This window comes from Aplidium turbinatum, chromosome 9 (assembly GCF_918807975.1).
Source record: "Aplidium turbinatum chromosome 9, kaAplTurb1.1, whole genome shotgun sequence".
NCBI classification, from domain to species: Eukaryota; Metazoa; Chordata; class Ascidiacea; order Aplousobranchia; family Polyclinidae; genus Aplidium; species Aplidium turbinatum.
Genome location: NC_137480.1, coordinates 12,098,218 through 12,158,264, shown reverse-complemented (window position 1 = coordinate 12,158,264; position 60,047 = coordinate 12,098,218). Strand labels below are relative to the sequence as shown.

Genomic DNA, 60,047 nt, shown 5'->3' with positions numbered 1-60,047 from the left:
GTAGACTTTTTGTTTGCGCTAACGCTTGCGGCCACATTTTTTTGGATAGTTTGCGCTTGAGGATGCGCCGTAAAGTTTTCGCGATTTTTTAGCGCATAGCGTCAACGCATACTTTTTAATGTCTTAGTTGTTTGCAAATTTTTTTTGTCAAACTGCGAAATGTTAACGTTTTGCAATTGCCCATTGTTCTAGTGTTGTGTCACAGTGTCATCTATTGTTCAGTCAGCTGGAGTTTGTTTGTATATCGCACTACTGCCTTTGACGCAAGAGTCCCACGTGGAGACTGAAGTCTTGCAGAAAAAAAGAAAGAATTAGTTAAAACAACTTAGGCCTACTGAGAAATTACTTAGTAAATTACGGGTCAGAACAGGAATGTAATTTAAGCAAGCAAGTAGGTAGGTTGGTAATGCCGCTCCATGTAAAATGTAAACAATGACTTGGCTTCGTAGTGTGAAGTTTTTTTTAGTCAAGCAGTGTTGAAGGCGTTTGTAAGCAATTGTGAGCACTTTAATTTATATTAGTTAAGTCTTGCATTTTGGGACAAATCAGAAACTTCTCAGGCAATGAGCAGTGCAGCCTATGTATCTAAACAAACTCAAATATTTGGTCTCAGACCGTGATTGCTTGCATGATGTTGTACTCTGTATGTTATATGTTGTACATTACTTTGCCGGTTATTCTTGTTGTAGGCTATGTAGCGTAGTAATGTGTAGGCCTACATACAGTAGGCTGTAGAATTTTGACGCGAATTCTACGTTAAAGAATATCTTTCTCACTGGCGCCAAACAGTGGATTGGATTATTATATGCGTCGCTCAGTTAATACGGTTATGCGCCTACAACAGACAGAAAAACAAGCCAAGTAGATTGAATCTGAACGCGGTCTTGAGTTCTGTTAGTTTATTGTGGCAGATAGGTTGCAAGATTACAAGTCAGAAGATCACAAGGTCACAAGATCACAAGTTGCAAGTCGAAGGTTCAGTCACATAGGTTGCAGGTCGCAAGGTCGGCCACAAGGTTGCAGGTCGCAAGGTCGTTTAACAAACTTAGTGGGCAGATATAGGCTACTTCAATTCTAGATAGAGCTGGTGATTATAGTTCAGAATGTGGAAAGTGGGTACATGCAAGATGTGCTAATGTCAAGAGAGCCGCAACAAGATTGGCGAAGTGTTTTGTTTGTGGGAAATGCAGTAAAGGAAGGAATGAAGTGGAAGGCCATGATGATGAGTTCTTCCATGGCATCGAAACAGTGACAGACTTCTGTTATCTGGGTGATCGGATAAATGGAAATGGTGGATGTGAAGCAGCGGTGACAACAAGGGCAAGATTGGGCTGGGCAAAGTTCAGGGAATGTGGGGAAATGTTGCATGGCAGAAAATTTTCACTAAGGATGAAAGGAAAAGTATATCGGAGCTGTGTGCGGCCTGCAATGCTATATGGTAGCGAGACATGGGTGGGTCAGATGCATCAATTTTGTACCCTGTAGTCTCCAGAACGCATTTTTGCAGTTTTGGTATTTTTTAAGGTTTCAGTCTACTTTTTTAGGCTTTAAGTTACAGTTTAGATATGTGCCCCCCCTATGTAATGCTAATTTTCAATGGAAATTGTTAACTTCTTAGCAAAAATTTTGGATTTATCACAAAATTGCCCACTTTTTTTGGATTCTTCACGTTTTTACTTCTGTAATTCCCTTGTGATTTTTCACAGGCAAATACTGCAGTGCTAAACTGACTTTTATTTAACACTGTGCAGCTTTAGCTACATTTTAATGTTGAAATGACACTGGCTTTACAATTTTGGCCTTGTATTTTTCTCAATTTTACGAATCTGCAATTTTGGCTCCACTATGTTGTAGTCTCCAGAACGACCCATGGTACTACTCTACCAATGCCTACTCTGTGCTCCTGTTTGGGTGTAAAATGATGCAAATTTATATATAAACAAACCTACAAAACAAGAAAACAGATTTACTAAAAAGTGTGATAATAGTTCACTCTTCTATGGAAGCTATTTAGCCTGGCTCCAAAATTGTGTAGTCTCCAGAACAAACTTTAACAAAAAATGTATGCTTTTATTGCTTCCCTGTTTAAAATGGCAAACATTCTTCCAGTATGTGATGGACTAGTATGCTCACTTAGCAGGATTTCATAGAGAGGACTCGGAATAAATAAAAGATTAGGAATTTCTTTCTTATTGAATTTGTCTGTAGTCTCCAGAACACTGTAGTCTCCAGAACTTTTTTTTTTCTTTTTTTTTGTAAAACCAGTAAGCACTCCTTTGTACAGTTATTTTTACATGTAATGTTACTATAAAAGTTGCTCATAAGAAATGATACCTGTTGAAGCATTCTGTAACCTATTTTTGATCTTAGAGAACATAGATACAGTTAAAGTTGTTAAATTTTAATTTAACTGTGATTGTGAGGTGCTTTTTACGCATATTTGATTGGCAATGGCTCCATATGAAAAAAGTATTGCTATTACTATTGCTAGCATATGATTTATTACTACCTTGAGGTCAAACAATACATGACTTTGGCTGAAGTATCAGAATATTTAGGTACATTATCGCACAACTGCAGTAAACCTGCTAGAAACTGATAAAATAGGTATACTCACACTGATATTTAATTTTCAGTATAAAAACATGATATTTTTTGGGGGCAGTCTTTTGATTTAGTTGGTAGAGAAGTATCTCAAGACTTTTAAATCAAAATTTTATGGCACCAAGCATTCTGAATTTTTTCTCCGTTCTGGAGACTACAGGTACAAAATTGATGCATCTGACCCGGGTATTGAGAGAGAGTGAACTGGCAAGAGCCAATGGCCAATGGTGAGAGCAATGTGTGGGGTGAAAACGAGAAGGGAAAAAAGGACTGAAGAATTGTTGGATATGCTAGAGATGAGAAAGACCATAGACCAACTGGCAAGGGCAAATGGAGTAAGATGGTATGGACATGTGATAAGGAGGGAAGAAGGAAGTTTTCTTAGAAAGGCACTAGATCTAAAGGTGGATGGGAAGAGGAAACGCGGTCGTCCAAGAAGAACGTGGAAACAACAAGTGAAGGATGAGTTTAAAAAAGTCGGACTGAAGGAGGAAGATGCAAGGGACAGGGTGAAATGGAGAAAAGGGATTAAGACAATTGCTGCGCGGAAACAATCGGCCACCCCCACTAGTGGGGAACAAACCGACGATGGATTATGATGATGATGAACATAATTATCGTAATTTACTGATAATTTCAGATAATTTTTTTTTGTTTTCTTTGTGAACACCATCACTAAAGCAATGGCAGAACGCTGAGTTGTTGAGATAAGAATTACAATGTAGGCACTGTATTAGTGGGAATAAAAATATTTGATTGAGGTAGGCTATGTCGCATAGGTAGGCTACAGTAAATGAGAAAGGTTATACTGTATTTAGCATAATTTTACCACGCAACTCGATCCGCCTATTGTCATGCAAAAACTACTACAAGATGCAAAAAATGTGATGTCGGTCTGCATGTTAAATGCTTCAAGCAATATCATATTCCGCAATGACTTGTTTCAGTGATGTTGTGTTACTTTGCTAATTTTCATGTTCATCTTTTTTGAACTTTCATTTCAATAAAATGCTCGATGACAATAATGACATGACAAGACATGAACAAGACATTTCCCATTTATCACTTTGAACGATAAGTAAAATGTAATAACGTTTAAGCATTACGCACAAGAAACTTGTGAAATTTGATAACGGATTTGCCTAGCGTCTTATATATAGGACGGCTTTTTTCTCAAAAAGTACAAACACAATTTGAAAAAAATAATTGTGATATGTTTTTTTAGGTCATAATTATGCAATATTTAAATTTTCCGAAATTTTTTTTAAGTACCGGTACTTTCACTTTCGGCACAAATGGGTTAACTTTTTAAGTTAAATGGCACTTATGCATTCGGTTATTATTTTTGGATTAAAGTTATATCGCCAAGCTAGAAAAAAATTGATCTTACAGTCTATAACCGATCTTGTGTTGTTATTGTGTGTGAATTTTGTCTTTTAATCTGAGTTTGTGACGTAACAGCACGTCTCAAGAAAGTTCTTGCAATTTTAGTTAATCTACTCATCTAAAGATTTAATGCGCTTAAAATAGTAAGTTTCATGTTTTGACGAGAGAGATTTTATGTTTTTACGACAATCACTAAAAACTAACACTTCCAACGAAAAAAGAAAACACAAGAATAAAATAGTTGATCGTGAGGTGGCGCGAAAGACCATGTTTCCGATGTAAAAGCGGCCTCGTATTGCGACACTTTCACAAACTACTTGCCAATTTCTTTCGCTTCGCTTCAAAAGAAGTTGTTCCACCTGTGCGCTTACATTTTAATTGTAAAATTCACTCGCGATTGCCCATTGCAGCAAAACAACAAAAGACTTGTTGCATGCATTTCATTGCATTGCAATTTGCAACTCTAAAAATTATTGTGTTGCCAGGGCCGTCGCTGCAGGGGGGCGTGCCCCCTCCCCTGATAACGACCTGTGCACACACACTTTAGGCACTGAAGAAGAACTGGTTTTAATTTTAGTTTCATTAACTAGATGGCTAGTAAAAATATTACTTTTCATGATCTTTCCACTTGTGTGCTGATCCAAAATAAAATTTATCGGCGATAATCAAATATTGCCTTTGGCGATAACGATAAACGATACCTGAAAAAATAATTGAGCGATAACGATAAGCGATAAAAATTTATCGCCGATAATTATCGCCGATGAATTGTCGCCGATAATGCCCATCACTGAGTACACTAACATAATTTCGACACAATTAGGATAGCCTACTGCGAGCAACGCAAAGTCTGTTGGATAAAGAACTAGTCAGAATCGGAATCATCGGAGGATGAGGTTGTCGCGTCGTCACTGGAATACTTGAAGACGCAAAACTGCCTGTTCATGAACGCGCAATGCCATATGATCGGAAGCATTACTTTTCTTTATTGCCGAAGAACCATTTATCTAATTTTGTACCACTTTTTATATTCGCAACAACACCGGTCAAAAATAAGCATTCGATGAAAGAATAACTTTTTCGTAACAATTAAGCCAGTATTTACAAGGTTGTAAATTTTTTACAGTTCACAAGAGCATTGTCAGCGCATAAACTAGCATGCGTGATGCTCTTGAGGTGGCTGCTGACTAGATGACCGTTTGGTCTTTTCGCAGTCTCCTCGTCATATGACACACAACCGATTATTGTATACTTTGTATTCTTTTCATGTTTGTGTTTGTGACAAATAAATAAATGAACTAACTCTGGGCTACCGCCGTGTGACACGCGATGAAGAAGAAGCGCATAAAATTTCGTTTGATTAAAGCATACAGCAATTGCCGCCGCAATCCAAGGTTTGTTGATTTGGCGACGGCAATGTTTTTGCCGTCGTAGATGGAAGCTAATTTCGAGGGCTGTAAACTACACACAACACAGACAGACAAGATGTCAAGAGTAAAACTTATAGCCTGAACTCACTAGGCTAACTGTTACAGTAACTAATGCGGTAGTTGCGCTAGGCCTATAGCCTGGTAACTGAGCTTATCAGCTAGGCTATTAACCAAAAACACTCGTACAGCTTCCTCACAAGCCAGCCCCAAAAACCCTGTCAACTGCAAGCCATTTGCATAGCTTTGAGCTTTCCAGCTTAGGGTTTCCGAAAAAAAACTGATTAGTGTTTCCAATTTAAATTTGAAGTTTTATAACTGATTTTCTTGAAAAGTTGAAAGTTTACGTTTACAAAAGTTTAATTTCTTGAAAGTTTACGCGGCAAGCGGCGCGGCTTTTTCATTTCAATTTTCCACGCAGCGCGGCGCGGCACGCGGCAAAAAAGTCATAAGCGGCCGCGCACGCGGCGCGGCGCGGCTTGCATCACTATTAGGCGAGTGAAGCAAGCACAAGTGCACAACTGTTTTTTTGGTGTGCTGGTACTTCTCTTGAATTGCTAGTAAATTTTTTATTACATATTCCTCATAGTTGCATTATATCTTTGAAGGTCTGATTCTGATTTCTGAATGCTCAATGAAATAAGCCAAAAAAAAAAAAAATCAAAAATAAAGCGTTTCATATTGAAATAATTTAAAATTATCCAAACACACAATTTAGATCTTTAACAAAATATCATCCAATTTGATAAACTGAACTACCCAGCAACAGAAACTGAAAGCAAACCAAAATCACACAGTCTAAAATTATAAAAAATGGTAAAATATTTAATAAGAACTGGCATATGGTACACTTTTAGTCTTCATGCATTTGCAGAGGGGGGCAGTGGCACACCACTGGCGCCTGCAGTAACAACGCTACCTTTTTTCCAATGTACGGGAGGGGAGAGGCGATGCATTTGCTTTACAGCGTACTTCTTCCACTATTTCCAAAAATTCCAATTTAAAGTGGAAAAATAAAAGCCCATTTTTCTATCGGCAGCAGTGGCCGAGTGGTTAGCGCGTTGGGCTCGCAGTCGAGAGCCTGCATGTTCGACTCCAGCCACCCGCACTTGCTGTTGTTTCCCTGGGCAAGAAACTTTACGATAATTGCCTCTACCCAGTGATCGATTTCGAGTAATGGGTAGGCCTAGTACCAAATTTAAATCATAAGTAGAGTAGACAACCGGAAACAGACATTGCAGTCGGCTACAGCGTGGGTCAGGTGTACGTCGGAAGGCGTACACCGATGCATAGCACTCAAGCAGGGGCGCTGGAAGCGGGGAGGCAATCGCCCCCCTGCCCTCAAAATTTCTCTGGATGGGGGGCAATGGTGCCCTTTTAGGGTCATGTGAGCTACTGCACGTTTTTCAATATAACAATTTCTGCTATCGCTTTTAGCTAAATTACAATCTTTCATTTTTGTCTCAAAATAATATTCAAACGCAAAATTCAGTAGGTTAAGCTACATGATGCCCTTTCGTGCTATTGTTCTTTGTATAACAATACCGTACCGGTATTGTAGTTCTTGTATCATTACTCGAGAATGAGCTATTGTGTAGGTCACAAACATAATTTATTGAAATTCTACCACTCCTTTGCTTCTTCAAAGACAGTTTTGTCACAACTGTGTTTGATGTTACCACCAGCTGTGAAAATCAAACGCCAATGATTCGAGGCACCACTAACGACTGTTTTGCATTGCATAGGACCAAAGGTAGGGCTGGATGGTCGAAATATTGTCAGGGAAATATTGTTGATGGCTTATGAGAAAAGAAATGTTTGTCGTGGTCTTGGTTTTAGTTAGAAAAAAGATCTGAGTGATACAGAACTGTAGGAAAATTAAGGAATGGTAGCCTATAAACGTCTTAGCATAGCAAAGAGTGTGAGAACCTGGAAGTTAAAATTGTTTAGAAGGAAAGAGTAAGTAAGCCGTTATGATATAGCGTCAAATTAGGAATGGTGAATGCTGAACGCAGTTTTAACGCCACGAGGCGAGTAAAAATGTGGCTTCGTACCACAATGACAGACAACAGTTTAAACAACCGAATGTTTGCGACTATTCACAAACAGGTGATGTACGGTAGCCTACAGCCAAAGGTTCTCAACCTTTTGAGATTCAAGGACCACTTGAAGAAATTGTGTCTCAGTCACGGACTAGGCCTACTACTCACTTCCCCTTCCTCCTCCCCTTGTAACGAACAAATATCATTTATTGTCTGCTAAGTCATAAACAGTAGGCTAGTTGGTTTTAGAAAGATTGCTACATTTAGTGCGAACCTTGAGCTTGCACATTTGAGCATAGCATATCCAAACGAGGTGTAATACTTGAAAGACTCAATCGGAGTTCATCTTCGACTTCAAGTCGAGAACAATAGCCTACTTGTGTTTATTGTAACCAATGCAGAAAATCTACATTCACAAAGATAAGATGTCACAAAAGTAAGATTATTTTCAAAGCTTTCTGAGACAGTTGTGGATACTCATGTGAAGCTTGTATCCAAAATGTTATCAAGCTCACTTTCAGATGGATGCAACATAATATTCAAAGTAGTAGGCTAGTCAAAAATAAAATTCATCAACACTTTTTTATTAATTTCAGCATTTTTTTGGTTTTTCAGTGAATTCGTGCAATTGATGAAACATGTCAAAGTTGCCCTGCAATCATCTCGTCCTCCAAAGGTAAAGTTTTTTTGTAAAAGCAGACACTTTATCACTGAGGATAATTAAATTTGTCTGCTTTCCTTGCAGCGATGAATTAAGTTTATTCAATTGTTCAAAAATGTCAGCCAAATATGCTAGAACAGCACCCAAAAGCTATTGTTGAAATGAGCAACAAGCTTGGATTTTTTTCTCCAAGAAACTCTCTCAAAGCATCACGTAACTCAAACAATCTGTTAAACACTTTTTCCCCTTGATAACCAGCGAACTTGAATATGCATCAGTAGCTGTTCGTGATCAAGATCCTTATTCGAACATAACGAAGCAAAGAGACGACAATTTAGTGGATGAGCCTTGATAAAATTAAAAACTTTTATGCAAAGGGTTAAAAAACAACGATTTCAGACTTTGCTCGCGGATCACCAAGCAAATGCCCGCTATGAACGTGAGATTTATCTTTCGTTTCTTCTTGTTCAAGCTATTTCAATATATTTTATTCATTTATTTTCATCTGTCTCACATTTCGATTTATATGGCTAATATAAGTGGAAAACGATTAACGAACTGCCCAGCATCATCGCTACATCTTATCTTAAAACTTAAAAAAAGTGCCCTTTTTTCATAATCCTGCCCCAGTCAAAAATTGTTCCGGCGTCTCTGCGCTCAAGTCCGCTTTCCCGCAATGCAGGATAAAGATATAACAAACAAACAAATAAATCGTTTTTAGAGATTTTTGATGGAAACACTTGACTGAAGAATAAAATTTCACCTGGAACTTGGTTTTCCATCATTTTCAGGTTGTGGTTGTCCAATGTCCGCTGCTGAGCAAAAGCTTTCCCCCTTTCTTTGCCAATCCAGTCCATGTGTATTTTTATATAGGCCTACCAGTTTGTTGTTCCACATTCTTTGTCAATCTCGTCTTTACATCTAATCAGGGCTCTGAGAGGGGGGAAAGTGGGGCAATTCCCCCCCCCCCTAGCATAACATTGTAAGTTAAAGGGAAAATGAGGAGTTTTTCGTTTTTCACTTTTGATGGAGCCCATTTTTGCCACTAAAATAAAAATTTAGCCTACCAACTTTAGAATGAACACATTTTTGAGTGAAATGGGTAGTTTCAGGTGTTTTTCTATCACTGTAGATGCTATTTCATTTGTTTCTCATCAAGAACAAATCGTTGTCGTATCCGGCCAGATAAGAAATTCTACACAAAACTGTCCCCATCTTAGTTTTCCACATAACGACTAAAATGGCAGTGCAATCGAAAGTGGTGCTGAAACGCGATATCAATCATTCCGGTATGTATACCGTATTCATTTTCAAGGTCATTTTGACTTTACAAGGAAGAGAGACTATGGTTCTTGAATACCCAGGAGTGCACAGCACGCTACTTTTGTAATTAAAGGATAAAATTTAAAGGATTAAAAAAGATTAGATTAAAAGAGATTAAATTTTGGTCGGAAAACCTTTGATTGCAAGAGAATTGTAAGATGGGCTAACTTAGGCTACATCAAGGTTATTAGATTGCAAGTGGGTCTCAAGTCTCAACAATCATTTCAGCAAAAAATTAAGTGGTTTGGGGCAGTGACGAAGCGGATTAAAAAACACTACGGTACCACAAATGAACAAGGGCGACATTTCATCCTGATTTTAGAAATTTTCCCCTGCCGATGTGTAAAAAATCACGAAAAGCAGAAAACAAAGTTTGTGCTTCATTGAAACCTTCCTGTGGCAATGAAAGAAACAATAGCCTATTTCCTTTAATTTAAACCAAAACTTGTCACTCAAAACTTTTAAAGAAATGCATTTCGAATTGATAAATTGGGCCGTGTAGCCTATGGGCTAATGTGTGCATTTAGATAAAAAAAACATTTGGCTATTATGCCTAAAAATACACAGAAAGCATCAAAGAAGGTTAAGTTTGTCAAAGTTTTCTGGAGGCGATTCCTCCGGACCCTTAGTCTACTAAACTTCTTTTTTTTCGAACCTCAACTTTAACATTGTATGTTTACTCATTTACTATAGGCTACGAATTTTGCTTTGTTGAAAACTCTAGTCCTCCCAACATTTTTTTCCAGATAACCTACGCTAGTCTGGTGGCTGGCAACAACGCTCGACTCGAGGTCACGCAGACCTGGTTCGACTCTCGGGGTGTGCGCTTGAGCAACTCATTTCAGGACAGCTCTCCATTCAGTGGCACCTACTGGATGGAATACGTATTTTTGGCCACAACATTTCAACAATCCGAAACTTCACTCTTCCAATCTTGGTAACCGGCCTTGTGTAAACAGCTTCTATAAGTAGGCAGTGATGTACGCGCATACAAAAAATATTGACGCCGTCAGCGTAAACGCAAACGTTCGAAAAACCATACACCGTATGCGTCAACATAACTTGTAAAAAAAGTTGGCGGCGTCAGCGCATACACTAGCGCAGGGGTCACCAAACTTTTTTCTCTGAGGGCCGGATTGCTGCGAGATTAACAGCTGTGGGCCGGATGCAAATTGCGAAAAGATATAGGCCTACAACTACAGTATTTAGAATCTCCATTGACTTGAATTGAGCACAATAAATAACAAAGTTGTGATGAAAATCGAAAGGTTGCTGGAAAAGTTATCTCTGCTGGGATCTAACAGGGCATCGTGCTCTTGAAAAAAACATTACATCTTTCCAAATTTGGCCTAGGCTGTCCCCATTTGTGGTGGCTTTATGATAAAAACAGAACACCAACATGTAGGCTCAAAGCTGCCTGGTGGAAAAATGTACAAATTTAACATACAACAACGAATTGTAAGAACTAACAGTTTTGCTAACTTTTTTCCTTAACAGTTGGAGTGCAGCTGTTATTTCCGCAGCACCGGGCGAGCCGGATGAAATCAGTTTGCAGGCCGTAGTTTGGTGACCTCTGCACTAGCGTAAACTCATTTTGTTTGCTAGGTGCCAAACATTCACACGGTATAAACCACTCGAAACAAACAAGTTTTATTTTGAATTTCCACGAAGAAACACAAGCATCTGAAATTGTTCATCTGACATTTTGCTGCGTTTTGGTTTCAATATGTCTTTGTCCATTGAAAACATTCTTTCAACTGCAGCGCTGGAAGGTATTGGCGTGTTGTAGCGAAAAAAGGACATTAAAAAGTATGCATTGACGCTATGCGCTAAAAAACCGCGAAAACTTTACGGCGTAGCCTCAAGCGACAACTATCCAAAAAAATGTGGCAGTAAACGTTAGCGTAAACAAAAAGTCTACCAGGAATAACAACAGACTCCCAGGAATAACCTATCATTCCTTGATAGCCTATCAAGGATAAGATTCAAAACCAACCACAGTCAAAACGAGTCGTCAAATCTCGATAATCCAGTGCTTAGGCTATATGCCACCTTTAAATTACCGCATAGTTTTCGTACAATGATCACGTCAGTCTCTTGGTAGGCTAAATTGTTATCGATGGACCGGTTCCTGGTTGGTCGTAGCTGTAGCTCGACACAATGTCAAGTCTAAATGAGGGGAAATGACTCGACGAGGTCACAATCTTTCGCTACGTCCTGCTGTCTGTTATATTTGCAATTGCCCAATATCACATCGTATTGCATGAACAGTATGTTGCCACAACACATTCAAAATATGTTAGGCCTACAGTACTACAAAACAAAATCACTACGCTTCGAAATAGTTTATTACAATAAAAAGTGGCACAACGATGGCACTGTATAGCAATAGGTTTCAAAGATTAAAAAATCTTTTTTTTGCACAGTAAACGATACGCAAATAAATATGAAATCTACAATTTCTGGTGTACACGATGCTTGGTCATGATTCCATACTTGGATGATTAATTTAATCTACATACTTGCTATAATTAAGTCGTCCTAAAGTTTTGCTTGTAGGCTACTACTTTCCAAAAAACAGCGATTGCTGTTATCCGTTCATCAATACGCTCATAAAAAAGTAACATTGCTATGATATGACTCTAATATGTTACAAAACTTCGACTAAACAAAACATCTCGAATGTGTATTTGTAAAGTTCAATGACTAATATCAAGATCCTTGAAGTATACGTTAACTGCATTGACATTTGAAGAGTTTAACTGCAAACTCAGGGGCTTTGATGGCACTGTTCTTGAGGGCGGATTATGCTCCCTTCGACGCACTGAAGTTGTTTACTATTTTACTGCCCTAGGGCCTAGAGCAATAGTGGATCAGTATCAAACAAAATTACAAATTTGGAGTTTTGTAAATCATTATATAATTCGTTTTATGGTTCAGCTAAAAAAGCATATTTGTCTTTTTACATTTGAATGAATTCTTCAGCAATGGCTTGAAAAGTCATGAGTGGCCGCTAAACTGAAAACCGAAGAACGAAATATGAGGAAAAGTTGAATTTTATGGGTTAATGAGTCGATGAAAGAAGGCAAAGACAAGCTGGTGACTTGGGATAGATGTTAGGCTACGGCATGACCATGCACTGCTGTACACCGTTTGACGAGCAATAAATAGCTTAGTAACCTTAGTTAATGATGTGACTTGTGCTTTTCTTACGCCTGCACTTAAAAATCGCATATGGTGCCATCTAAAATGTGTGCACTGTGCATATAGGAGAAGAACAAGGAGATAGTTTCTTGACGGCAAAGCCAGTGGAACGCTTACATGGCATGGGTGTTGTGCAATCATGTCGGCCGCAGGAACCCAGCTACAGCACCCAAGGCGTTCTTTACAAAGGTGTCAATTTGGTGGCAGTGGAAACTGCGACTTTAGAAAGTTTAGACAGACTCACAGTATTTTTCTGGAGCGTGAACTGCGCAATGGTAGCAGTGCGTTAACTCCACTCCCCAGCCAAAGCCAACCATGTGCTTGTCCGGAGCAGTTTGAAGGTGTGGAGTTGGTGTCATACAATGTCGTAGAGGGCTGCGAGTTCGAGAAACAAAATCCCGCTCCTCTTTTTTACCTCAAAGCAGTCTTTGATCTTGAGTCATAAGAGTGACTTGATTTTATAGCCATAGCATCTAAACTTTGGTGTCGTCGTCCATGACGCAAGGCCTTCTTTGCCTTCCGCAAACAAATAGAAATGACTGTTTTGTTTCAGTTTAATGCATAGGTCTCAATATTATAGTTGGTTACCGGATTAGTTGTTAGTCAGCATTAGACATACGTGACCTATTGTATAGTTTGTCTACACTTCAAATGTGGCAGCTGTTGACAATTTACTATGTTGTAGCCTAACTCTCAAAAATGGCAAATCTACATTTGTGCAATTCTACGTTCTTAATTATGCAATTTCATTTACATTTAAAAAAAAATCATATAAAAAACAAGCAAAGCAACTTTTACATTAAAAACAATCAGTAGAAAACAAATGCACTGAAAACGCAATAGTGTAAGTAATGAATGAATATTATTCAATTACCAAACTAATTTTAAGCACAACGAAGACAGAATAAATACAGCAACGATACCAAAAACTGAAGCAGTATTCGTAAGGTAAATTTGAAAAATGTTATAGATTGCTTGCAAAAGAACTTAGCGAGGTCAATCAGAATTAAAGTACCGGCTTTGCCCATACTTTTAACAAACTAATTCTTTAAGTAAGTTAACAAACAGAAGAGAGCACCAATACCAAGCGTACGTAGCACACAAAACAGTGGCTGAATGTAAGCGAGTTTTGGGTATTCCACCAAATGAAATACAGTGCTTGTGTATTTCCTTTTTGTTCAAAAAATCGACCTCCAGCTATATTAAAAGCATAGCTTCCGATCGACAGCCTCCTCATTTAAGTTTTTTTCGCGAAAGAAACAAAAGCTTTGCAAAAGGAACAAAACAGCTAAAAATTTCATCTGCACCTTGGCAACATTAACATCTCTAGAACTCTAGAATGGTTGTTAACCATATCCTCATTTTGCAAATCCCTGAGTTGCATTTTACAACAATCACCTTTTTACATTCCACAGTGGTATAAATAATTAAATAAACACGAAGCTGGCAGCAAACGATTGTATAAAGCTAAACTTAATAGATAAAAGATAACTGTGTGCAATTGCATTTTGATAGCAAGCCTTTCTTTATTATAACAATTTTCATAATTATGAAAAAGAAAAGCAGAAAAAGAGTGTTTTTGAAACACCAAAAATTAGTTTATATTGTATATTAACGTTTAAACTTCATAATACGTTATGTAAAGTGAAGCGCAGGCAACTTTCTTTGATCACATCGCCAGTCTTGCTCTATCTCTCTCATAAAATTCCAATGGCAAGTTGCAAGTGCTGTATGGCTTTGACAGGCATACCAGGCGTTTGAGTCCGAACACTTCAAGCAGCAGAATACTAATCGTCATAAAGATCGTTGAAGGCTCTTGGCGATCCGTTTCTGCGAAAAGGAAACAAAGTGAAACCAAGAACAGTTTGGAATTTTCGAACTGTCCACAGACAAGGGAAGCTGTAGTAACCTACTTTGCATGTTTTATGAGGTTTAAATTGAATTAAAAATTCCTCTCTTAGAAGCCAAACTAAGACAACCAAGCATTGTTGCACAGTTTAAGATTATTTTAATTGATATAAAAAAGCATTGAATACATAATTGTCGACTATGAAGCTAACATTACAGTAGAAACCCAGGCAAAGCTAAACTCTTTAACGCCATTTCCATTGGGCCTAGTACAGTTTTTATACAATTCTGAAGCATTTTACTTGGCCGTCTCCATTGCAGCTATTAATAGAGAAAACAACCAATTGTTTGGTTAAACAAAAATTGTAGGCTAAGTGATGTTTAAATAACATCGTCAAAGAAAGCACAACCAACCGAGCGTATGCAGAATCTGCCGTGGCAAAATCGTTGTTGTCATTCTGTGTTGCTGAAGTCCGTGTCTAAACATAGATACTTTTCAACGTAGCTCACAAAGATACCAAACCTTAAGAGCACATGAAGAATGTGCAGAGATCACCACTTCAAACTTTTATTTTTGAACGTGATGGCCGTTATTACATGTAAAATCAATACTGGTTGGTCCTGCTGTGACTTTTACGAGAATGTAAAATTGAACAATGTCTTTTGTAGAAGGTGTTATCTACAGAAAAGTATGATTGGGCGAACAAGTAAATTTGCAAAAGCTCGTACGCAGTGTTGGGTAAACTCAGTGCAATTGAGAGTTACTTACCGACCTGAAAGCGGCAGGCTATTTTATGATTTTTTTTTCTTATGCTGTACAGAAAAAGATCTGAATTCGAATTATTGTGTATCGTTAAGGTCAATCCCTTTCTATTTTTCGAACTGAAACCGATATTTAGACACAGAAAATATGCGCACGAACACTCGATGACAATACGGTCAATGAACACAGCCGGGATGGCTTTAAATGTAGGCTTATGTAATAATATCGGAAAATGTAAAGATAAAAAATCACAGCTAAGGGGTCTTGGTCTTTGGAAGCGTCCCGCTTTGAAGTCACAAAAATATGATAAGCCTAACTGTACAGTTCAAACAAACAGCTTACCATAATTTGAAGAAGTAGTTTGTAGAATTCACAACGTCTCTGCGACGAATCGCCCCTTCCTTGTGCATGTTCTGTGAAACGAATCTACGATTACACAACCTCTGAAGGACGAAAAACTAATTTTTCACTTAATACCAATATGGCCTATAAAACAATGCGATAAAATTTTAGAGTAGGCCTACTGTATAAAAAATAATGTGGGTTTTGAAAACGTAACCTCCTGGAAAGTCCTCAAGAGAAGTTTGCGTAATCATTTAACTACAAGCAAAGAAACTAAATACATGCAAAGGAACATTTCGTTGTTAGCAAGAAAACGAAAAAGAAATAGACTAATTTCTAACAGGCACAATGCCGACAATGTTCCATAAAGCCAATTTGGGATACACCATGAAGGTTACACGTACATGCCTTGCAATGCAAAATAAACTACACGAACTTGTTTTTTCAGCCAATTTAACCATATTTGTGACTGTAGGCAAAGCAGTTTTCATATGTTCGTGCCATATAAGCCTACCACAAAAGTGGGTAAACAAAGATATTTAAATTGGTTTTAAGACCACGATTGAATTAAACAGATACATTACAACAAACATTAAACAGTAGCCTAGTTGTTTTCAATCGCAACAAAAGTATTTGATGTTGTGCATGTTACAATTTTCTATAATTAGCCTAGGCTATAGCATCTTTTATATTACATCATATAGGCTACCGTGAATTTTCGATAGTACGGCCTCTTCCATCATCTGCCGAGTCCGAGGGAGCTCATCTTCAAGATGTACTGTTGATTCATTGGTGAAGAAGAACATTCTTCCTTCATTGCACGGATTAAGGAACCAGCAGATGCAATGAAACATCATGTGCAGTTGCACAAAGTGATCATCAAGATTTGTGAAAAGATCATAAATGGCCTCGGAAGAAAACGTTGTGACTACGTGAGCGGCTGCGACCAGATTACTTGCATAGGTTTCATCATCGTATGAATTATTATTATCAGACAAGATCCCATGAAAGAATGATTGGCAAGTTTCTTTCAATTCCATGAAGAAATGAGCTCTCAGAGAGAAATAATCTATTCCAGGCTGCTTGAGGACAACTTTCACCAAAAGGCAACTGATCACTTCCAATATGACATCATTTCTGTATTCAAAGTAAGGATTTATTCGAAGGATTGCTTCCCCAATGCCGAACATGGAGTTATTATTTGCAAATAGTATCATTATTCGAAGCCAGTTGTGAGAATACTAGTGAAAGCGTAGGTGCTATGTTATCGTAGTTCAAACATTTAAATTGAATTCATAAAACATGCGTTGTTTGAAACCTAACTAGGGAAGAAATTTAGCTTACTTTAGGACACATAAACTTTTAAAGAAAATCGTTAATTCAACCATGGCTACCTAAAGATACGGCCTGATTTGTCACATTTTGCAGAAATTTCCAGATTTTGCTAACTTTGGGCTAATGTTTAAATAAATTTTTCTAAAAACTACATTTTTACGCTTTCTTTACTGTTTTCCTCAGATGACAGAAGTTTTAACATCCTCAGATGTTGAAAAACAAAAAAAATTTGATTTTGAAGATTTTAGTCAGACTGTTAATTTTTCAATAACAGTTTGATTCATCGTTTTTCAACTCACTTTTTCTCATTTGCTACTGCTTTCCCAAGACAACAAAAAGCTTTCATTACTTTAGGAGGAGACAGCAAAAACTAAAAAAATCTCAGAAAATGTCAGTCAAACACTAGCAGTAGCTGTAATCAAAATCTGCAAAATGTGACAAATCAGGCCGCACCTCCAGGTGGCCTTGATTCAAGGTAACGTTTATTGAAAGTAATGTTTCGTTTCGTTAACCACATTGTGATGTCAAACTTACATGATGTCGTCATTGTCACACAGAAAATGTGCTTGCTTAAATTGCAGTAAGGTTGCACGTTGCACCACTCTTGCAAAGAAAATATGGTAATCAGGAAAGATGTATCTGAAAAAATGATAAAATGCGTGAAAAGTTTTCATTTGAACGAAGTTTCACCCAGAATTTTTGCAATTCCAGGGCTAAAGTCTGTTGGCCAATCTCAAACGTAAACTGATTGATCATTAGGCTACTTTAATCAAATGTGTTCCTTTTATAATGGAGCTCAAAGTCTTGGGAAGATTGACATAAGCTTCTTAAAATCTATTAGAAATTAATTTTAGTCTAATAGAAAAACTACACTATTTAAACTCAATACTTGCTAATCAGCCAGCGGAAACCAATGTGTTGTGTGGATTAAGTTAATGTATGACTGACCAGTCGTTTTACTTCAAGACAATGTCAATTTACCTTTTGTTTGTCTTTTTAGATTTTCCAACAAAAACCAATTCAAAAATTCCCAAAACTTCGGCTTTAACGAAATTGTAGCTTTACTCGAGATTTCCAATATAAAATAAAACCCTACTAAACAATAAAAACTCAGGCAAGTTTCCCAGAATAAAATAAAATCTGTAAAACACAACACATCAAAACCAATTAAAAATGCAAATTGAAGTAAAAAATGCAGTTCTTAAAAGGTGTAGCTAACGTTTTGAACAAATCAAGGATATGTACAAATCTGCTTCTTTGTTATTACATGGCTTAAATGAATTTATCTTGACAAACTCAATAAAAAGTAAACCACAAATGAGATTAAAAAAGTTTGAGCATCTTAACCAGACAGCACATCATGTGAAGATCACTACGATTTCACAATCATATTTCTGCTTGACTGGTTGTGAGGCATCGGCCTACAAACGTACAAAGTCAAAACAACAGAACTTATTCAATTGGATGATAGAAATAGACGTCAAAGTGCACAAAACGTACGTTTGACTCAACAGAAACTGTTTTAACGTTCAGTACTAAAATAATTTCATGAACAGCTTGGGTACAAACACGCGTTTCAAATTCAAAAGCAAACGTACGCAAAACAAGGTACCAGCAACAAGAGAGTTCACGATTTTTTTAGTCAGTAAATGTATTATTTCTATCTGGGTAAAAGAAGCATTCATTGAAGCCTGTGTTCTCCAGACAAATAGTAAATAGCAATTTTACAATTCTTTCAATGACATTGGAGTAACTATTTGAACCTATTTTAGTACGGTACCTTTTAACAAAGTACGATAACATATAGCAAAAGTTTAAAGTACAACGAAATTATGTACATCAACCACAGGATGCAATTGATTACGTAAATTCAAAAAGGGGCCAACTCCCTTTTTTTCTTCAAATTTTATTTTTTGTGATTTTCCGATCTAAGTAAAACCTAAAAAAAAGGCCAAATTTTTAAAGTCTAAACATGAAAAATTACCCTCTTAATATTTCTATTGAATTTAAGAGAGGCCCAACTTCATCAATTGGACAACTTTTCCCTAGGTTTTCCACAGAATCTTCAACAATTGAAATTTTTAGGCATGATGCGTCTTATCTTAGTGGGAATTAGGCCCTTCTTGAATTTATGTATTTAATTGTTCAAGTAGGGTTACCAGGAGATGGTTCGGTCTAACCCTGGTTGATTTTTTGTGTTTTTTTAAAAAACTTAGTCAAACATTGTTTTTACACAAATAAATATTTGCGATAGATTCAATTGTACAGTGACTCAATTCATCGGAACAAAAATGTAGCGATTGTCATACCGCCGATGGCTCAATAATCACAATGAGAAAACAAATTAAAAGGAACTCTGAGCAAAAGAATATTCTTTGGGGAGTTATTTTTTAAGATATAAGTTATGTGCATTGCTTGAATTACTTACGCTTCAACTGTACAAACAAACTGAGAAAAGCAGCATTTTTTTTTATCAAAACTAGCGCCCTACTCTGTCTGAACAATTCGAAAAACATGTACAAATAGTAGCCCATCGTGTGCAATTTGAAAGGCTTTATCACGTTTTACAAGTCACAAGCAGACTCTCGTCGGGTGCAGATGCGCGTGTGTAACTTATCAATTATACAACATTAACTTGATTCTCATTTTGTGGTGCAACAGGATGTTCAAAAGCCTCGAGCCAATTTTTCAAAAATTTTACCCAACTAATTCCTAACCCTAAAAATCCTTTTTTAACTTTGAAAACTCATGTTTTTCGCAACTTTTCGTGATGACTTGTTTAAAAATGCAGATAAAAATCCTCAAAGTATAAATTGATGTGGTGAAAACCCCCGTTAAAAATCCCATAGTAATTAAGCCTATTTGTCATGGTACAAATAGGCTACTCGAACAATCTCTGTTAATGCAACGAAAGAATTTTATGGAGAATTTTCACCGATTATCGCCATTAAAATAATCCTATAAGTTCCAATGTCATATCTTAAGGTTATTTTGCAAGCTCCTATGAAAAGTCAAATATCGAAAAGTCAAGAACAGAGGAAGCACTGTGGCTACTGTCTTGAAATTAACAATTTTTACTTGTTTGTTGGTAGTTGGAGGTTTATCAAAAAGGTAGTGAACAAAGTATTTGTATCATGAAACATGCCTACAGTTTCTTTTGTAAGATTCTTAAACTGGGATATTTTTAGCTACATTTTCAACTGATCCATCATGAACATATACTACCTTGTACTAAATAGAATGGAAAAGTTGCAAAAGTGGTGAAGAAACATGGACTTTCATAGTTAAACAAGTCATTTTTAGAGTAGGGTAGAAGGTTTTGGGTTAACATTTCCAAAAAATAATTTGCATAAAAGGGCTCAACATTTTCTTGCGTCATAAAATGAGAACCAAAGTGAATATAAAAATTTTCGTGAATAACATCCCTCCCTGGTTGATAATTTCAGCAACACAAACACCTCTTGGTTTTAAACTTGCAATGCAAAACATGGAGGAAAAGCAAGTGGCTGTGACACATATGCACTTTTCTTACATCCACAGATGAACTGGTCACACAAACGCAATACTTGCGCGGCAATAAATCACACAAACGTAACAGGTCAACACTTTCACAAAAGTAAAGTCTATAGCACACTCACTTAGGTAACGAGACAACAGAAAAAAAATACTTCAGCGTTTGATACGCAAAACGAAAACGTACAGTAAGATCTTTACACCAACAAAAAACACTTTAGACCTTATAATCAATGTACGTTGTACAGTAGTAAATAGATCCCAAAAAGTTACGAAATGGTTACAGATGTGATTATCATTGAACAATAATAGAGTAATAATCAGTTACTTTCCGAAGTATATTGACTTGAAAAACGTGAGCACATTAAGTATTTTGACTACACAAACTTACAACCTTCTCATAGTGACATATAATAGCACGCACCATTGTTTTCAAAGATGGAGGAAAAGATTATTTCAGACGTGCCATAACTATGCTCTTCTACAGTTAGTCATTTATCTTTGACCACAAGTCGGGATTTTTAGGACACATATTACAATTATACATACAGTAACAGTACACAATGCTACCAATTTAGGTGGTTTTAAAACAAATTTTATTTAGACGAAACATTATATTCTTGACAAAGACTATACAGCTACCGCAAAGTGACTTCGGACCTTTTCGCGTACAGCAAAATTTACGCCAGTTTGTAGCTGTGCGTTTTACATCAGATCATACGACTAACATTAAGCATTAAGTAGTTGAATGAGTTTGAACAGATCGTTTGAATCTACACTGTGAATTAAGCATTAAGACTAACAATGCAAAGATTGTGAAAAATGTGACAAAGATTTTAATATTGACAAAATATTAAGAATGGTTGATTGATTTTATTGAAAGGTTTCATTATATACAAAATGTTAATTTTTCTTGAAAATTTAGAAAGGTCTTAAATCATTTTGCGGTAGCCTGTATATACTAAGACCAAGGAACATTACATTGGAACAAAATATCGTTTTGTTTCAATGTAAATTAACCTACTTTTGTTGCGAACAACTCAGCAAAACATTTTAAACATTGCACTGCATTTTAGTTTCTAGACACAACTACTGAAAGAGACTGCAAACTATGCAAGAGACTGCATGCAATGCGCTTCGGGGTGAGACAAAGACTGAGTTTTGACAACATAAACTGTTATTTAATTTGGCACAGCAACAATGGAAACGAATACAGTTGTTTATCCGGAATGATGAGGTTTGGATCAAGACTGGTGATCCATGACGACGTAAAGAATTCGCTAGTAAAAAAATTCTCTACACATCACAAGAACGAATTTCTTAATGTTACAGTATTATCAAAGTATTACCCCAAGTACAGCACTGTTAGCACACAGTTCTATAAAAGCGTAACAGCATTACCGCACATTGTAACCCAATCGAAGTTTTTCACAAGAACTGAAACTGTCGACATGTTCAAAACATGGTAAAGCTATCACGGATGCAGATGATGTCAATGGACAACGATGGCAACAGTATTAAAGTACGATAGCGGCATAGACCTAGACAGCAAGAAATGTAGGTAACTGTACAAAAAAATGGCAAAGCGCCCCGCGCTTTGCCATTTTACAACATTGCACCCAGCATTTTCGACGAGAACAACAAACGCTTTTAACATGTCTAAGGTAAGTACAGAAAAGTTTAGAAATATACAAACGGTTTGTAACTTAAATCTAAATATTTTATTGTGTGACATTTTTTACAATTAACGCTGTCGAAACAAGCTTTAGTGGTAGTAGTAGCATAAAAAACATGTAGCCTATTCTTCGTTTCCTATTGCAGAGCAAAGCATGTGTTGAATATGCGAATGCTAAACGTTCCACAGATCACATTTGTTTAATAACGAGTATGATTAAATAACGCTTTTCGTTTGAGTTGGAGATCACAATTATCTTAAATTACACAAGCCAACTGTATTTTAAAATAAATTTTAAGGACACTTCTGATGGAAGAAATTGGGAAAATAAGGTCAAACATGGTGTAATAAGGCTTTTTGTCTAATAAACAGGATTTCTGATATGGTGTTATGATTTATCATCGCTTGTGACTCGACAATACCTTGGTGGCCCTTTTTAAGAATAAGGGATGAAGAATTGAGGGCATACTATTCTTGCACTTAATTCAATAAATATTAATTGAAATGAATTAAAGAATGGTGTGGTACACCAAACTACAGAATGTGCAGTGGAATATTTTGAGAATAGAATGGACGATTCTGCCGAATATGGAATGTACAAATTTTTGTTGCCTTTTATACAATATCTTGGTGACAAAAAAAACAAAGCTTCGCTATTGCGCCTCATAAAAAACACCAAGAAAACTGGGGGGACCTAATAAGCACAAAGGTGACAATATGGCTGGAACACTAAATAACAATTAAAAGAATATGCATCATCCAAGGCAGTATCCCACAATCAACGGCAAGGGGGTTCAACAAAACAACTAAATATGAACATAAACTTATAGAATGGCAGATGAAAATAGAAAATTAGCCATGTCCATAAACCTGTATAGCCTTCTTTCCAACGCGTTGTGCAAGGTCGTCATCCAATGACAATCTAGAGATACGGCCTAATTTGTTACATTCTGCAGATTTTGTCAACTTTTTGTAACTGTCTGAATGAAATGGTCTAAAAATAATATTTTAACGTTTTTATTTTCTTCTCCAGGAAATAAATTGAGTTGTTATTTCACTTGGATTTGACAAACAAGCGCAATTTAATACAAAAAATTTCAATCAAACTCTGCTTGAACGTTTTTCAACTTACTTTTTCTCATTTTTAATGCTTCCCCAAAGCAACAAAAATATACAACTGTAAATCATTACAAGTCAGCAAAAAGTTAAAAAAAATCATATAAAATTTCCGTCAGACAGTAGCAGCAGCGACAGTCAAAATCTGCAAAATGTGACAAAAACAAGCAAAACAATAAGGCCACTTCTTTTGTGTAAGGGGGCGTCCCTATCGTTTAACACGCAGGCGGTGCTACTAGGCTTTCATGCTTGTTAAGGTCAAAATTTTGCGCAACTTTATGAAGCAAGCAGTGGACTTTATTTCTTGCCTGCATACAAAATTTTTCTTGAACTACCTATCTTTACGAGGTTCATATTTCTATAGAAAACGTGATTTCAAGATTGGAAACACTAAAATAAGCTAACACATACATTTATATTCTCAAACCGCAAACAGATTATCGTACCATGTATTTGATTTGTTCTGCTATGATAACCGGGCAAGATTTGTTGATAACACTGTGATGAAAGATATTCGGGTGAAAGCTTGGAACGGATTTGAAGAATTAGGGGTGCTGATTTCAAAAATCGCATCAGTTTTGGCTTATCTGGCTAAAATTAGCCGCTACATTCTGGTTTTGAGTTAATCTGATATAAACAAATCTATCTATTTATTATTTGACCACTTAACATAAAACTTGGAAGCCTAACATTTGAATCAATTGATAGCCTACTGGTTAATTGCTATTTGCTACAAATATCTTGTCTATTTTAAAACTTTAAAAGTACAAAACCCTGTTTCAACGTTTGAATTTTTCAACAATTGTTACAAAAAGAGCAGTTTTTAAATAAAATTTTCTATCGGTTAGTCATGAGTTAGCTTTGTATAAAAGTGATGTTTTTAAAGTCCTGTTTGAAAAAACATAATTAAAAAGACGATCTCAAAGAAATATTTACGTCACTATTAGCAACTTTACCAATGTACGAAAGGTATCCATCTTTCTATGCAACAATATCGTACAAAGTTATAATTCTGTAATATTAAAATATGCAATAGCTCAAAAATTAAACCAAAAGTTTGATGACATTTTTGCAACCTGCGCCCCAAAAATGCTTCTAAATCCACGCAATCATACAAAGTCGATTTAGGTTGCTGAGATGTGTAACACAGGTAGAGATATAGTGCCAGAGACTCATATCACCAGATTTTTTTCTCATTGTTTATTAAGTTACTTGGAAAGAAAAAAAGAAAAAAATGCTGATATCAATAACTATTTTTAGCTACAAATTGAATAACTAAAAACAAATTGCTGGTTTTCATCAAAAAGTAAAAAGACAAGGTGCGTTGGTACAACAAAACTAATGACCCTACTGCTGTATAAAGTAATTTCAAATCCAGGCAGTTTTAAGATTGTAGTTATAGCTTACATATCCTAAATATGTACACTGTAAATCTTTTTTTCCTTTCCGCATTGGACATATAGGATGTACAAGAATATGAAGGACTAAGTTGTAAGCGGCCTACTATTTTAAGTCTGATTTCAACTGCACCAGACCTAGGATGGTAAAAGTAGGGAATTGCTCACTCAAAAAGAAGGTGGATAACTTGAGGGTCATAGTGTTACGACAAAACTTGGTCCAACTACAGCTTAAGGTCTACCACCATATGTCGCATACCCAGGTGCGGTGTTCGTGATCTGTCCACAAGTTTACAAAGTGTTTATTGCCAAAATAAATGTGAAAATACGTGATATTATGTTTATTTTATATTATTCAAGTCAACGGTACCCTTCACGCTACAGTGGTAAAGATACGCAGCTTTATACTATAGCAGCAAGGTTCTGTCGATGCTCTAGCACCCAAAATTTCAAGCAAAATATAGCATTTTATTTGATGAAAATGAATTTACGTAAAAGTTAAGAAAACGTTTTGCCAAATTTGAATTCCGCAGTAACCCTCCAGCTGTCCACATCGCAAGAAAAATCAGTAAAGTGAGTCGTCCCTGTATTCCACTGTCCCTAACCAGACCAATGAGACCATGCAAACCCTACTCCTCCTCCCGGCCAGGCTCTAATATTTATTGGATATCCAAAATAGGCATAAAGTAAAATATTCAGAATGAACAGAATTAGTAAAAATAGAATGGCTTGCATCATTTTTTAAGTATCGCTTTGCTCTTTATAGGAATGTTCAGCACCTTATGTGTATGGTGTAGAAATAAAAAAAGGTGCTACATTAGTTGAAAATGAGTTAATGAAAATAAAATAGCAAAATGTGTAATTGTGTAGAGTTTGAAACAGCGAAACAAATGTGAAACATCGGAGTAAATGTGAATCGGCTTTAACTTTACGCGCAGAATCCGGTCCGAAAATCTTGAGCCTACTTGCAACGTTATCAAAAGGTGTTTTCACTCTTTTTAGGAAATATCGATTATTATATGACTGCTGACTGCAATCTTATATGATTGTTGTATTACACTTGACAGATCTCGCTGCTGTAACTGAGTAAGATATATTCATGATATATATGTACGGATCGCTTTTTCGATTTTTTCTCGACAAATCGGACATTTCCTCAAAGCTTGGGCGCAGTGGTTACAACTGCAAAGATGGCCGCAGGGGACGAAAACAACATCAGCTAAGTTGCCAAGACAAATTTTACATTTCCGTTCGTCTTGCAGTTCTCTAGTGCGTTCCTCCATTGATGGTGGCATGCCTGGAAATCAAAAAGCAAACAAAATCTTGACTACACGAGTTTCTGCTCAACTACCTGTATGTAGCAATGTTTTTGACAAAGTAAACTTTAAAAAAATGCAATAAGCGTTTTGAAAGGTTCACACAAACCGAAAGACAAAAATGAGTAACTTCAATACCTAAACTAAAAACAATAATGTTAACAATTAATGTTAGTTAGCCTGTAAGTTACTCCACCGTGGCTACCATAAGTCCCAGAGACTACAATAGCAAGATTATGATTTAATCCAACGCTTAGTCGCGACGGTATAACACATGTTTTATAGCTCAGCATAATAAACGTATATAACGATAACGGATTGGTGAATAGGCTACACATCAAATTGGCATTTCTAAATCAATGTAGACTTAATTCTCAATGAAAATGATTTTTATCACTACATTATTTACTGAAGAGCAAGAAGTGAAGTTGTTGCAATATGTTACGGAAAATATTTGCTGTCGTATGAAAATATAACGTCTCATGACAGCGAACTCCAAAACAACAAGGACTAGCCTACCACATGATAATAACTTTTTTGACATTGCCGGTTTTGCTTAACACACATCTTGTAAAAAGGCACTAAACATGTTTACATATGGGCTGCATACTTAAAGTTACCAGTACAGTAGCCGATATAAATTATTAACCAAAACTGACGATTACTTGCTGATGTTGAAGCTGTACTCGGCATCTCCAAGCTGTTGCTCATAGTTTCTTCATCATCCGACGGTTCCGTGTTAGGATGGGTTAAATCTTCCAGAAGTTCGCTAGCTGAAGTGTACATGCCGCCACCATTTTTCAATTTTCTGATACAGCATAAAAGTAAGTTTTAATTTCTGAATTATAATCGTGCCATGCTGTAAAAACGCTTTATTGCACAAAAACAATTGACATCTCATTTTTGAAAAAAAAAAAACGCTTTTGGATAAGTTGAAATATCATCTGTAACGAGTTTAAACACATAAAAATCCTGAATCATACATTGCATTGATGGAGGAAAGAGCGAGTACCCAATTAAGAAAACTTCACTATAAAAGTTTAAAACTACTTTGAAATGATGTTCAATCTTTTGCAAGCGTGGCTGGTGATAATATATCTCCATTAATGAAACTACCAAGCAATGGCTATCTGAAGGGTACCCTAATGATCAATGCGACAATCAGAAAACAAATCCTGGCGTAACCTTATCCATGTTCATCACAGAGAGTTCATGCAATCACCAACCTTTTGACCACTCTTTCAACTTGCTCTCGACTAAATCCCCTTTCTAGAGCTGTCTTCACATAGTCTGAAGACATTACTTGGGCGAGTTGTTCTTGGACACGCTGCCTTTTAGCCTAAAAAATGATACGTGTTGATTTACCATTAATTGCATTGTAACAATGTTACTTTACAGCCAAAGTTCAATGTTCTCCTTATTGTTGGTGATTGGTGCGGTCAATATATGCTGCATCAACAAATGTATTGCTTTTGTGGACTTGAAAAGGAGGGAAAAATGGTCGTGTGGTGGATGGCGCACCAAACACATGAGGTGTCGTACTGTGTAAGTTCCTGATGTAGGGTGAGGAAAAAAACAACTAAATGAAAAACTTTACCCTTTACCATCGGGTCAATAATGGGTGGTGAAGAAGGTGGACCGCGCTTTTGACCAGCACCAGATCTTCCAAGTGAGGGGGCCACAACAAGCGGTCCACGAAGCGTGGGGCGTTGGAGGTGAGGAAACATGGATACCATTCGACGGACAAAATCTGGTCCTTTACGTTGAAGCAAAAACTCACACCTGTGGAAATGAACAAATTTTGAAACCAGTGCAATTTCGAAAATAATTGGTTTGTCAGTAGTGATCACAATCCTGCAAGAAATATGAATGATTGGATTCTAGTTGTTTTGAAGATTTTGTCTGTACAAAACTAGTTTTAGCTGCTATTCATCTGATAGCTCAGTGCGACGAATTTACATGTCTTCAAGTTGGAGCACTTGTAATTTTGCTATCTTTTATGACTCATTACTCAGTGTCACCTTGGAAACCATTTAGCATGCTCTGTCCATGGTTCATCTTCAGGGTCCCAGTTTTGCAAGCCTCCGTTACAGTACCAGCACTTGACTCGGTCGCGATCGCCAAGGAAAAAGAAGCCGGCTTTAGAAATTTGTTGTGGCGTGGCCTGCACTCGATTGGATGGCCACCGGCTGTCAAACGTTTCATGTCTGCTTTCTTCACTTCCCATGTGAGGGTTGACCGGGTAGAGGCACGGAAACATGTCACGAAGGCTTCTCTGTGAAACATAACGCATAATCAATAACATTCAATGAAATCATGAATGAAATGTACTTCACAATTATCAAATGTCTATTTCACAGCGGTTAGATGAAAGACATCTCAAGATGTGTGGGAATGGTTCTCAATAGTCAAGGAACGTGAGAGTGAGGCAAAGAGACAAAGAATAAAAAAGGAAGAGCAACTTTCAAAAACTCAAGAAACTTAAGAAATCAAGGCGAAAGTAGCAGAAGGCAATAGTCATTTCCAACAACTATAGACAATCTAGTAATGTAGACTACCACAGCAGCATCTGTTTTCAGACATCATACATTCAAAATGAATAACTATATTCAAACTACATCAAGACCTCACGATCGTACTTGCTCGTCTTCGCTTGGATCTGGTGGCGCTTGCATGCTATAAGGTCTTAGAGGAAGCGGTACATTCTCGTTTGGTTGAAGAACCACATTCCTGTCCTCATTCCCACGGGCCATTCTGTAAGCCACTAACTGGGTCATGAGCATGTTAGAAAAATCTTGAACTCTCTACCAGCAACGTTGCCAGGCCTATATCAAACTTGCCATTAAAGAAAAGATTCTTGATTTGTAGGTTCATTTAAGACTGGCTATTTGTTTACAAATATATGAAAATGAAAATAAATATAGTTACTCTCTAAAAACCTTTACAGGCTGTTTCACTTTTAGTTGGGATCATAAGATTCTTATTCAAGTAGAACAGATTCTATTTGAATAACAACCTTCTGATGATCCCAACTAAGGTTGAGACAGCTTGTAAAGGTTTTTAAAGACTTAATTGCTCTGGTAATAAAAGGTTTCTGCAGACTCTTAACCTCAGTTCTGGCTTCCCGGTGTTTTGGGAATTGCTAATCATAAATAATTGTAGGATCCATGCAAAAGGATTCAACCAAACGTATAATAATCAATAAAAAATCAACCAGGTTTGGCAACTACAAAAGTTTATTGGTAGAGCTTTCGCCGCCGTAAAGGCGGCTTCATCAGTACTCTTATTCAAATAGAATCTGTTCTACTTGAATAAGAATCTTATGATTGGTTGATTTTTTATTTATTATAAATTGCTCTGCTTGGCTTTTTTGCTTGGCATTGAGCACTTTTTTGTGGTAATAATAGTATTTATTGTTTGAAAATAAATGTATGTGACTATGAAACCTGCAATGGGGAAAATGTCGCTGGTGTTCTGCATCGACGTTGTCACCGTTTTTCCAATTCCTTAAAACGCCACCGCAAGAGAAGCACTGCACTCCATCCAGGTTTCCAAGGTAGAAGAAGCCTGAACGTGCTAGGTCCGAAGGATGCACAGAGATGTTTTCCGCCGGCCATGTGGTAAATGTTCTCCTGAATTAGAAAAAGAGTTTTGTTTCAGCAAAATGTATGATTGTTCAAACCAGATGATGATGAAAGAAAATTAAGTTGGTTATATTGTTGGTTTGGTTTTGAATCTTTATCCTCGGGCTGACAAAGCCTCTGACGGTAGGTTCTTCCTGGCAGTTTCGCATACTTGTAGAGGCTTTTAACACAGGATCGGTTGTCGAGATTGACAGAGTGAAATTTCGATTGTTGAAACATTGTTGCCGGAGATTTATTCCATTCATACTTGCTGCTAAAGTGGGGAAACTTTATAAAACGATGGTAAGGCCAGCAATGTTCATGTTGTATGGGATGTAGGTGGTAGCCCTGACGAAAACACAAGAAGGGAAAATGCAAGTGGCAGAAATGAAAATGTTGCGATGGTCTCTGGGGTTGACAAAGAAGGACAGAGCAATAAATGAAATCATTAGAGAACGAATGCAAGTTGGAGAGCAGTGGAAGACAATCTGAGAGAGACATGCCTTAAATGGTTGGGTCATGTCATAAGGAGAGACGAAGATTATGTCGTAAGAAGAATAAGACGATTGGAAATTGGTAAAAGAAAGCGAAGAAGGGCGAAAACAAGATATAGACATTGTGTAACAGAAGATATGGAAATAGTGGTAGTGAATGAGACAGATGCTGCTGACAGAGTGATGTGGAGGACTGCAATCTGCACCGGCGACACAACTTGAAGTGGGAATAAAGCCAGAAGAATAAAAAGGTGGCGCTGAATGGAGAGCAGTCCTGAAATGCTTTGCTCAAGCGCATACCCCGAGAGCTGAACCAGCGCGGCGTGATCTTGAGTTGGGCGATTAAACACTGAACTGTATGAGTGTCCAAGACATTTGGACGTCAGCTAATTCCATTCATCAGATTTTTCTAGACCTCTGCTATGTTTGGCATATATCGTTTTTCGTTGTGATGTTCAAAAATAAAAACAGACTAAACTGAACTGCTGTAGAGGCGTTCCAACGCAAACCAATAAAAACAGTCTAAATAAAATAAAATCAAAAATAAAAGCAATAAAAAGCTGAACAGTATAGCCTATGCTAAATAAAAAAGCATATTAGACTGATAGACGTTGCACAACCAATATATTATTTAAGAATTTCAATGGTCATATATCTATTTTCACAGCCAAGTATACTCAAAACTCAGTTAGAAACTTTTTGTGCAAACAAAAGTTGTTCCAATGAGACAAGTTTCTCTGCGGTCTAGGCATCAAGAATTAACAGCGATAGACATCAGTCATTGCCGCACCAGTTCACAAGTATTCTTTGCAGATTTCTATCTTTTCCGACAAAACGGTTATTTGTATTGCAAAGTTGGTAGGAATGTTTTCAAATGCTGGTGGAGTCACATAATGATGTTTTCTGATTATATAGAAAATGCATGTAGGGCAGGCCTAAAATGAAATCCGTTGTCATCAATTTCAGTTCAAACAGTAAGATTTTGATTAGTCGAAACGAGATATGGATCATAGCAAACATGATGTCATTTAATGACAATAACACATGTACCAGAATTTGATAACAAGGCCAATCTTCACTTACATTCTATCGGATTCCCGTTGTAAATTCATATTCCGCAACAACTGCTCGTGGCCTGACGCGGTTATCGTAGCCAGTTCCAATCTCTAGAAAATTGTTATTTAATGTATTCAGTTAAATCTCTAAATTCTCAAATCCAAGTCTTATGTTCTGTTTTACTTATTACTTTTAAACATGACAACGTGCAGCTTAAAATTTGACTGAAGGCCGATCTGTTAGATGCCAAAATTGCTAGTATAAGGTGATAGTTTGAGTAGTAATTAATAAATATAAGCTTTGTGTATATTTTGTGTGATTTTGAGTTTCTTTTGTGCTATTGTTACCATTCAAATAACGTAGTAGATTTTGGAACTTGTACTGGAAATCCAAAAAAGAGTCTGGCAACACTGGTAATTGGAAAAGATTCGTCATTTTTTTAACACAAAGTTTGGAGTTTTGCAGAGATTTGAGATTCAGTGATTTGGATTCTCAAAACCATCATTTCACAGAGATACAAAGTAAAGTTAGCTTAGAATTCAAAATCGAAATTACATCGGACTTCAGTCAGGCCTCCAGTTCGCACTTTGTCAAGGCATATACAGCTTAGTGATCGCTATGCTTTTAAACAACACTTTTGCTGCATTTTGTTAGAAGTTTGGTTGTTCGTGCTGTACTCTTCATGTTCCATATATTGTAACTATACATTACTTTTTTGAAAGACTCAACATTTTTACTGAATTTATGTTGAGACATTTTAATGTTGCAATAAAATATTACTAAGAACGACAGTGTTCCCAGACAAGTCGTTGTCGTTAACATCACCCAGTCCTACAGAGATGGAAAACCTAGTCGTTTTTTTAATATTGAAATTTAAAATTGGGGCAGAAATGGCTTAGTCGCAAATAAGGGAACATGCCGCTGTTTTCATAGAAGTTTACATAAGCCAACTTGTCGATGTAGAAATTTTAACTTAATGTTTCGAACTTCAATTAAATTTTCGGGTTTGATTTGCGTTGTTGGATGGAATCGTAAAAGTCCACGATCGACTTAAATTAAAACTTTTTTGCGCACATTGTGAAAATTCACATACCGGATAACTCGGTCGTACTTGCTGGGACGGATTTACTGGTCTTGCCGTTTGGGGATAAGCTGTACCTAAACCATAAAATTTAATAATTAGTGAGGCTACCACAAATCGTGAGCATACAATTAATTAGCTTGCATAGGCACAACACGTAGGCTATATACTTCTAGTTTTTTTAAGGATGACTTGCAATTAAAGTTAGTAGATACCACGACTGTAATACTCTAGACTTCAGAAATCACTAAATGATTCTTGATATGTTGGCCTAGTTCGGTACGACCCACCAACCAGAAATCACATGCTGAAAGCTTCACAGAAGACCAAAATGTGGCAGTAGCCAGTTAGAGAAGCTCTAATTTTTATGGGACAAAAGCAAGTCTTCAGGACGGACAGATTTTAGCAATGACAAACATAACATGCGTCACTCATCACACTCGACAAGAGTTGGGCTATCTAACACTTAATAAAAACAAGAGACAAGAAAGTGAATACCTATGACTATATCAAATTAAGAAATGCACTTTTACTCATTTTTTTTCTTATTTTAACAGGCACGAGATATGCACATACTTTATTATTTTGTCGTTCGTATGTTAGGGAAACTGTTGTTGTAAGGTCAACTCTATTTTTTGACAACTTTTTTGTATGTTGCTTAACAACATCTGCCCGCACTATAAAACTCGATGTCTTTATTTTTTTAAATGCTTTCATCCTGGGTGGCCATCTTTCCGAGGCTTGGAGCAAAAGGGACACTCGTGGTTGTTCCTTACATCTGGTCATTTGATTTTTTCGACAAACCTCTCCAACTCAATTTGATGATAGGCTAAAACGTATTCATGACGAGCAAACTATTGCAAGCTAGGGTTTTAACAATACATGAACATACTCGTGACATGCTTTTGGAATAAGTCATCAGGAAAAGAAGAGCTGTTATGCGGCAAGGAATGCGGGTCAGGATTTCTTGAAGTTGAAGCTGATGCCTGTGGAGTCAATTTAGTTTATCAATGAAACGGTGTTTACAAATCACCAACATTAAAACATGGAATTAAAAAAATTATTGTTGTATATTGTTCTAGGTAAAAATTTATATAAAAGGACCTAATTTTGGAAGTATTTGGGTTTTGAAATAATATTAGCTGCTCCTCGGTTTTGCGTTGTTCCTATGCTCCATATGATCTGTAGAAGTGGCGGCTGGTGCTGTTTTTGAGCAGTGGGGCTGCAAACGACTTCGCGGGAGGTCTGGGGGGCCTCCCGCCAAAAATTTGAAAAATCGCATTAAATTTGGTGCGTTCTGAACATGTTTTTACCCCAAATTTTTAAAAAAGGCATTCAAACTTTGTTGAAAAGTTGATGTATTCCTAAGCTGTATTTAAAAAACTAACATTATTGGTATGGAGACAAACTTTACTAGTATTGAGCTTAGTCTTGACTAGCCTAGCCGTTGCATACAAGGTTCAAGTGATTTTGAGAAGCCCTAGCACTTCCTATAACCTGTTGAATACCTTAACTCTACAGCTAACACTTCTACATTCATGGCTACTCTGCGAAACAAAAACTAACTTTAAAAACTCTGTAAAGTTATTCGGTTTGGTGGGGCTGTTTTCCATGCAGCCCCAACAGATTCAAAAATTGCTGTGAAATACCAAAAGAGGTGGGAGCTTTAAGGATAATTTTTAGCCAATCAGAGCGCTTGAAATCTAGAATCTCGGGCTGCAAAGAAGTTTGCTCAAAATCGGTGTTGCCAAACGAAACTTTTAATATGTTAATTTTCGATCCGCAATTCTTAAGTGAAAAAACTAACCGGGTCGGACAAACACAGAGGAAAACATATTTTCCCTTTTCTCTTTCTTTCAGGTGAGGCTGCAGCCCTGCAGCCCCATGGCATGAGCCGCCACTGGTCTGTAGCGGCATTGTTCGTCAAAATCTGAACTATGGAATAGCCAATGATGACTTCTCAATAATCTTTCACCATCATGAGTTGAGTGGGCATAATGGCTTATAGTTTTTCTCCTATAGCGGTCCACAGCTTAGTTTTGGTAAATGAATAGAGAACTGACCCACATCCGGCTGTGACAACAAGACTCAAGACAGAGCTCAAATTACATTTGACGAGCGTTAACAGTAAAGAGCCATATCACGCTGAAGGTAATGAGAAATCAAATACTTATTTCTACGATTAAAACCACATAGAAACAGTGTCACAATCAAGGTGCAATGCCTCGCGATGGCTTGCTTTGCGTCTTGACAGAACGTGTTGTTTTGGTTGTAGAATTCTGGTGCGATGTGTTATTATCGGTTATGACCTGAAGTAACCTCTGATTACGAAATCTGTATTATGTAACGTGTTTTCTACAACCTTCGGCCCTACGTGACATTCTAGAGACTTCTGTTGTTTACATTTAAATGCTACGTGACCGACGATGAGTTCGTGTGATGTAACCTTACGTAACCTTCTCGAAGTTACTGGACTGAACAACCAACTATAAATAGTGGTGTAATTTGCGTAATTATTATTATGATGATTATTATTGAGTTGGTTATGAGAGTTGTGTTATGAGTTGTGGATTAGTAGTTGATGCAGAAATTATTGTTGATTGAGAATTGAAGTAATCGAATACAAGTAGATGAGAATTGATGCTGATATAAATTGTGTTCGAAATTAGAGTTATTTGAGAAGCCGTTCGTTAAAGTTCTTCAAGAAGTCAGATTATCATTTCACTAATAGAATTATTCGACATTTAATTGACTGCTTTTCGGTTTGACCCATTAAACTACGTCATTGAATCTTTCCAAGTCTTTTTCCTGGTAAGAGATAAAAAGAAATCGTGACATTCTGGGGGCTCGTCCGGGAATAACCGAAAAACCGAAGAATACCGAAAGATTTATTGAAAGAATAATAAATTAACAACAAGCTGTCAAAATGGCGGATGCCGTCAAACATGAGATGATTGAAGACTTATGGAGCATGGCTGAACGAATGGGGCTGAGTGACAATGAAAAGTCTCAGTTTGTGATGGAAGAGTATCACCAGATAATGGCCCAAAAAGCTCAGCGAGAAGCTGACGAAAGAGAAGATAGAAGAGCTGCTCGTGAAATAAGGAAAGCAGAACTTGAAGCTGAGGAAAAGCGAGCACAACTTGAAGCTGAAGCAGAGGAGAAGCGGGCGCAGCGCGAAGCAGAGGAGAAGCGGGCGCAGCGCGAAGCTGAAGCTGAAGAAAAACAAGCACAACGAGAAGCTGAAGAAAAACAAGCACAACGAGAAGCTGAAGAAAAACGTGCTCAATGGCAGTACGAAGCAGAAGCTGAAGAAAGAAGAGCGCAGCGCGAAGCAGAAGCTGAAGAAAGAAGAGCGCAATATGAATTGGAAAAGTTAAAACTTGAATTAGAAAGACAAAAGCTGGACATTGGTGAGCGATCTAATGCTACTAATAATAATGCTCGAGATGTTATTGTGGCGCAAGTTAGACGTCCAGATTTGCCATCATTTGTTGAAGAAAAAGATGAGTTGGATAGTTATTTGTTAAGATTTGAAAGATATGCTACAATAGCCAAATTAGAGAAGTCGACGTGGGCTACCCAGCTAAGCATGTTATTATCGGGACAAGCTCTTGATGTATATTCAAGACTTTCGCAAGAAGAGGCCATGAACTACGACAGATTGAAGTTAGCTCTGTTAAAGCGATACAATTTTACCGAGCATGGATACCGTCAAAGATTCCGTGAGGCAAAGCCTGAACGACACGAAAGCCCAAGTCAATTTATTGAACGTTTAAGAAACCTTTTGTTAAAATGGTTTGAACTTTCGGTGGCCGAACAATCATTGGACGGATTGGCAAACCTTATAGTTAAGGAACAATTCACAGATTCGTGTTCAAAAGATCTGTCTGTTTATTTAATGGAGAGAAGTCCAAAGACTCTAGAAGAAATAGCCAGTGTGGCGGAGCAATACTTAGTTGCTCATGATGAGAAGTTGTCGACTGAAGAAACGTTGTCATGCGATAATGACGAAAAGCAAACAAATAATTTTGAAGGAGGTGCTGTTCCAAGAGAAGTACGTTGTTTTAATTGTAATGGCTTAGGTCACAAGACTGTTAACTGCCGGAAGAAGACTAACAGAAATTATCAGGAATCGAGGAAGTGGTGCAATCGTTGCAATAGGCAAGGACACGAAGCGAAGGAATGCAAGGACAAGTCGTTTTCCCGATCCAATCAGTCTGGAAAAGATAAAGACACGGACGTTTATCGATGCGGTTGTGCGTTAATGATTCCTGAACCCACGCTTGGGGAGGAGAGACCGGATGAAGATGATTGTGAAAAAATAATACCTGAAGATTACCTGCCAGTAGTGGATGGAAAAGTTGGAAACAAAAAGGTAAAAGTTTTACGTGATTCTGGTTCTACGGGTATAATGGTGAGGAGAGATTTGGTTAAAGACAGTCAATTAACAGGAAAAACTGGAATTGTGATGTCGATAAATAACACTTCAATTCAAGGACCTTTAGCGATGATAGACATCGAAACTCCATATTGTAGTGGGACTGTGAAAGCGTTATGTTTACAAAACTCTTTAGTTGATCTTATAATCGGAAATGTTATTGAGAGAGATTCTGAAGTTACTTGTTATTCTTGTGGCAAGAATGGTCACTTTGCTCGAGATTGTTCTGCAGATAATCAGCGACGATCTCACGGTCATGGATACAATGAGCGCGAAGAACCGAGGGAAAGAGGCAGGCGACGACCATTTGGAGTTTGCTATAGATGTGGTAGACGCGGACACTTCGCCAGGGAGTGCGTTGCTGACGGCGGACATACGGAAAACAGACGTTGCCGTGACAACCACTGCTACCGATGTGGGGAGATTGGACACATAGCCAGGAGCTGCTCTTTTGATGAAAAGGCTTGCTACAACTGTCATAAAGAAGGTCATCTCGCCAAGGACTGTCCGGAGAGGAGGTGTTTCCGATGTAGGAAGATGGGTCATCTCGCTCGCCGATGCACTGAAAACATTGAGGACGATGGAAACTTTCACAGAAAACGTGACTATTGTTTTGAGAAAAGCTATCGTTGGTAGATCATGCAACGATAGACTTATGAGAACTGTTTTATTGAGTAATTAATTGTTTTGTAATATGTTTTGTATTGATTGTGTCGTTATATTGTTTGCAACAATATTCTAAGGGGGGGCGTATGTTACAATCAAGGTGCAATGCCTCGCGATGGCTTGCTTTGCGTCTTGACAGAACGTGTTGTTTTGGTTGTAGAATTCTGGTGCGATGTGTTATTATCGGTTATGACCTGAAGTAACCTCTGATTACGAAATCTGTATTATGTAACGTGTTTTCTACAACCTTCGGCCCTACGTGACATTCTAGAGACTTCTGTTGTTTACATTTAAATGCTACGTGACCGACGATGAGTTCGTGTGATGTAACCTTACGTAACCTTCTCGAAGTTACTGGACTGAACAACCAACTATAAATAGTGGTGTAATTTGCGTAATTATTATTATGATGATTATTATTGAGTTGGTTATGAGAGTTGTGTTATGAGTTGTGGATTAGTAGTTGATGCAGAAATTATTGTTGATTGAGAATTGAAGTAATCGAATACAAGTAGATGAGAATTGATGCTGATATAAATTGTGTTCGAAATTAGAGTTATTTGAGAAGCCGTTCGTTAAAGTTCTTCAAGAAGTCAGATTATCATTTCACTAATAGAATTATTCGGCTCGGGTTCCAAATAGCGACTGTCAGAACAGCGACTGTCAATAGAGCGACTACACGACAGCGATTCATTTAAAACAGCGACTGTCAATAGAGCGACTACACGACAGCGATTCATTTAAAACAGCGACTGTCAATAGAGCGACTACACGACAGCGATTCATCAAAAACAGCGACTGCCACAACAGCGACCTCACTTCTTTTATTAAATCCAAGGCTTACGCGCACACGCACTCTTTCACCCCCTCCACACATACCTTCCATCCCCCACACCTCTCTACACACGTATGCACGCACAAATAGGCAAACACTGCGTAGTGAAAGATTGAAACCAAAAGGGACTTTAAAACAACATTTCATTTGGACTATCCATAGAAGTCACATGATTTAAAAAGAAATAGGCTAGTCAAGCCAAACAACAGAAAGTCGTCAAGCCTTGCAATAAAATTCAGGGTTTAGAAAAAGATTGAAACCAAAAGGGACTTTAAAACAACCAAAAGTCTTGCAATAAAAATCAAGCCACGTTTATTTCTAAATTGTGAGCAAGGGCTCGAAGGAACTGCCGCAGATCATACTGGCCTCGATTTTGCTGTACAACAGTGATTCGTGTGTTCATTGTCACGTATCTTTTCATTCGCTGAGTCAGGTCTCTGCCTTGTAGTAGCTGGGTTCGGTTTGGTTCGGTTTAAAGTGTTAAGTCGCTATCATAACAGTCGCTGTTTTAATGCAGTCGCCATTATGACAGTCGCTGTTTTGACAGTCGCTCACTTCATTACGTCGCTATTATGAAGTCGCCATTATGACAGTCGCTGTTTTGACAGTCGCTATCCGGCCTGGATGCCAATTATTCGACATTTAATTGACTGCTTTTCGGTTTGACCCATTAAACTACGTCATTGAATCTTTCCAAGTCTTTTTCCTGGTAAGAGATAGAAAGAAATCGTGACAAACAGTTATATTGAAATTGAGTGGAAAGCATAAGATAAAAATATGCACATGTAAAAGAGAGAAGAGTAACCGACTTGCCGAGAGTCCGAAAAATAAACAACTATAATATTTACTCTTGATGCTTCAAAAGCAGACTGTCCTCCAGTTCTATCATCACGTACACCAAAACGACTGAAGTTTACTAAAATAAAAAAATAAAAGATTGTTGGTTATGAACTACCGCTAGATATGTCATCACTGCCATTGCTGGCTATGAAAGCAGCCCGGCAATAAAACATTTCGCATGGCCTTAAAAAAAAAGTTGACAAAGCAATTGATTTCTATATCTAGTCAATCCTCAGTAAATAGGTCTACTTTATAGGCTACTTCACCATGAAGACGTATTACTTGGTTACGTACCAAATGGAATGTTTCCAGATTCCTGTCTTAACATCATGCGGCAATCGCTTCGATGACATCTGGGACGTGACTCATCGCCATCATGAACCCAGTTCTCAACACACAAGCCACAGCTGAAGCACTTCACCCGGTTTTTGCAACCGGTGAAAAAGAATCCAGCTGCGGCCAGTTTCCTAGGATTCGCAGAACTTCTAGGAAACTTGATGTAGGTGCTCAAGCGATAAGATTCTGCATTTGGGTTACCAGGAGGAATGTAGACACTCCTCTGTCCAGGAGGGTCGCGTGCCCTAGAAATAATTTATGTTGATATAGGCTAAAATGAAAGGCCTATTTATGGACAATGATTGCCAAAGAAAGGTAAAGCTTAGGCTTATATTGTTTATGAATTCGAATGTAGGCTACTTAGCAAATAAAACTTTTATAAGAATAACGAAATGAAAGTGGGCGGCTTGTACTTTGCTAAAATAAATTTGACAACAAGAATTCGTCTTTGTACTTGACTAGGGAACTGTGTTCCGAAAGCTAGGGCAAACTGCCACTACCAGTGCGAACCAGCAGCATCAGGCTAAAACAGGTCGATTGCATCTAGAATTGTGAACTAAACAGCAATCATGCTGCCAAAAGTGAAACTCAATCTATTGCATGAAATGGTTTAACCATCATCAAAATGTAATATTGCAGAACACAGCAAGATAAGCACACCTCCACAATGCTATCTCCAGTGGTAAGTGAGTGTTGTTAAGTCGTTTACAAAAGAGCAATCAATCAAAAAATCGTGATATTGCTGTATTATCTGCTTTCGATTAGCGTGGGGAAAAATAATGGGAAATTATCATCATTAACTGCATTCCCCTTGTGGAGGGTTGGAGGCAATGAAGCGCCAAGTTTCTCTGTAGTGAGATTTTTCTTGCAATTTTCTAGTCAAGTCCTGACCTGTGCTTATACATTTGTCCATATTCTTAGTGGTCTGCCCCTATTTCGTTTTCCATTCGTTTTTCCTTCGAATAGTTGTCTTTGATAGAATTATTGCTAACCGTATGGTCAAAATACTTCAATTTTCTTGTTTTAATTGTTTTTAAAATTTCCATGTTGGTTTCAATTCGAAATAGTACATTTTTGTTTGTGATTTTATCCTTCCATGAAATTTTAAGCTTTCATCGATATACCGGTACCCACATTTCAAATGCCTCTGGTCGCTTTACCATTTGTGATAACAATGTCTATGTTTTTGCATTGTAAAGTAACATAGTCCAGATATGGCATTTCATAATTCATTGTCGAGTGTTGATGTTAATTTTGCGTGTTGTTAATGTCTTTTTTATTCTGACAAAATTGTTTCTTGCTATTTCTATTCGTCTCAATATGGAAATATTTTTTTCCAAAACAGCATGTATCGATTTGAGATTAGCTTGCACACAAATTGCGAGCAAGTAAATGCAAGAAGCGCTAAAATAACTTGGTTTGCTAAATCTACTGCACGGCTCAGCATCAATGAAAGAATTCTGTTAGAATTCAACTCTTGCGAGAATAAATCCTTTTACAAAGCTGTCTTTTATCTGGTTTTAGTTATACGCATGGACAACCAGAGATGGGCAAGATCACGAGTTTTGATGAACTTGAAGATCAAGATCACCAAGAATATATGATCCTGAAGATCAAAATCACTTCCAAGATAACTTTTTGTGTAGGGTACTTGAAAAAATGAAGTTTTTAATCACTGAAGTCGCAAAAAATTATTATAACAACCTGGTTAAATTTAGTTGGTATTGCTAACTGTTGATTTTAACTACTCGATCGCTGGCCTAAGAATTGTAATAAGTTGGTGACTGTTGCTATTAGGCCTATCCATCGTTATCGTAGTTTGCGTAGAATCAAGATCATGCCCATCTCTGTGGATAACACAAACCGTGCATGAGTATCTCGAACTAGATCGTTGCTTGTCGCAGGGGGAAGCATCTGATGAAATCATGTTTAAAGTTTAATAAAAATATATTTATAAAAACAATATTGTACTATTATTATTACTACAAGCTATGGGTTAGTATTTACATGCAATGTAGCCTATACATATAGAAGTGTTTTTTTTTTCTATTTATAGGCCTAATTTTCAGTTTCACTTAATGATTGCTTTGGCGAGAAAAAGCTTATGCGCTAGATTAGACGCTAACTCAGCTTTCTAGGTGAAGGATTAAGCAGGTAATAGGTGACCGCATAGAAAGGTGAAGGTTTATTTCACTTACAAACAATGCGTCTGCGACGCCAACGGCTGCAGCGCGATACGAACGCACATTATCTGATTATATTAATACGAAGTTGAAATTAACAGAAAATCACCAAATGCAAACATCACCAAATGCAAACATAAAAAAATTGAATATAATCAATTTGGACTAAAAAGATTAAACATAGAAGTACAAGCGTGAACTTAAATTGGAACCAAGTGGAACCCTGTGGATGCTCATTTGTTTAATGTCATTGATTTAAACCTCATTGTAGGCTAGAAAACTAGAAAAGCAAGAAGAATAGCTTGTTGCAATAATATCAATTTGATGCCGTAATACTTCAGCCTGTTGTTAGTTTCAAAAATGAATCAAAGTAACTGATTCTCACCAACAATCGTAAGAAGCCTTCATAGTATTCTCGTTGCTGAGATGCATTCCTGTGAGATCCTGAAAAAATAACTGCACATTAGCACATTAAAAACTCAGCGTACTTCGGCAACAGAAAGCCATAAAGATTAAGATTTAAAAGTCAATACCAACATTTCGTTAAACCAGAGGTGTGCAAACCGTGGCCTGTGGGCCAAATGTGGCCCGCAAGCTTAAACTTTTGGCCGGCAGAAAGGTCCAGATTATAAAAAATGCGTGGCTCGCTAGACGATTTTCATTTTTGCTTCAAGTTCGCCACGTTTAGTGAACATCATTGTTTTGTTTGGCAAACCCGACAAGTTTAACCACTGTGAAATCAGGCTAGCTAGGTGTGAGGTAGCTGCGTGATCATTTATTGCTTGCACATTCGACATAGGCCTAATATAGTGAACAATAGATATTTCCAGTAAACGTAAGTACGGGCACTTGACAGTACAGCAGTATTGTTCCTTCAAAGATATAGCCTAGTTGCGACAGTGCTGATGGTGTATTACCACACTTGGACTACGTCGAGGCTACTTATGTATTTTACATACAATAGTCTATGTGGAACACAGTTGTGTTTTGACATTTGACCCAATGAAACGTACCGTAGTCTAAAAACCAACTTCTCATACGAAAGAAGAAGTTGTGGCCTGCGGACCAAGCTGGATATGTGTATTTGGCCCAGCAGTATTGCTAATTTGCACACCTCTAAGTTAATCTAACAACTCAGAACTCACCAATGATTTCCTCGACAATTCTGTTGAATAAATATTTCTGAAGAATAATTTGTTTGCTTTCAATCCATATTGGACAAAAAAAACTATTTTCGCTGAGAAAGAAACTGAGCTGGGAGTATGAACGTTCATTTAATAGCACACAGATCTGTTTGAAAAGTGAAGGATAGTCTGTAGCAAAGGTTGGAGGTATGTTCTGCGTTTGAGCCAAAGATCGACTTAATATATAATACACTGCTGCTGAAATGTTTGGGACATAATCAGGTTGACGAATTTCCAAAGTTGTGATTTGATGATAGAATTGTTGACAAGCGTTGTAAAGTTCTTTGAAGAATTGTTGGCACAAAAGACGAAAATCGTTTTCTGGATTGGAAGATATGTAATAAATAAAATAGTTGAAAAGAAGTTTTAAGAAATCATCTACATTGTTTACTGCTATACTCAAGTATCGGAGGTGCTGGTAAATTCCAGAAGGTGGAACAGATTCATCTGAAAAAAAAAACAACAGCAGTAATAAAATGTTGACCACGGCTGCTTGTAAAAGATAGATAGATGTTTATTGGCTGCTGTGAAAAAGATGTACGGTACAATAACTCAAAGCGCCATGTACATAGTAAAACTGTTGAAACGATTACAATTAAAAAAAAAGAAAATGATGAAAGCATCACAACAGCGGGAGGCTGCGAAGTGACCATTTAAGGTCTTCAAGTCAAGCAGCCACCCCTTAACTCATCAATAATAATTATAATTGGCTAATTGAGAAAAATCCAAGATAAGAAATTTAAAAAAAAGTCAGGTAGGCCAACGCGAGCATTTGCCTAATATGTGTCAATAATTTTCTTTTTGTACATTCTTTTAAAATTTGTGAAGGAGGATTTGCGAATTTTAACTGGTATATTATTCCAAATTTTTGCACCAGAATATTTTATTGAGCGTTATAGTTTTGTGGTTGTGTATCCATAATAATAGTAATCTAGGTTGGTCGAATTTCGAATGGTAAAGTTGTGAAGTTCGTTGCATTTTTTAAAGTAGTTTTGAAAAGTGCCGGATAAAGAGTTAAAACTAATCTGGTACATGAATTTAGCAATATCAAAGTTGTACAGATCTTTTAACTTTAAGATATTGAGTTGTTTATAAAAAAATTGACTGCCTTATTTTGCAAAACACTAAGCTTTCCAATATGTGTTTTGTATGACGACCCCCAAATTGTCAGTCGGTATATTAGGTAAGGATGCACGAGAGAATAGTAAAGCTGAAGCATGGCTTTGGTTGATAAACAATGTTTCAATTTAGAGAGTAGGCTATGCCAACAGATTTGGAGAGTTTGGAAGATAGAGCTTCAATATGAGGAAGAAAAGAGAGATTCTTGTCAATTAAGATACCAAGGTATGTAACAGTGTCAACGTTTTTTAGCTGGTTTTAAAACTGTTTCGTATAATTCGTATCTCATTCAATGAGTACCGGGACGGCTAAAGCACAATGTAGCCTACCATCAGCTTGTGCACAAGTACAGTACATAGAACTGAAAAAAAAACAAGTTTATAAAGGTTTTATTTGGTTGGTAGAATCAGATTTTTATGTCAAGTCTACAGCCATTCATGTCTTATTATTATAGTGATATTACTAAATTAATTTATGATGACATACGACTGATGTAAAACTAACCATTATTTTGCGACATGGTGGTTGTTCCAAGTTTTCCAGATTTCAATCAAGATATTTCAATCTTGTCAACGCCTTTCCTTAATTTCTAAAATCAAATATACATGATATTTTAAATGTGTAATATAATATTATTGTGTTTTTTTTGTTGTTGCATGAAACAACTTACTAATGACTGAATACTGTTTAAAGTGAAGAAAACTTTTGACTTTTCTTTGACTCTTTGAATTGACAGGGTGGTTGCAATGGAACTGTGATGTCATATTTTAAGCCAATGCGAGGTAAACAATAAACTGGCTAGCCCGCATACGATTTTTTTCCCCACGAACTTTTTGCTTCATCTGCATATTTCTGTAAGTGTAGCCATTACTGGTTACCGCGCGGCGCGGTTTTCAAAGTTAGCAGCCAATTTTCGTCCTCCAGGTCCAAATCTAAACATTGAACTTGAAAAATAACCTAGCCTGGAGACACAGCTAGTCTAGTAAAGTTTAAAAAAGTTGAGAAAAGAATTTGATTCTGGTCACTCTAAAAGTAAGATTTTCCGAATTGATTAAGAATTAACCCTAACCCTACTTTTTTTGAAAAGCTTTTGTGCACCGCAAAATTAATTTAAAGAAAAAAAATTAACTTCGATGGGCGTCGAACCGTTTTCCTCACGAACATAAGGCAAAAGATGAAACCACTGAGCTAAACAGGCCAACGAAAACGTTTGCATTCACACTGTATCAATACAAACTCTATGTCAGTGCTTCCCAACCTTTTTCAGTTCGCGACCCACTTTTAATGCAAGTTTCATTGTGCGACCCACAATGAGATATGACATCTTTATTATGGCATCTTTAGTGACTTTACTACTGGCGTACGGACTGAAATAGTTAATGCGACACAACACATCTATTTGTTACATTGTTGCATAACTGTTACGTAATGATGATGCAATAGATTCCCGATCTTATAGAAAACAGGGTGCCAATTCACGAAAATGGAAAGTTAACAAATGAAGCGAAGAAGAGTAGCGATGGCGAAGGCGCAGTACTGTCAAGAACAAACTGCGGCTTGTGAGATCCATAATAATGTCGGTGTTTTTTAAAAAAAAATTTAACATTCAGTAACATTTAGAAATGCTTCGCGACCCACCTGAAATAGCTTCGCGACCCACCGGTTGGGAAGCACTGCTCTATGTGAAGTAACAAAAAGTTCGTGGGGAAAAAATTTCGCAGCCCGCATCGTTGTATCAATTCGTTGTGGTTCAACTAAACCTGAATCTAAACTATGGCTGTAATTAATACTTTTCCTTTAAGGAACGGAAAAAAATAAAGGTGAATATTGACTTTTACAGTTTTGTGCAACAGGTGTTTTGAAAGCATTCCTTAGTTTGTGACAGCTGATTACTACGGTGACAAGTACGCTCAAGAATGATTGAACTTGACCTTGACAAACAATATATTCAAACTTATCCTAAACACAAAAAGATTAATTAAATACTCTTTAATTCAACAATTACCGTACTGCATAACATTAGCTTTTACAACATGTTTGCTGCTTACACACAACCAGTGCTGTGTTAAACCCTTTGTGGGCCCCGGGGCCAGAATAATTTTGGGCCCCCTATCGTCAAGCAGACCTATAGTATTGTGTATATTTTTACTGCACCGATATGGAAATGTGGTTCACTTCAATAAACTTTCTCACCAGTTTAGATAACAACATTACACAAATGTAAGTAAACACAAACACAGGTCTACCATTTCTTAGCTACACCTTTGCTCGGAATGAAAGCCAAAAGTGTTAAAAATTTCTAATAAATAAATACTGGAAATAGAGTATGGTCACGACGCGTAAATACCACTGTACCGCGCGGAATTTTGACTGTTTGAACTTTGCGTCGCGGTACCGCGATAAAATCTGAGGATAAAACCAAAACTGATGAAATTATTAATTTTCATTCAGATTTGGTTATTTGGTCTGGTAACATTATTGTTTCTGGCAACACTACTTGTTCAGTCAACCATTGTAAAAACACTGTGATTGTGATTGTAAAGCAGGGGTCACCAAATGGCGGCCCGCGGGCCGCATGCGGCCCGCCACGCTGTATCGCTGCGGCCCGCGAAAGGCATCAGCATACAAGTATAACTAAAAATACTTTTCTTGAGGAGTTAAAGAGCACGAAGGCAAAAATACTTTCCAAGAAGCATATTTTCGCTTTGCATACGATTCCACCGACCGACCAATCAGATTATAGTTCTAGGTGGGGGTTGCTTAAAGTTATTCCAATGCGATGTCCAGCCACACTGTCCCAGTGATTGATTAAAACGTCTGTTTTCGAATTTCTAAATTATCTGTGAGCATAGGGTTGCTTATTTTAACTTTGCAAATGTCATGTAGGCTAAACACTAGTGTGAGTTTCACCGTTATTGTGTTTCACGAGCAGTGTTCTCTTTATGCAAGTTTTTGTTGGCAAAATAGGTCGGTGTGCCAACTCAATTTATAATAAATTGGCAAAACATTATATATAAATTTAAAGACTTTTTCTGATTGTATTATGAAAATATTTAGCTTAGTAGGCTAGGCCTACTGCAAATGCAAATTCTTTTTTTTTTAAATATGGAACGCTTTACGATTTTGCGTGTCATCCTTGCGCAGGGGCCATGCTAATCTTCTCTGTATCGTTCCAATTTTAGTATATGTAGCCTACTGCCGAAGCAAGTACTGCAAAATGTTGTTAATCAACAAATTCTTGCCACGCTGATAAGAACCGCAAGTGACAGTTGTCTAATAATTATTAATCAAAGAAAGACGGTTTTATAGACTCTCACAAAAAGGATGAAAAACCAACTCATTGCTTTTTTAGAGGAAACACTGTTCATGAATTACGATAGAATTACGATTTTTCGGTGATTTCCACAAGCGTTTGTTTTATGGTGCCTGGTTTCTTTTTCCCTGTTATTGGAGCCTATTTTTCGCTGATATGCTTGCAGGTCACTATTGTTGCCTGTATTGCGATGTGTCAAACATTTCCTTGTTTACTGAAATTGTTAATTGCAAGATATCTTTTGTGAAGCGAAGTGCCAACACCACTCTTGCTTGGCGATGAATATTCTGATAAAACCGCTCGCCTCGCTATAAGTGCGCAAAACAAGTGGCCTCGTTTATTAGGCATTGTTAAAAAAGTCAAAAGTTTTGTTAAAGGAGCTTGGCCTGGCAGTAGCGTTGTTCGATTAATTTTGTTGCTGCGGTATTCTAACATAAATATGAACAACATGTAACGCTAGATACTGGGTACGAAATGCGTTCTTTTCTAGCATAAGAGTCAACCTACCTAACATTTTATTAGTGCGGCCCGCCACAGCTCTCCTTAGTGCCAAAGTGGCCCGCATGCAAAAAAGGTTGGTGACCCCTGTTGTAAAGTTTAATTTGTAAACAAAAGCAGTGTCAAGAGTATTGAGAATCAGGTGTAATTATTTTTATTTAACATTATTTCATTCCAAGGCAAAGCTTTCATTATTTTATGCAGGCATTCAAGTTAATTAATGTTTTTAGGGTATGGTAGCCTAGGTTAGTGGCAAGAATACACAGGTCACTTGTGATAAGAATGATTTTTGTTTTGGATCAAAGCAATTTCAGTAGGCCACCGTACAACATGTGATATGCCAGGTCTATAAGGTATTTGAAGATAAGAGCAATTTCATGTGCATATGTTTAAAAAAAAGTAAATATAGAAGAAGGTTTCTGCTAAAAGTACCCACAGCATTCAATAAAAGGAAACTCAGATGAGCTATCAAAGGTAGATACTAAGTGCTGCAAGTTACTCAATCTCCTAAATAGGCCTTAAATTTTTTCAAAAATTTGCTTTCATTTAATAAATTCTCTTGCATTTGCTCTGCACTTGTGCAAGTGCACTCTTATTTTTTGTGGTGCAGGAGCAGTGTACGGGGAGACATGTGCAGTGCGGCAGCGGACAGATTTTCCTGCTCGCGACATCACTCGTCAAAGATATTTAAAATTACGGTATTCTAAATGTTAAAAATAAAATGATAATTAAACTATCAGAAATGTTATATTGCCAACACCTCACAATTTTTAAAAATAAAACACTTTTATTGATGAAAATAAATTGAATTATATAGGCTATATGTGAATTGTGAATTCACAAAGGGCCCAACTCCACTTTTTTTATTTCACTTTTTGTGCTTTCTGATTTCTTTCGATGAAAACAAATTGAATATGCGAATTCACAAAGGGGCCTCCAGTTTTTTTTCATTTCACTATTTGTGCTTTCCAATGTCTTCTAAATGATACTTTAAAAAAAAATGGCCAAATGTTTCAAACATATCGGTAAACACATAAAAAATACCCTATCAATATTTCCTTTGATTTTAAAATGGGCCCAACTACAGCAATTACACTTCAACTTCTCCATTGTTTCTGCACAGAATCTTCACCAAATGAACTTTTTACGTATGATGCTTCTAATCAGTATGCTTAAGCATGTAATCATAATCGAAGTTTTACCACAAAAGTAAATAACCAAAATAATTAAAACGGGTGTGCAAAAACACTTTGTGGCAATTGGGCCCTTCTTGGATTCACATATTCAATTGCATCCCACCTGTTATATGTCAAATACACTTCTGCAGATCATGATACTAACTTTATCGCATTTTAACTTTCTTTTGAGATAGTAATGGTGTTTTTAGAGATGTTTCAGTGTAGTAAAGGGCCCAAATTTGAGATGTTTTAGTATAATTAGACCTAAATCGTCCTAATTGACAAGTAGCCTACACGCAGTAAACTTTAGTAACTCAAAAAAAACTTTACTGACGCGCGAAAGTCTATTATTTGTGGGCCCCCTGTGATGGTGGGCCCGGGGGCCGGGCCCCCCTTGGCCCCCCCCTTAACACAGCACTGCACACAACAGTACTAGTATTGCACTACACAGTGTTTGATTAATTGAATCAAAGTCAAGAAAAACAAACAGACTAAATTAAAAGAATAGAGTAGGTTGGAATAGACATTGATGTCGTCACGCAAATACCCTTCAGAATTTAGATACTTTACATCAGTTTATTACATTATACGTGACTTCCAGCTTGTTGTCTCAGCACAGCGGGTTTGTTTCCTTTTCTTAACGATATGGAAGTTTGTGTACAACGCCGATGGTTGACTGGCTGAGTTTGTTAGTTGCATCAGTTGTTAATTTTTCGTGTATCAGATAAGCAACGCACAATTAATGTTGGGGTTACGTATTGTTTTCCATTACCCTCGATATCAAAATAGCTTTACAAAAAAAAATCCGGGGAATTAACACCGTTGCGTGTGTTCGCATTTTCTACTTGAAAAACACAGATTTTAATCTCTGTCTAGTTCACTGGTTAAGAGCGGGTAGGCTACCTGGCGACAGACTTATTCGACTACGTTGACACGAAAACAGAACGTGGACTTTCAACTAGAACGTGCAGCTGTTGTCTTGCGTAGCCAAATTTAAGGCGCCTCACAACTGGCGTCGTCTTCAAAACATTGATGGACTGTATTATACCAAAGGATGGATTAGGCTACTGGAAATTTTTTCGGTGAGCCGCTTGATTGAGTGTATATACTGTATATGTACAGCAGGGGCGTATCCTCAATGGAAGCATTGCTTTCCCTGTCAAAATTGAAAAAAGAGAAGCTGATATTTTTCAGTAAAACGATTTCGTAATTTCTTTACCTGAATGCGATTTAGAACGGTTTTTAACTCATGCTCCCCCGTATGATTTTAACTCGGTTTCAATTTTAAAAAAGTTGGAAGCTAACGGATGCAAAGATTCGTATTGCATCCCTTGCTCTCGTTTTTGCAATAAAAAGAAACAAGTTTGAAACATAGGAAAAGAGCAGCGCAAAGTTTGCGCCATTTACGTTTCTTTTAACTAATCGTGGAAGCGATTTAAAAGTTGCTTAATTAGGCTTTTTTTAAATTAACTCTTCAAAATGTATAATAATCAATATTTCTGTAATATCGTAACCTTACTAGATGAAACCATTTTACCATTGTTCAATACATGTTCTATACTTGTTTAATACTCGTAATGTGGCGGATCAAAGCTCATCCGCTACTGTCCTTTTATAGGCTAACTTGCTATTTTTTAGGCTACTTTCAGAATTATTTTTGCTACAATTTATTAAATTACAATTTATTAAAATCCGCTACAAGTCATAAAATATATGTACATATTATTATTTTTGATAGAAACAGGTAAATATATCTATTTGGCTTTTTTTGTCTAATATTTCCTTGTTTTGACCTTTTCTTTGTATTATTTTGGCTTTAATACCTTTTCATAGTCTGGCAACTCTGCTCTGTTGGATATTGTGCCAGTGGGCCATGTAATGAGAAAATCTAGGGCACTGTTACGGTTATAATATCGGCCTTGTAAGCAAAAGTTTGAGCCAAATGTTGGCTTTACACTGTTATCCTGGCTGGATAGATTTTGGCATAAGACAGGATATGTGAGGTCTAAGCTAGACTTGACTTTGTAGCTGAGTTTTTGGTGTTCTCAAATTTTAGCCACATTTTTGCCCTTTGCCCGTTCGTGTGTAAGAGCTACCTTTAATAAGTTAATAGCTGTTTATCTGCTAATAAATTTCATACAAATATTATCCTAAAAGTGTTTCCAGAAAGCAGTATAATCCATTATTTGAGTGTAATTTTGCAAAAATTGTCCGGGGGGGCATGCCTCCGGACCCTCCCTAGAAAACACGTGCCTCCGGCACGCTCTATTTCCTCACAAGTTTTATTGCTTCCCTTGCTCAACCAACCAGGATACGCCACTGATGTACAACCTATAGAGATGAATACTTATCAGAAATAAAATAATATAAGGCTATAAAATAATATAATACAACACAAATAACTTTGAAACACAAATAACTTTTGAACAACTTAAAAACAAAGCTTTGAAATTGAACTTTCCCCAGAAAATTACCAAAGAAAAAATTCAACTTGCTGAAAAATGGACAGAACGACTACCTAAACCCACAGAAAAAAACGCAACCAAAGCCAACAGAGTAATCTGGCCTACATCATTTCCTAGTTTACTCAAGACCACCAACGCAGAGAAAAAACTACAACCCAATCAAATGATTACATATAAAAAGCCAAGCACGCTAGGAAATTTACTTACAAAATATAAAAAAATTGCCCTGAATACAGAAACACCAACCAACGGCTTCTCCAAACCATGCGGCAAATGTGCACTATGCGGTAACCATGGAGCGCACAAGCCTATGATAAAAGAATGCACCTCTATTAAATGTAAACCCAACAAAAATTTCGGTCTTAAACAAAAATTAACTTGCCAAAATTACAGAATATACATTGCAACATGCACTATATGTCACGAACACTATGTAGGCCAAACCATCACAAAGTTTTCCACACGTTGGGCCACACACAGATCTATTTGGAACAGTTTTAATCACTCTGATAAATCCGGTGACAAAGCAGCATTATTGAAACATTATGCAAAATTCCACAATAGTGAACTAAAAAAGAAACCAGCTCTGGCAGACTGCTTTGTTGTTACTTTCGCCGAACAACCCAGCAAACAATATTTAGACGTCGCTGAAGATAAATGGGTACATAAAATTATAGCCACCATTAACATACAAAAATTGATTCGACCAACCACTTAGTCTGCTTTGTTACTCCCATGTCATCAGCAACCTCCGACCCCTGTAGTGTAGATTATTCAACCATGTCCATCCACAACTTATTCTTTTTGGCGTTATATCAACGTAAACTTATGGCAGTGGACTGTAATCTAAATTGCGTTTTCTTTGTATTCATCTTGTTGAACGATTGTAATTTACTTGATGGATGATAATGTTCATGTGTTCTTGAATTTTGTACCAGTATGGTGTTGAAAATCGTGGCAGAACACCAGTTTAAAATTTAGGCTTGCAGGTTTTGATTTTAATTTTATGTAACCATCTATTTAGAATAGAATTTTATGCATGTTGATAATATCGGAGTTTGCTTTATTTGTTCGTTTTACGTATTTTCAAATTTTCTTTTTTACATGTGCTAGCTGAAGATGCTATTACTATAGCGAAATCGATTCTTATTTAATAAATAACACTAAGAGGTTAGATTGTTGTGCCAATGCCAGCATTTGATGAATGCAAAATAGCAGTAACACAAATATAGTATTTATATGGAGGTGATTAATACCTATTTAGAGATACAACCACTTTCAACTGAAATATTGTAAACTTTGCCGCCTTAAATAGGTGACCTTTGTGTACTCTGGCTTAATAAAGCGGGGCGGCATACTTCTAAATTTGCGAGCTGATTCACTTTGCTAATCTGACCGTGGTTAGCTCATCTTATCTCTGTCCTAAAATTCTTGGGATAAATAATGTCGACTGCATATTACTGATTTCAACAAATGTCCATTACGTTCCTTTTGACTTCTATTAGTTTTGTTTGATATGTTAGCCTTGTCCATACAGCATTTCTTTCAGCAAAACGTTTTTTTAAAAGTAGCCTACTGTAGTCGCATTGATGCAATAGCACTGTTGTTTTATGCGCACAAAGTTTCAGCGCTTCAACTGCCCGTTTCCGATAGCTGCTTTGGTACGTCACGTGTTCGCTTTCGCTGCTGCAGTCGAAGTAGAAGGGAAACATTTGAGTAAAATCGCCAGTGCACTTTCAAGTCTTATAGGCTAATACTAATAGCCTAATGCTTTTTTGTATACAAGACGCATAGCTTACCTTCCATTTGACCAAATTCATCAATCTAATTTATCTAAAGCTGGATTTCCTAAGAAGTTTGAGTGACAAGTTTTGGTTTAAAATTAAAGTTACACGTTAAATATATCTGCTTTCACCATGGAAAGATTTACAAAAAATTAATGAAGAAGGTCCACTGCTGCAGTGCCGGTCTTTGGGGTGTGCAAACCGTGCGACCGCACAGGGCCTGCAAATTAGGGGGCCCGCAATTTACTCAGAAAATGCAGTAATTTTTGTCATTTCCAATGGAAAAATTCAACAAGTGAATTCAACGAAGGAATTAGCAACAAGAAAACTTAGAAAAACAACCTATTTTGTCCCCTGAATATTTCGTACCCTGAAAAGATCGAAAAAAAAACAACTTTTAGCCGAAATCGCTGATCGGAGTTGCCGCAAACATTTCAAAATTTCTCTCGATCTTTTCAGGGGACGAAGTAGGTCGAAATTCGATTTTGTTGACAGCGGACAAACGTGTCCAGTCTGAGCAGCTATCTCGGCGGACAAATTAAGTCTCACGGCGGACACACCAGATTTAACTTCGATCGTCATGCTTAATCACGTTATGTTGATAATTCTTCACTCTGAAAGGCCTTCATCAGACCAGACCATTGAAGAGTCAAAGCGCCCTGTAGCTGCTCAATACACAACATAACTGATTAACTCCCACCGAACGAGGTCGTGTGGCTTCTTGCGTCACAATGCTCTGGGCAGGAGTTGGAAAACTTCTGCACTAACGTTACTGTTTTTTTGCTGTGCAAAATTTCACTAGGCTTTTATCCTTAGGTTTATTTTTGCGTGTCATGTGAGCGAAAGTGATGGGGAGCAAGTAATGTAGGTTCATCGACCATCGTATTCATTCTCACTTATAAAATTTTTCCTGGGCCTTTAATTCTTTCTTACTGTAATACCAAAACTTAGCTTACTCATATAATTTAATTTTGTAACCAATCTTGCCTTATCAATATTACTCTGATATCAAAGCCAGACATTGTGATGTATCACTTGAACTAAATTGCGCTGATTAGTGTAGAAGTAGGTACTCCCGTCCATTCTTAGCGAAGAATTCACCGTTATTATGCTGATTCAATGTCATCAAACGTTGAAGCAACTTAAAAATCCAAAGCTTTTCTGCTTAAATGGAAGCTAAGGGATACAGTATTAACATTTTCTAGATGCGCCCTAGAATGTGCTGGAAATTATATTCTCTCAACAATTGTTCGTGCTATGCAATCCCGTCAGGGTTAGAAATGTTTAAGGAATCAACCTATTTCGTACCAGGGTTAGGGTACGAAATCGGGGTGCGAATTGTTGAGGGGACGAAATAGGTTGCATCCAGACTCAACATAGAGACATACCTTTATTTCCGAAAAATGCCAAAGAAAACATGATCTTATCCTTTTGCTATGCCACCGGACAGCACCATTTTACAGTAATATTCATACCCAAATTTTTGTTGAACATGCTCTCAGAATGCCCCAAATTCAAAGTAATTTTTAAAAATTTTCTGGGAGAGGCCCTCAGACCCTCCGCCGCTAGGTGTCGCCTTCGGAAAACACACCGCCAGGCTTCGCCCGCCGCCCGTCAAACCACCCCCCTTTCCCCTTTCAAAATACCTAGCTACGCTACTGAATTGGATCATTGTCATTGGGGCCGCAAAGTATATTCTGCACAGGGCCCGAAATACCCTAAGACCGGCACTGACTGCTGAAACCATGCGTTCTCAGTGTTTCCCAACCTTTTTAATTCACGAACTATTTTTGCAATAGCCCAAACTTTTGCGGACTCATGTTACAACAATACAAAAGAACTTGTTTTAGCGAAATTTGTTTATTGCTCACATTCTCAAATTTTAATGGGAACCTTGTCCCTGAAATTGCTTCTTGTCCTTGTACCTTGTCCCTGAAAATTCACCAGTTCATGGAAATTGGGGTTGATGGTCATTAAGGCACATCTGATGTCGTCTTCTGGTTGTAGTTGGTTGCGGTACTTGGTTTTAATTATAGCTAGTGCTGAAAAACCAGCTTCACAAAGATATGTTGTCGGAAAGGGCAAAAGAGCTCTTGTTGCCTGCAAACAGAGTTTAGATAGATTGGGTTCCATTACCTGGACGTTGGCCTAAAATTGAGTCAGAGAAACATTTTTGTATTTCTCTTTCCAAAGCTGTCAACTTTGCAGCACAACCAGTTGTTCACCAATGCAATCTATTTCCGGATGAACCAGTAGTGCTAAAACCTCGAAGGGTTTTCGCACCCACTTAAACTCTTTGTTGAAATTGTGGGAAGAAATACAGTATATCTGTCCAGCTTGAATATAAGTGAAGTAAGGTGCTCAAGAAAGATTCCACCGATGCTCTTCAAATCAAATTCTTCTTTTTCCAAAAATGCATTTAAAGCAGGAAAAGCAGCTATTTTCCCACTTTCCATTCGATGCATCCACAGTTTCATTATACCTTTAAATGCGACAATGTCTTCCGATACACCCAAAAAAATTTTATTTCTTCCCTGCATAGTAGTGTTCAGCTGGTTTAAATGGCTGAAAAAATCAGATAACAGCAATTTGGCAATCCACTCATTGTCGCTGAATCGCTTGGCAAGTTTATGATTCTGCTCTTTTAAAAAAGCACCGATTTCATTGCGTAGGCTGGCCGCTCTCTCTAACACTTTTCCTCGTGTCAGCCAACGGATGTTCGAATGAGATAAAAGCCCAGTGTGCTCCGCACCCATCTCGTCACACAACGCTCGAAATATACGAGTAATTAAACAAGCAATTCCGTTGAGTTACACCAGAGTTGCATTGAAACACATATTGCTTACATTACATATATGATCTTAGTTGATGTGCTTGCGGACTCACCCAGAGCCTTCCACGGACTCATTTGAGTCCGCAGACTCGGGTTGGGAAACACTGCTTTAGGTTAACAAAATAGGATTACGGTGAGCGAGAGAAAATTTTTTGCAAAAATGTATAAACTTTGCATGTTTTTTTCTGGATTTGGAGGGGAGTACGTGACCAAGTTCCCTTCCATGAATCCGCTACTGGGTTCACTCGAGGAAGTTGGCTTGAAACCGGTTCAGCAAACTTTTTATGTTTGGGAAGCGGTTCGTGCGAACCGGTCGAATTCCACCACTGGCCTTAGCCTATACTGATTTTACAGTTCCAACACTATATCAGTATCACACCCGTAGCCTAAACCTAATCAATCATTAATTAAATCGTGTGCTAACGAAAAACTGTTACGTAACATGAAGATAGAAGAAATTTTATAAATAAAATAAAACTTAAATTTAAATCCAGTTGAAAAAGCGGCGACAATGTAGAACAACTCTTAATAGCAGGTAACGCTCTTTGCAGCCAATAGCTGGTTTGGTTTTGAATCTTTATCCTCAGACTGACCAAGCCTTGATAGGTTATTCCTGGTAGTTTCGCATTCTTGTAGACTAGAGGCTTTTGCCGCATGGCCGGCTACCGAAATTGACAGAGTGAAGTTTTCCGATTGTTGAAGTGTTGTTGCCGGGGAATTATTGCATTCATTAGGCGCCGCTGAATGGAGAGCAAACTTTAACCTGCGTTGCTCAAGCGCACACCCCGAGAGTCGAAGCAGCGCCGCTTAATCTCGAAGCTTCTTCGTTCACGAAGTCACGGTTAACCAATTGTGCTATCGGGGCGGACGAGCTAAATGTTATTATTTAAGCAATTAGCAGTGTAGAATCTTTCGATTTATAACTTATGCATATTGTTAATGTATAGCGGCCTACATGGCTCGTTATTTTCATGCAACAGCAGTTTACCTTGCTTATTCCTTTAGATTTTTCCATAAAAACAAATTCAAAATTATCCAAACCAGCATTCACAAACTGTGCCACTAAGCAAAGTGTGTCGACTTCTCCAAGGTCATGTTGCTCTCCATCATAAAATTTTAAGCAACACTTAAAAAAACAAAAAAACCGCAGCCTGTAAAACATAAGAAAATCAATTCAAAATACAAAAATCACAGTCAGGCACATTCTTCAATGCAATTGAATTTTATAACTTGAGTTTGTAACATGACAGGTGTAAAACGACCGGGCAAGCCAAACGTAGCCTAACCGTTACAATAAGAAAAATGATTAGAAATAAACCAGAAAGATGTCATGCGACCAACTAAGGTGAAGGAACATACAGGTTGTGAAAATCTAAAACACTGCATGCATTGAATTAGAACATTTGTATGAACTATCATTTTTGAATGAACAAAAGTAATAGATTTAAAATAGTTTTACATCATCAAACTAAAATTTTTAAAGCGATTCATACATTTGAAAAAGCTGTGCCGGTAGCAAGTTGCTGTTCAATGTGTTAAATTCAATCGAAGCATTTTGCTCAAGTTTGCTTCAAAGCAAGCAGCAGCTCAAGATGCAATGAAACTGCATTACATCACAAGACAAGTTCAGCTATTATTTTTTTAACCGTCGTCAAACGTTGCATTAACACAAAATAAAGGCATTGCAAATTAATTATTTGTTCTAATACAATTACCTATTTCAAGTGGCATTACAATTCACTGTAACTAAGAGTGAAAAAGAATTTAAAGTAAGGAACTTACTAACTTACAAAGGTTGCTTTATAAGCTATAAATCAGGAGCACCTATAGTGTAGAAAATTACAAAGGTTTTAAAACAACAAATACAAAGTGAGAAAAGCAATCATTTCTTTATTAGAACTGGCCCTATACTCGGAGCAGAACTCGGAGCAAAAACAAACACAAGCCATTTCCATCAATTTATCATTTTCTACAAGTTCAAGTTTTCTTCCATCACAAGCAATGTGATGTTTGATGCATGCTAGAAAATTTGCTTACAACGTATTTTAGTTTCAGCATCAATACAAAAGAGTAAGCTGTTCCCGCTTTCATGATGTCCTCACACCGACAAACTAGCTCATTACATGAACTTAATAATAAACAGTGCAAGAATAGGCAGCATTTCCATAATGAGAAGCAAATGCAATGCAATGGTTACAATGATGGCACAGCAGTACACAAACTTGTCATGATAAGTGTAAATAAACATGAAAAGTTAGCCTACTGATTAATAGGCCTATCTCATTATAGCTTTAATAAAGATCTTACCTTGTGGTGAAACAAACATACCATGCAAAAGTAAGCATTATTACAAAACTTGACATTAATTTAGTTCAAATAAGAAACTAAAGTTTAAGTTATTTCATTCCTAGCCGTGCTTCATTGTATTTATAGCAGTGGTTCTCAACCGGGGGTCAGTGAAGCGATTTCAGGAGGTCCGTGAAAGTTTTCGAGTTTGCAACATGATTGACAAATTACGAAATTTAAAAATTAGTTGTACTTTATGTATTACAGTGGTTCTCAAACTGTACGTCGCAACGAACTGGTGCTTTGTTTGAAATATCAAAGGACATCGCACAAAGGTTTGGTTTTCTAACTAACAAAATATCATATAAATGAATTAAATTTTTTAATAAGGCTATGTTCAACTTAATTGTTTGAGACACCAGATTGTTGATCAATGCTTAACTTGGAAACGCAAACGTTAGTCAGCAGTATCACCAGTCACAGTTTTATAACTGTGATGAAAGCGAATTAATATTGATTACAAATGAAAAAAGGGAAAATTTCTTTGCAACGGTCGCAAAAATTCTATTATTTTTGATAAAATTTAATAGAAAAACATTAAATCAGCATACACATTACTGATTTTTGATCCCGTGTGCCAACATATAGCCTAGCCCATAACATAGTTTTGCCAATGTCATCAATCGTCGTGCGTCGCGAGTTCAGAAAATTCTTCTAAGTGTGTCACTTCGAAACTTATGAAACATTTGATTCCATTAGGAGGCGCGATATGGGCCACCAAAACTTAAGATAAATTTTTTTTAGGGGTTCGCGACCGCTTAGAAGGTATCAAAAGGGGTCAGCCAAGACAAAAAGGTTGAGAACCACTGATTATGAGCTATTTCTTTTGCGTTTGAAATAAAGCATTGCGAAGTCCTGTGGTATTGCTCAGTATTGTAATAGCCTACCAGTATAGGTCGTAATCAATTAAACGCTTCAAGTTATATTTACCCTTTAAAATCGCAAGCACAATAAACAGTTGAACACAAACTTTCACCTTTTCTTCAGTAAAATACATACACCTTCACTTTCATTACCACGGGTGAACACAAGCATTCCTACAGGTTTTGTGGGTTACATTAATACTTACCTGTGATAGAAACCTCACGTTTGAAGATATTGCAACAACACACACAAAGACAGTAACAATACATTAAGTTAAAAATACTGTTAAAATGTTGATTACAAATGTTAAAAAATTCACCATCAATGGATAAATATTACACTATTGTACTGTAAAAAGCAACAGACACGACATTCGGTGATTTGGCAAGGAATTATATGCAATAACCTACTCTTCAGTAAAAAAAAACAGAGCAATAAAACTTAAAATTCACCGTAATTTGGATCACAAAATACGCAACGAAATTAAATTCAATTGTTCGTCTTCTCCAAAAAGATTTTGATAATAACTTTTGAAAATGCTTGCTTGTCATTTGCAGATACCGTTACTTCACGTTAGATAACTTTCTCAAAGTGCCACAAAAAATGCTAAGAGATCTTCACAACAAATCATTGTACATGTCATAAAAACATGAAAAGTTATAATTGAGGTTTAAGGTGTTTATTTTGCATGTACATAATTTTATGAAAAGAAATAAAACAAAAACATGAAAAGGGTAATTGACAACAACAAAGTAACGGGGTGAAATGACGTAATTCAAACAGTAACAAAGCAATATACGAATATTTGTGGTTCAAGGCTGTGCGCTTGTCAGAAAAAAAATATTTAACTACATTTGTAGAAAAGAAATGACAACGGGAAATAACATCGCAGAAAACAACCCAAGCGCTTTGTTACATTTTAAGTGCAGTCTAAACTTTGACATAATAAGCTGCTA

The 60,047-nt window shown here is 37.1% G+C and overlaps 2 protein-coding genes and 1 non-coding gene across 3 annotated transcripts; all 3 read right to left on the bottom strand.

Moving 5' to 3' along the window:
* Positions 1-11,706: 11,706 nt before the first annotated feature.
* Positions 11,707-16,543, bottom strand: LOC145777759 (uncharacterized). Its single transcript, XM_082589204.1, has 4 exons — positions 16,310-16,543; positions 15,601-15,671; positions 14,910-14,974; positions 11,707-14,477 (listed from the first exon to the last, which is right to left on the bottom strand). Exons 1-4 carry the CDS (start codon positions 16,455-16,457, stop codon positions 14,435-14,437), a joined length of 327 nt encoding a protein of 108 aa, XP_082445330.1. The 5' UTR covers positions 16,458-16,543; the 3' UTR covers positions 11,707-14,434.
* Positions 16,544-25,415: 8,872 nt separating this feature from the next.
* Positions 25,416-42,950, bottom strand: LOC145776967 (baculoviral IAP repeat-containing protein 7-like). Its single transcript, XM_082588220.1, has 15 exons — positions 42,653-42,950; positions 41,893-41,951; positions 41,189-41,238; positions 39,283-39,569; positions 38,997-39,064; positions 33,099-33,192; positions 32,219-32,283; positions 31,153-31,235; positions 29,399-29,584; positions 28,592-28,706; positions 27,974-28,227; positions 27,557-27,734; positions 27,179-27,291; positions 26,618-26,760; positions 25,416-25,933 (listed from the first exon to the last, which is right to left on the bottom strand). The coding sequence occupies exons 3-15, from the start codon at positions 41,236-41,238 to the stop codon at positions 25,734-25,736; spliced, it is 1,836 nt and encodes a 611-aa protein (XP_082444346.1). The 5' UTR covers positions 41,893-41,951; positions 42,653-42,950; the 3' UTR covers positions 25,416-25,733.
* A 3,959-nt stretch (positions 42,951-46,909) lies between these two features.
* Positions 46,910-47,021, bottom strand: LOC145777791 (U6 spliceosomal RNA). Its single transcript, XR_014290367.1, has one exon. It is a non-coding gene; the product is annotated as a U6 spliceosomal RNA (small nuclear RNA).
* Between the last annotated feature and the right edge of the window lie 13,026 nt (positions 47,022-60,047).

Coding starts and splice junctions, on each gene's coding strand:
- LOC145777759 (XM_082589204.1), bottom strand. CDS start 16,457: ATGATGTTTCATTGCATCTGCTGGTTCCTTAATCCGTGCAATGAAGGA. Junction 15,672..16,309: donor CGTACTATCGAAAATTCACG/GTAGCCTATATG, acceptor TTCGTTTCACAG/AACATGCACAAGGAAGGGGC. Junction 14,478..14,909: donor GCAGATTCTGCATACGCTCG/GTTGGTTGTGCT, acceptor TCCTTTTCGCAG/AAACGGATCGCCAAGAGCCT.
- LOC145776967 (XM_082588220.1), bottom strand. CDS start 41,238: ATGCTTCCCCCTGCGACAAGCAACGATCTAGTTCGAGATACTCATGCA. Junction 33,193..38,996: donor CTGCTTTTGAAGCATCAAGA/GTAAATATTATA, acceptor TTGACTCCACAG/GCATCAGCTTCAACTTCAAG. Junction 25,934..26,617: donor TACAGCTTCAACATCAGCAA/GTAATCGTCAGT, acceptor TTTGATTTCCAG/GCATGCCACCATCAATGGAG.